This window comes from Pinus tabuliformis, chromosome 6, assembly GCF_031772625.1.
Source record: "Pinus tabuliformis cultivar Carrire ecotype Pingquan chromosome 6, CPIR1, whole genome shotgun sequence".
Lineage (NCBI taxonomy): Eukaryota > Viridiplantae > Streptophyta > Pinopsida > Pinales > Pinaceae > Pinus > Pinus tabuliformis.
In genome coordinates this window covers 938,394,515-938,466,603 of record NC_142292.1, presented here as the reverse complement: position 1 = coordinate 938,466,603, position 72,089 = coordinate 938,394,515, and the positions used below count along the sequence as shown (strand labels likewise).

The following is a 72,089-nucleotide window of genomic DNA, read 5'->3' as shown; positions in this document are numbered from 1 at the left end:
TATAGATCAAACATTATCATAATGTACAATAAGATCGGAACCATAATGATAGTCGTTTATTAATGAGTAATCAACAGAGAAAAGTACAACCAAGGTTCTGACGTTGAATCCCTCCTCTGGCTGAGTGAACAGCTACATATGTCTTGCAATAAGCCTTTCTCTCTCTTTAATTATGAATGCACAGCTCAGACTTCTGACAGTATAATCTCCCTATGCTCCAAAACTCTTACTATCACTCAAAAACTAGCACTATCACTAGCTTGTCAAATGCATGAGGATAGGCTTTTATAGATGGAGTGATCCAGGTGGATGTTGGTGGCCACCCACCTATCCCATTTGGACCCCCACAAATGTCTCTTTCAGTTTTTCAGTTTCCTTAATTATAGCACAGTTTACTATTTTTAGCAGTTTTTCGGGTCCTAAACTTCCGGAGCCGTTTTGAGGCCCTAAACGACGTTTTTTGGGAAATCCACCGGCAGCGGTTTTTTTGATAAAAATCGTCTTTTCCATCGTAGTCCTCGGAGAGATCTTTCCAACGGGCTATCATGCGCGTCAAACGGAGATAATACGACCAATTCGCGACCCCGGGAAGTTGGCTGTCCAACTCACCCCAAAACGGGGCCCACAATTTGGCGTTTCATCTTCTAGGGTTAGGTTTTGGAATGTGAAGGGTTTTCCATTGTTTCTCAATAATAAATAGGCCTTCGAGCCTCATTGTAAACACAGTTCGAAACAGTTCAGAGGCATGTAGCCGACACATCTCTTCTCATAGATAAGCTACCATCACCCTAGCTGGGTTATTTCTATTTGTAAGCATATTTCAGTATTCTCCATTAATGAAATGAAGTATTATTTCCGCGGCATCTCTGTATTTATGGTTATCTCTGTAATCTATTGCGTTCCTGCTTAAATCCGGATCATGGAGGAGGGGAAGAAGATACAATGAATCAAGACACTCATTATGGATTGGTATTATCCCCAAAAAGCCATTGTGGATAGATGTAAGGGATAGATGATGAATCTCGACGTCCAAGAGATTAGCATTATCCTCAAAAACTTCATGATTTGAAGGGAAAAAACATCCGGGCGCGCGTTTGTTAAAAATATTTTCCAAACTCGGTTGGCGCGGGTGTAACTCTAAGACAGAGCGCCAACTGGCGCGCCCTCTTTTGAGGATTTCCCTCATTGGCGCGGGTAGTACATTGTGGACCCGCGCTAATGGAAAAAGGGCACTTTTCAGGGATATTTTGCAGGAGATGTCTTCAAGGCACATGAAGTCCATACTTAGGGGAACATAATGCAAGTGTTTTTAAGTTATGTCACTGCTCACAGGTCCTGGAATGAGTCCTCCAAAGTGCGGGAAAAGGGTAACAGGGATGGTGACCAACGGTGACAAATTACTGTGTAACACTCTCCATAATTATGAGCTCTCATTGAAATTTCAACGTGAGACTTAACCATATATACATTCGATGTAGCTTCCCCGTTCTAGTTACCCCCTACGAGGGTTCTAGCACTAGCACTTGCGCCAGCAAATAGTTGTTTCCCTTGGGAAAAGGGTTTGTAAGCACAGCCTGGGAACTAGAAGAACCTTGTTGAGCATCCTGAATCTTGGGGCAAAGATGGGTAAGGTGATCCCCACTACATAACTTACATGGGAACTTAACCTTCTTCTTAGATTCCTTTTTTCCCTCACCAGTGTCATCATTGGGTTTATTGGCATTTCCCTTCCCTCCCTTATCTTTTTTCTTTCCACGTCCCTTCTTCTTCCCATTGGATTGTTGATTTCCTTTGGGATTTGAGGATTGGACAGTGTTAACTGCTAAAGGTTGAGAAGGAGCAAACGTAGACAATGTAGTTTGTGTTGCAGAAGCATATTGTAGAGACAATTATTGTAATTGATTCAGCAAACTAGTTGCATTACTATCAATCGACCCTATAACACTGTCGGCATGGGGACCCACTTTCAGTTTAGCGAGGTTGATTTTTGACCTAGGAGCATTAGGAAAAATCTTATAAAGAACCCCCGACTAGGAGTAAATGAGCTCTAATTGTTGGGCTCTGAAGATAGCATGTTCTTCAGTGAACACCCCAAAAAGTGACACATCCTTAGAAATCTCTGGTTGTAATGATTTCAAAAACCATTCTAGAAGGAATTCATCAGGGATATAGGCCTTGATCATTCTCTTCCTTCTGCACCACTCTTGGATGTGGTCAGAAATATGTGTAGCCTTATCCTGCTCAAAATTGGCCAGAAGCTCAGTTCTGGTGTCGTAATGGACAAGCAACTGAAAATGGTTTAGAAACATTGTGGCTAAATCACCAAACGTAGAAAACATACCCCCCTTTAACTCGATATACCATTTAGCTGCATTCCCAGTTAAAGTGTGTTGGAATAATCTCAACCTGATTGAATCATCAATCAGGGAGTTAGAGGAGCACCATAGATGGAAAGTGGTTATATGGTTAGTCGGATCCTCACCAAAATTCCCTTCAAATTTAGGAATATCAGACAGAAGTTTGGTAGGGACCAGAGGCCATGCCGTGTTATAACAGATCTAACCATTTGTTAGTTTCAAATTATCTAGCAAATTGAGGGTTGTCGGGAATGGTAAGCGCAGAGGAACAGGAGAATTCCAAGTGGAATTTCCAACATTCGAAAAAGAGTACCCTGGATTTGGAGTGGCACCAAGTTTCCATGAATTACTCGTAGAAATACCTAAACTATAAGGAAAACCTTGTAGTCCAGGGGTATACGAAGGGTATCCACCCCCTACTATAGGGTTACTTGCCATAGGAAGACTTCCTCCTAGCAAAACATTATATGAAGGGGAAAGCCCCTGATAAGGATTCCATGCACTAGCTAAAGGAGGAAAGACTTGAGAAGTACCAACAGTAGGGAAGGGCATACTCCCCTATTGAACAAATAAATGGGAAAAATTCCCTGCCCCAAAACCACTCATAGAAGGATTTACCAAGCCCTGGTTCCCTTGAAAAGGATTAATGTTTTGAGCATGACCAGGGAAAGGCATTGATCCTAAGTTCAATGATGGATTGGAAGGAGGAACATGTCCACTTCCAAATTGAAAAGGCACTAAACCAATAGCCATTGAAGTCATAGATGTAGAAGCAGCAAAGGGTAAAGTAGAAGATACAAAGGGAATCCCGAAAGGATAATCTCTCGTGGAAAGAGCTGAAGGTTGGGTTCCCCCACTCAGAATCAGGATGGAGGTAGAGCCAACAACTACCGTACTAGGTTCAATAGTAGATATAGGAATAGATCCTCCTCCTACAATTGAGGAAGGAGTATGTACACCATTAGTATCGGCAGAGAAACTAAGATTGGCCATTGAGAAGAAAGGAGGGTGAATAGGGCTAATGGCCTATGATTTGGAGTACCTGCGTATGAAACAATGTAAGGTAGATGAGAAGGAAGAGGCTCTGTAGGAGTCAATAGAGGCTCTGAAATGTCTTCTATTTCTACTTTGTCTCGACTGGAAGAGTACTCTAGCAAGCACCGAAGCATTACCGTATGGATTATGGACTAGACTAGGTTCACCCTATGAAATGAGAGCCCTTGGAGAAGGATCTGTCTCTGTTGCATTCGCTAACATTGGTTTAAAATCACCAATAGAATTACTCCTATGCCTTTTAGGTGAAGGCTCAGCACTCGCAGGTGAAAGCCCACGAAGCTTTCTAAACCGATGAACTGATCGATCAGTCACGTTTATATATTATAATAATTTAAATACTCAAAACACCTATGGCAAGCTAGGAGCATAGAGAACTCACTAAAATGATCCTAAAGATACAACCAAGCAAACAACTTTCAGGTATTTCCGCTCCGGGTGATTAAGACTAGACACCAAAATACAAGTGAAGATAAGGATCTCCCGAAGGTAGTTTGGGATGATGAGGGCCCAAGCCTACCAACGAAGATATCAAAAGTAGTTACGCTAACCTCCATACAATAGCCTTTGTCGGTGCAAGCACCCAAGCTTCGCAAGGGCACCCTCCAGAAGTACTATGAAAGTGATGCGACAATTGCCTCAGGTACCATGGTCGTCCCCCCCCCCCCCCCCAGTCACTTGTGTGATCCCTAGGAAAGGCAACTAAGGTCGCCAGTTCATAATCAGAAGTTGGGCAGAACAATGGTCAGTGCGTGATCCAACAAGTATGAGAGGGGTGTCTCTCTTTACTTATCTTCACAGGTCCTCGTGCTTAACTCATGTGTTAGAAGAGCTTTCCCGTACAGCTTAACAAGGCTATATTTCCACTCTTTAGTAAACTTCTATACTTTCATTTCAATTTGCCTTGGAGAGTTTACTCTCCACACACCTATTCCAAGGCCCTAATGTTCTAGACTACATGATGTTTCTATGAAAAAAATAAAAATCTAGTTCAATTTAATTAAGCGTTTATTTTAAGTGGTCGTTATTTAGGACAAAAGGTAGCTGAAGTGCAACTGATGATGTTATGACGCAAAAGAAATCAATAGAAAATCTAGGCTACATGCAAATGTAACACTTATTTTTCTTCAATGAAAGTTATTTCTACATGGGTTCTATGAGAAAACTAAGAAATCAGAACTCTTTTTCTTTTCATCTTAGGCACTCACGCATTCAACACCTAATGAAAAACTAAATGATGTCTATAATGCAATTTACCCTAATGCACAATAAATGTAAATGCAATATTCAAGTCAATCTCACAAACAAGCAAAGGTGAATTCAAAAGAAAAAGCCATTAATCAAGCAACAAGAAGCAAATCCTAAGAAAGAAACACTTCTAATGCAAAAATATTTTTAGCCCTAAAGAAAGAATTCACACCTTTGTAAAATATTTGAAAGTCAAAAAATCAAAGAAAAGAAACTCAAAACAAATGTTTTTCTTTTCTTCAAAGGATTTGAAGTCTACAAGTTTCAGAAAGCGAGAAAAAGTATCAGAAAGACCAACAACAAGAAAGAGACTCAAACCTCACTAGCCATTAGTAATCCCAAAAATTAAAAGACTAATGTGAATAAGAAACAAAAATAACTCAAGTGATTTGATCAGGAAGATACAGGAAATTTTGGAAATGAGAAAGATTTCAGAGAACTGAAATCTCTCGTTTACCCAAGAATTGCAAACATTTTTCTCAAACAACTAATGAAAAGCAAAAACAAACCAACTTCAAGAATGTAAAAGAAGCAATCAAGAAAACTAGGTTATAAGCAATTTGCAAGAGCAACCAATTATCCTAATAGCACAGAACAGTCAGACACTTCCCAAAGAAAGTCTGAAACCCAATTTTAATTATAAAAAGCTTCAAAAATCACAAACCCTAGGTTGACATAAGCTTTTCACCAAAGAGATGGAAATAATTGACAATAGTTGCTAAAAATATGATTTCAAGCCTCATTCAAACAAGAAAGACACAAACAAACATGGCCAAACCTCTAGAAAGAGAGAAATTAAAAAATTCATTTTTTTCAATATTTATGCGACTGTTTTTGTTGAAATTGAATTTTTATAGATTGAAGAAATTGAATAGTTTATGTACGCAATTGTTTTTTAAGAAATTAGCATATATGTGGGTTTATTCAGAATAAAACGTGTATGGACGCTTCTGTATATAGCAAAAATAACGTATAAATGGAAAACTAGGGAAAAAATAAAATACAGTTTTGATCCAAGAGATCAGGCTAATTGACCAGATTACCTAGGAGTCAAGAAGGCTAAAAACAACTAGAAATAGTGAACCAAAAACCCAAATCAAAGAATTACAACCCTTCTAGGAAATACTTGATGGTATTCCCCAGTGGAGTTGCCAATTCTGTTGGCAGGAAAAGTTCCCTAAGGTAAGGGTTGACAACCTCAACAGAGCAGAACAAGAAAATCAACAAGAATCAGTCAAACAAACATGCCAAGCATGTGAATTATTAAATCTAGACTTGGAAACTTACCTGAAATTCCTACTGTTTTGGGAAGTTTTAGTGTCTACGGATAAACGCTTAAACCCCTAGACTAGTAGCTAAGTCTCGAACAATAGTGCAAAGTATTCTCTACTTTTTCTATGACCAATAGATTAAATAAGAGGTAAAGAAGCCTACCTGAAGCTTTCTCTTACTCCTTATCCCCCTTGACTAATTATGTCACTCCTTTCCGTACTTAATCCGCTTGAAGAGTACCTGCACACAGTGAGAAGACAAAAACCGATCAAAGCATATGATAATGATCTATTGATTAAACATAGCATGGAATCAAGTACATAGTACACATATGAAAGCATCAATGAATAACACAAGCATATATAAAAAGCTTTGAACACTTTATTAGTAAAAGGAAGAGTTACAACCCAATTTGCTTGATTCAACATCACTCCTCCAATTCAATCCCATCCTCTCCTCATAACAAGCAAGACATTTTGACATCATTATAATACTTGAAATCAACTCAAATCTCATACTAACAGCATCTCCCTATAATTCAATGATTTCCAGCCCCTGATCACTTAGATGAGCGGTCTTTTTATAGGTGAATGAAGGAAGTTATGCCATAAATGGTGATAATGAATGCCCTCCCAAACTTAGGATTTAGTTCCATGGAAGAAGGGATAAAGGGATTGATGTTCCTTAATTCCCTACCTCATCTAAATTCGAGCTCAAAGGAGTAGATAAACTTGGGAAACTTCTAGATGCATCCAATGGATAAGAATATTACCAAACCCCAATGCAATTTCACTCAAATTCACCCAGCGCGGGCCAAAGAGGGCTCAAGTGCACTGCATAGCACCCTAGCAGTGTGCTGGACTGCACTGCAGTGCACCCTAATGAAGGCCTGCCTGCACTGATCTTCTTAGAGGTAGTTTTTGGATGATTTCAGTCATGGAACTTCTTGGGAAGCTAGGCATTCTGATGGTTGACTTCTTTAGGGCATGTAACAACTGAATTAGGGTTTGATGGGCCCTAATAGTACTGATCTGTAAGTTGGGTTTGATGTGCCCAAATGGATCTGTAACATTTTCCCCCTAAAGCATGAAGTCATAAATATGTATGTTGAGTGAAATGCTTTATCATGTGGAGAGGAGGTTTCGAAGCGGAAGGTGACCTGCATCAATTACAATACATATATCATGATAATTTGATTTTTTCTCATGAACTTGCTGAGGGAAGGCATACCCATGCTCAGCTTATAAACTTTCATTACATGTACAAATATAGTCATCTACAAATATAGACCCGTGAATGGATGACCATGAATGTAAGGCCATTGTACATTTGATTTAGTACCCCTGAAAATATCGCAACCTGGATGGATGAAACTAAATCTGGGGTCTTCAATCTCGTTCAATCTTTCACTCAAGTACAAGTCTAACCATGTGAATAGATGATCTGAAGTCGAACATGGAAAGACATCGTCTGATTACCAGCCAATAATGTAAGCCGTTAATAGACACGAGAGGAATCACTGATAATAATAATGACCCTCAAGGTACTACAGTACATTTCGCATGGTGTGAATAAATTATTTGATGTCGAACACCATATAAAGTCTCTCGGTCGAAGGCCAGTGATGTCAACCTATCGTCGGAAGCAAGAAACCTAGCATTGATGTATCGAAGCCTCAAGGTACTGAAGGGGTGTTTCTAAGTCAACTTCTTGGATAATGTGTTGATGTCGACAAGAAGTGACTCGTCACAGGAGGGCCTTGATGTATCCCACATCAATGACACGAAACAAGGTAAATTATTTTGGAGATGAAAAATCGACTGACGACAGAAAGTTTAGGAATAGCGGTCATGAAAATGAAGGTTTATCTTGTAGTGTCGAATCTTCTTCCAATTCCTCCTCTATAGAAGTTAAACCCGGTGGAAGAACTTCAGCGTTAGGTCCGTAAAAGATTCCTGGTGTTGATGAAGTTGAAGTTTCAATAGCTACTGATGTATGAGGGGTAATCAGTTGATTGTCTTCCGGTAAAGTAACAACTTATGAATGTTCGAATTCGAAGTCCAGATGTTTGGGTAAATGAACAACAGTTTCAGAAAGAGGTTCCTGAACAAATCCAGGTTCAAATGTAACTTCTGTTTGAACTGGGATAGATTCTGGATTCACTTTTGGTTGAACTTATTCAAGTTCAGAAGTACTTTCTTGTTGAGCAATATCAAGTTGAGGATCAACTTGTTGTTGAAGAACTTCGGTTACTATTTCACTAGGATCAGTGCTAATGTCCTTAGGTAATTGTGAAACTTATTCTTCAGGAATGTGTCAGGCCAGGTAGTAACTCTCCAATAGGCAGTAAAACTGATTCGATTGATTTCATTAGGTATGCTATTGTTATATACAAAAGGGTGTGACTGCTCAGTTCATCTCCTGATGACTGTTCACATTCCTAATTTAACTATTTACATAAATTCACCCAATCGTGAGGATTAGGTGTCAACATTCCCCCCCTTAATCTGAAGGGATGTTGGTGAGTCCAAGCATCATTCTGAATCTTTCAAGTTTTTCTCTTCCAAGCGCTTTGGTGAAGATGTCTGCAATTTGCTCATTTGTGGAACAATGACGGAGATGGATTGTTTTGGCCTCAACATGATGTCGGATCAGATGATATTTAGTATTGATGTGCTTTGTTCAATCATGGAACTTTGGGTTCTTGGCCAACTTTATTGTAGATGTGTTGTCAATCATAAGTGGAGTTGATTGTACTTGTTTTACCTGCAAATCTTCAAGAATTTTCCTTAGCCACACAATTTCTTTTGTTGCTTCAGCTGCTGCCACGTATTCTGCTTCTGTTGTGGAATCTACTGGAACTGATTGTTTGCGTGATCTCCAGGAGACAGCTCCTGATCGAAGACTCATAACATATCCTGAAGTAGATACCCCAGTTTCTTTGTCTCCATCGAAGTCTAAATCAGAGTATCCGATCAAACTGAAGTCATCCACCTGTGTGTACTTGATTCCAAAGCCTTGAGATCCCTTCAAGTACTTTAGAACTCTTTTTGTAGCAAACCAATGTCCTTAACAAGGTTTTTGCATAAACCTGGAGAGGATTCCAACGGCAAATGAAATGTCTGGTCTGGTAGTAGTAAGGTAGTTGAGACTTCCTATAAGCTGTCTATACTTTGTTGCATCCTCAAATTCCTTTCCTTCAATAGATGTGAGCTTTAAGTTTTGTTCCATTGGAGTAGTAAGAGGATTGCACTCTATCATGCCAAATATGTTTAACAAATCTCCAATGTATTTCTTTTGAGAAAGAAATATGGACTTTAGATGTTGGGTTACTTCAATGCCAAGATAGTAATGAACATAGCCCAAACCAGTCATTTCAAAACTTTTCCCTAATTCCTTCTTTATGGATGCAATGTAGCTTTCATTATTCCCTGTCATTAAAAGATCATCTACATATACCACAAGATATACAACTGTTTTGCCAACTTTCTTGACAAATAAAGTTGCATCATCAAGATCAAAATGATTGAAGTTGAGTTTCAGAAGATGCTCAGTTAGTTTTTCATACCAGGCTCATGGTGCTTATTTGAGGCCATACAAGGACTTCACAAGTTTGCATACTTTATGTTCATGTCCTTTCACAGCAAATCCTTCAAGCTGGGACATAAAAACATTCTCTTTTAGATCTCCATTCAAGAAGGCAGTTTTTACATCCATTTGATAGACTTTCCAATTGTTCTAGGCTGCTAGTGCAAAGAGTGTCCGAATGGTGGCCCATTTCGCTGTGGGGGCAAAAGTCTCCTCATAATCGACCCCTTATTTCTGTGCAAAACCTTTTGCCACAAGCCTAGCTTTGTGCTTGTCAAGTGAGCCATCAGCTTTGTACTTGTTCTTGTAGACCCACTTGCAACCAATTCGTTTGGTTCCAAATGGAGGATCAACCAGCTTCCAAGTGTCGTTCTTTATGAGGGCATCATACTCCTTTTGCATCGCTTCTTTCCATTCATCATGAGAAGCAGCTTATTTAAAGGAAGTTGGTTCAAAATCTGTAGACAAGTTCAATTCACAATCATAAGAAACATCCATATCAACAGGTGAATTAGAGTCATCTACATCACCTCCATTTTGTCGGTTTGAATTTCTAGTTCCTGTTTTTCCAATTTCATCAGGATGAACACTTTCAAGTGTCTTCATCAACCACTTTGGGGGACCTTTCTAAGATGGTCCAGGTTTCTCTGTTGATTGAGTTGGGACTGAATCAAGATTGAGTCTCCCAATTCTATCAATTACATCACTTAAAGTATCATCCGTTGTTGGAGTTTCATTCGGGGTAGAGTGTTCTTCAGAAGAAGATTCCACATGTTGATCTAGAATAGGAATCCCCCCTTCAAGATGTGGAATCTGATTATCAAATTCTTGAAATGATTTTGTTTTTGCGAATCTATCCAAGCGATCAAGTTGTCACTCAACAACATTGTCAGATTTGGATGATTCAAGAAAAATTACATCTCTAGATACAACAAACTTTTTATTTACTTCATCATAGAGGTGGTGTGCTTTAGAGGTGTTTGAATACCCCAGGAAGATACACTTACAACTTCTAGCACCAAGTTTGTTTCTATGTACCTTTGGTATCAAAGCATAACAGGTGGAACCAAAGACCCTGAGACGTTTTACCGAAGGAACATGTCCATACCACATTTCATAAGGAGTCTTGTTTCTTATAGCATTAGATGGACATCTATTCTTTATATATGCAGCACATAGAACAGCATCAGCCCAAAACATTATCTTTACATTTTTGAAGAAAAGCATGGATCGTACCATATTCAAGATTGTTCTATTCATTCTTTCAGCTACACCATTCTGTTGGGGATTATAAGGCACAGTTGTTTGATGTTTGATCCCATGTTGGCGAAGATAGTTTTCAAATTCATTTGATGTATATTCTTTTCCATTATCAGTGCGAATAGACCCAATATGAGATTGTGCATCATTTTCAATCCATTTATGAAAATTCTTGAATGTTTGGAAAGCATCAGATTTGTTCTTCAATAAATAAACCCAACACATTCTGGTGTAGTCATCAACAAATGTCATGATATATTTATTTCCATTTGCAGAAGGAATAGGCATTGGACCACATAAATCTGAATGAATAAGTTCATGCTTCCTATGTGCTCTTGAATGTGAATCATGAAAATACTGTTTGCTATGCTTTCCTAGAATGCAAGTATCACATTGCTTAAGTTTTCTAGGAATTGTAGGCAAACCAGCAACACCATTTTTCTTCAATAAGCGGAGACTGTCATAGTTTAAATGTCCAAATCTAGCATGCCATAATAAACTTGATGGAAGTGTACCGACTTCATGATGAGAAATATATGAGAAATGTTGTGCATGAGCAGAGGTTCCTTGCAGTTTGAGAAGCCTTTCTTCTTCTATTCCCCTCATGACAAGTGATGGTCAGATGTTTTTCTTACCTCAAGCTTGCCATCAAACATATGAATGGAGTGACCTTGCTGGCGGATGTGGACCAAGGACAACAAGTTTCTCTTGAGCTGTGGGAGATATAGAACATGATCCAGAAGAAATTCTGGAAGACCAGGCAGTTTAAGCCTGATTGTGCCAAGCCCTGATGGCTTGATTTTTTACTGATCTGCAAAGTATACTGCTCCATCAACATTGTCAGTGAAATCTTCAAAAAAATCTTTTCTATGAGTCATGTGACAGGTTGCTCCTGAATCAAGCAACCAATCATTTTTCCAGGAAGCAAGTGAAGCATTAAACAAATCTTCATTTACTCCAATGTTACATTGTGCCTCAACATAGTGAGCGGATTCAGGTGCTTTACCTTTGTCTGTATCATCAGTTTTACCTGTCTGCTGGTTTCTTTTCTGCTCAATTTTGTCCCATGGTAGCTTGCATGTAGAGGCATCATGTGATCCATTTCTTTTGCAGCGAATACAGTGTAAATCTGCCTTTTCTCCTTGAGAATGTCTGCCCCCCCTGCCTCTGAAATATCTTCCTCTTCTCTTCGTCCACCTCTTCCTCTTGTAGAATCTTGAGCAGGATGCTTTTCTTTATGAGCAAGGCACACAGTCTCTTCAGAAGAATCAGGGGTTGTCTTCTTTCCAAAAGCTTTCTCTCTTTCAGCAAACTTTTTCACAAGAGAGTCAAAGGTTATATCTTTGAGATTTCCATTTGCTTGCAAAGACTCAAGATAATTGGAGTAAGTAGGATAAAGTTCCTTGAGAAAAGCAATAAGAGGGATATCCAGCTCAACCTTAGTGGATTTGATATCATGCATTATAGACTTTACTTCAGACGCAAGAGCAAGAGGATCATTATTTTGCAGTTCAAGAGTGAAGAGTTTAATCATGAGTTGAACAACTTCAAGTGCAGAATGTGAGTCATAGAGTTCTTTCAGCTTTTGTAAGGCTTCAAAGGCAGTTGAATATGACGAAATATGGTGACTCACCTCTTCATTTACAAATGTTGCGATTAATGCATAAGCTTTGCTGTTCTTGTTTTCCCAAATGATGAGCTCTTTGTCTGAGGTAGGTTGTAATGGGTCATTGTATCCTTCTCTGACACACACTCCTTTCCACAACTCATTGAAGATGAGGGTGTGTTTTATCATCCGGGACCATTCAGGATAGTTCTCCTTGCCAGTGAGAACTATTCCTACCATGGAGATGATTGAATGCATTCTGTAAAAAAAAACTTTTGCTGATAGAAAAGAATACTTCTGCCAATGTACTCAAAAAAGCATTCTCAAAAGATTTCAAATCCACAATGTGACCCATATAAATCCATCATTGTATAAATTCACCTCACATAAACCTCATATAAGTTTTATATAAGTCCATCATATAACTCTCATAAAACTTCACCTTATAAATCTTATATAAATCTCATAAAACTTCACCTATAAATACCATGGTCATGCGCATTCTTTGAACTGTAATTTACAGCGGTCAACTTTGGCAAAGCATCAAACATATGAATGGCACCAGCAATCAAATCGGATCCAACTGTAGGGACAGAAGCACAGAATCTCGGTTGCAAATGGAATTCGAACTATTCAAAGCTGCATTCGAACTTATTTGAAATGTTGCATAGCAAATGGAATTCGTTACCATACACATTGTTCATAAAATACCATGAACACATGAAACAGCAGCATTCGAACTTATTTGAAACATCCGCATTCGAACTTATTTGAAATGGCATCATTCAAAACGTATTTGAAATAAACAGCAGCATTCGTTGGATCGTATACCATTCAGGCAGTATTGAAAACAGTCATAACCAGCGTTTGAAAACTTATGGGATCTCCGCTATGGCACCATGAATCTCGGTGGAACCTCCAAGGCAGTATTGCGTGGTTTGGAGAGGCGGTATCCGCAGAACAGGAAGCTCTGATTCCAATCCAGAAATTCAAGCCGCCAGCAGTGCCGCCCTCGGTGGTAAGGCCTACTCCATGGACGCCGGCCTCCAGGTACACGGGAAATGTGCAGTTCAACACTGGTCCAACGTATTTGTTTGAAATGGCATTCAAAACGTTCATAACCAGCGTTTCAAAATTTTCATAACCAGCGTATGTCAATTCAACAGCGTAACGCCACAACACGCCATCAACACGATTTCCATTTCAATCCAGCGTAGTTAAACACATCATCATAGAGGACAGAGGATAGAGGCGTTGAGGACAGCGCTCACTTCAGAAACGCATACCAATTCACTGAAAAAGAATGCAGAGGACAGAGGCGTCAGAACAGTGCTCAGGTCAGAACGACAGAGAACAACACTCAGTGGACAGTGCTCAGACCAGCGTACAGCCCACAGTAGCAAAAATGAAGGGAGTTACAACTTATTTTGAGAACTTGGCTCTGATACCATGTCAGGCCAAGCAGTAACTCTCCAATAGGCAGTAAAACTGATTCGATTGATTTCATTAGGTATGCTATTGTTATATACAAAAGGGTGTGACTGCTCAGTTCATCTCCTGATGACTATTCACATTCCTAATTTAACTATTTACATAAATTCACCCAATCGTGAGGATTAGGTGTCAACAGAATGGATGTACCAAAAATAGTTGGAGTAACTGGAGTCTCTGTACTTACCGAAATAGATGATTCAAGTAACTCAGATGAAGAACTAGGAGTTCTTGATGTACTAGACTCAGTTAAGCGAGACCGCTTTGCCCAAATTGGTGTCGCTTTGGGAGGCAAAGGCGGTTTTCTCACAGTTCTCCATGAAAGACAGGGTATCAGTTGATGTTCCTCCATGATTTCTAATTAATTTTATTATCAAAAAAGAAATAAACAAAAATGGGTACACTAGGCAAATGGTTTACCAAGCAACTGTGAACTGCAGAATACCTCTTGGCGAACCAAGAAGTACGGGCAGGCAATCTCCTCGAATGTTGTGTTTGGTGTATCACAGTTTACAAGGCGGCCAACTCGGTTACTTAAGGATGGATAACAACCTAGAGTTGTCTTCCCATATATACTCGAATGTATGTGGAGGCCCAATCCGTATAAGCATTGTCTAATGCAAAACCGCACAGTGAGAGCATTCCCATATACTTTACATATTGTAACACCGCCCTATATACTCGAAAGTATGTGGACAAGCTACGATATACTCACGTACGTGGAATGAGGTATCACACTCGGGATGTATTATAGACAAGTTAGCGACAGCTGCTTTATTTTACGATGCCGGAACACGTCTCTAGCCTAGAACCACTAAATGTTCTCGTTAATGACAATGCTCCATTAGGTAAATTGATGTTTATTTTAAGTTGATCTTGCTTAGGAATTTTCCTTTCAAGTTCACCACATGATGTATTCTGAAATTCCTAGGAATGCAACTATCATGATAAGAATTATTTCCATTCAATTTAACGATGAAAATCCTAGCTACTTAGAGATAGAGAAATGAGATTTCTTTTTATCAAAGAGCAAACAGCACAATCTAAATGAAAATTCCCTACACTATTCCTATCAGCACACACAAACTTTTTAATGCAACATGCATGTATTTCTTTTCAATTTCCCTTAATGTGAATGAACAAAAAGGAAAACTAATGCACAATCAATCAATAAACTCTTTTCATAAAAATGACGATTTTGCAACAATTTCTTTTCAAGGAAAGGAAGACTTTACGACACTTTCGTTTTCAAAGAAATGAGGAATTATGACACTTTCAACGAAAATACTAATCATATGCATACATCAATCAATCAATCTTTCATGAATGAGGATTTTATGACAATTCAACTTCCGAAGGAAAAGACGATTTTACGACACTTTCTTTCGCTAAAGATCAATCGACCAAAAAACTAACTTTTGACTATAGATTGAAAATGACAAAGTAAATACATAAGAAACATTTATCAATCCTAGTCTAAGTAGGACCAGGTAAGGAGATGAAAAACTACTTTCAGAGACAAGACATCATTGACATTCAGCAAATCATTAAAAGAGGAGAAAATTGACTCAAAACTTTAGCTCCTAGATGGGAAACTAACCCTCAAGGGATCAGCGCAGGCAGCAGTGAGAGACAATGCACTTTAGCACACTGGCTTTATGCGGGAAGTGCATTGTAGCACACTGTGTCCTTCATCGAGCTGCGCTGGTGAAAATAAGCCATTTTGAAGGCAATTGTGACACAGTTTTGACTCAATTTTCAATGAAAGAAGACTGAAATTCAATCAACGACCACAAGTACAGTATGTAGAAATTCCTTAAGAGGGTGATAAGCTACTAAGATGGATGATCGCTCCCCAGTGGAGTTGCCAATTTGTTTTGGGAAGTTTTAGTGTCTACGGATAAACACTTGATACCCTAGACTAGTAGCTAAGTCTAGAACAACAGTGCAAAGCATTCTCTACTTTTTCTATGACCAATAGATTAAATAAGAGGTAAAGAAGCCTACCTGAAGCTTTCGGTTACTCCTTATCTCCCTTGACTAATTATGTCGCTCCTTTCCGTACTTAATCCGCTTGAAGAGTACCTGCACACAAATAGAAGACAAAAACCGATCAAAGCATATGATAATGATCTATTGATTAAACATAGCATGGAATCAAGTACATAATACACATATGAAAGCATCAATCAATAACACAAGCATATGGAAAAAGCTTTGAACACTTTATTAGTAAAAGGAAGAGTTACAACCCAATTTGATTGATTCAGCATCACTCCTCCAGTTCAATCCCATCCTCTCCTCATAACAATCAAGACATTTTGACATCATTACAATATTTGAAATCAACTCAAGTCTCATACTAACAGCATCTCCCTATAATTCAATGATTTCTAGCCCCTGATCACTTAGATGAGTGGTCTTTTTATAGGTGAATGAAGGAAGTTATGCCACAAATGGTGGTAATGAATGCCCTCCCAAACTTAGGATTTAGTTCCATGGAGGAAGGGATAAAGGGATTGATGTTCCTTAATTCCCTACCTCATCCAAATTCGAGCTCAAAGGAGTAGATAAACTTGGGAAACTTCTAGATGCATCCAATGGATGAGAATATTCCCAAACCCCAATGCAATTTCGCTCAAATTCGCCCAGCACAGGACAAAGAGGGATCAAGTGCATTGCATAGCACCCTAGTAGTGTACTGGACTGCACTGCAGCGCACCCTAATGAAGGCCTATCTGCGCTGATCTTCTTAGAGGCAGTTTTTGGATGATTTCAGTCATGGAACTTCTTGAGAAGCTAGGCATTCTGATGGTTGACTTCTTTAGGGCATGTAACAACTGAATTAGGGTTTGATGGGCCCTAATAATACTGATCTGTAAGCTGGGGTTGATGTTCTCAAATGGATCTGTAACACCTACGTTTAATGATGTTCTCGTAGGGTCCAAACCCTCTACTTCGTCCAGAATCGAGCAACCCTGCAAATCAATTTAGAGAAGTATATAATTCAATGTGCATACATAAAATATATGTTAGATCATCATATATAAACATGGAAATTGCTATTCATGAGATAATATCATATCAGGAACAAGACATGAGATTCTTTATTGACCCAAATCATAACAGAATGGAGTTTTGGCACAATTTGTTGGAACACAATCTTGTCTCAAGCACCACCATTATTGGGGGTGACTTAAATTTTTCTTTGGGAATGGAGGAATCCTGGGGACATCATTCACAGATCGACCCTATATCGGACCAGATGAGCACTCTATTGGATACCTTCAAACTTGTAGACGTTCCTATGAACAAGAAATTGCCCACATGGCATAACAGGAGGACGGGTGAAGCTGCCCTGGGTCGGAGATTGGATCGTTTCTTGATTCATGAAGATCTCCTCCGTACCCTACCCTTATACAGACAATGGGTTGGTACTGGAGGATCTTCTGATCACCTCCCCATATATCTACAAATCTCTGGTCCCTCTAAAAAGCCTCGTGCCCCCTTCAAATTCTTTACTGGATACCTAAAAGACCCAGATTTCATCAATCTGGTAACTGAGTTCTGGAGAGCACAGCCCCCTCTCAGGGAGCAGAGAATGGCAGCTGATTTCTATGTTCGACTTAAAAATCTCAGGACTATGACAGAGGAATGGTCAAGGCGAAAGAAGTTGAGAGATGAATAGAATCTAAAGGACATTGAATTACAGATAGCCCAGCTCACGGATGAACAGGGGCTTGGATTCTTAACGGATGACACTAAACTCCATCTGATTAATCTGGAAAACCAAAAGTCAAAGATTCTACTTGAAAAGGAAGAACAGTGGAGGTTGAAAAGTAGGGCTATTTGGCTGCAAGCAGGAGATAGAAATACTAAGTTTTTCCACAATTTTGCCAATGGTAGAAAGGCCACCAACACTATTTGGCAGCTGCCCTGTGAGCTAGATGGATGGGCCTCTACTCACCCTCAATTAGCCAGGTTGGGGAATACCCATTTCAAAAGTAAATTTACTGTGCCGGCAACCATCACTCTCCTGGACATCATTAACCTGGTAGGCCATTTCCCTAGGTTTGTGGATCCGGATGATGTGGAGGATATGATACAACCTGTCACCATGGAGGAACTGGAAGGAACACTTAAATGGTTCAAGAAGGACAAGAGTCCTGGCCCGGATGGCTGGCCGGTTAAGTTCTACTTGGCTTTTCTGGAGCTGCTGGGATAGGACCTGCTGGCAGTCATTGAAGAAAGTAGAATCACTGGACACATCCACCGGCCCATCAACTTCACCTATTTGGCTTTGATCCCTAAGACTGATTCACCAGCCTCTTTTAATGATTTCCACCCCATATACCTTTGAAACTGTAAAATCATTTCTGAAATCATAGCCAACCGCATCAAACCCATTTTATCTAACCACATATCTCAGGAGCAATTTGCTTTCCTCCACCATAGACATATTCAGGATGCTATTGGCTCAGCCCAAGAAGCCCTTCCCTCCATTAGGCACAAAAATCTCAAGGGACTCACTCTCAAAATAGATCTGTCAAAGGCTTTCGACAAAGTGAATTGGCTATACATCAAGATGATTATCACTCACTTGGGGTTTCCCCCAGCTCTCATCAACTGGATCATGTGGTGCATCTCCACTGTTTCGTTTTCCATTCTCATCAATGGATCTACAACTCCATCCTTTAACATAGATAGAGGGATAAGGCAAGGATGCCCTTTATCACCACTACTATTCTTATTAGTTATGGAAGGATTGAGCAGGCTAATTGATTCAGAAAAAAGAAGAGGGGGCCTCAGAGGGCTAAAAATTATGGACCATTTCTATCTGACACATCTACTATTTGTAGATGACATATTGATTTTTTTGAATGGTAGTGTCCTAGACACCACATCAATGAATGAGATTATAAATCTCTTCTGTAGAGCAACGGGAATGGAAATTAATAGAGATAAATCCATCATCTCCCTAACTGAATGTACACAATAGGAATCACAGCTAGCCATACAAACATTTCCATTTCAAGCTACATAATTGATGGAGGGGCTCAAATATTTGGGTTTCAGGCTAAAACCAGATGGATACAAAATTGCTAATTGGACCTGGCTCATCACAAAAGTGGATAAGAGAATAAACTGCTAGTGTCACAGGTTCCTCTCTAGGGCTGGTAGACTAATTCTTATCAAATCAGTCCTCGAAGCCACCCCGGTTTACTGGATGTCACTGGCCTGGATTCCAAGAGGGATCCTTCACAGAATTCAACAAATCTGTTGCAAATTTCTCTGGAATGGAAGAAAGGAGGGCAAACCTTTTGTTTGGGTTAAACGGATCAAAATTGCTACTCCAAAGAAGTGGGGAGGTTGGGGACTTAAACTACTTCCTGCCTTTGCTCAAGCCTTGGCCACAAAACAGATTTGGTTACTACTAAAGCAAAAAAGTCTTTGGGCTGAGGTTATCCTACACAAATATATCTGGCCGTCTACTATTATAGACTGGATCAGAAGTCCAACATGGAATAGAAAAGGCATTTCAGTGATTTGGAGGGCCATACTCAATTCACTTCCCATTATCAAGGATGGACTACTATGGAAAATTGGAAATGGAGCCTCAGTCTGCATTGGAATTGATCCATGGTCTGGCAATGGAAATTCCCATCAGCTACTAATTGGGCTGATAAATCACTTAAACAGCAGGGGCATTAAGTTTATTGGGCAGATTGGTGATCAGCAGAACACAACTTTTCATACACAAGCTTGGCTGACTGAGCAGAACTGGAACATACCAAATGAATGGAGCAGAACATGGCAAACCTATATCTAGGCACTCACAGAATCGCATGTTAGATTAAAGAATGAAGAGGATTAACTTATTTGGGCACACTCAAAATCTAGACAATACTCATCTAAACAGGGCTATGATACCATCATTGCAGATAAAAAACCAAAGGTCTTAAGACGCTGGTGGGTTTATTTATGGAAATTAAAAGCTCCACTGTGAACCAAACTGTTGATGTGGAACATTTTAGAAAATAACATCCCCACTGGATCCTATCTAAAAAAGAGGGCTTTTTTGGGTCCTACACGGTGTGTCCTATGCCTCCAAGAAGAAGAATCGACCCAGCACCTCTTTCTCACATGTCCGACCACCAAGAACATTTGGACTCAAGTCCTACAAACTCTAAATATGAATATGAATTGGCAGGGTGCAGATATTATAACAGCTTGGGACATCTGGTGGGGTACTACTACTGTGGAAAAAACAAGAAACCTTCCCCTTCTAGTCTCATGGTACATATGGCTCAAGCGAAACATCAAAATATTTGAAGACAAGCCGGTAAACTGGAACCTACTCCCTCTACAAATCTGCGCTGCTTTTGAAGAACTTCCAAATGATGAATGCCAAAAGAGACCTAGGATCATTCGACAGGAACAGATAAACACAACAATACCTTGGGCCTATTTTGATGGTGCTGCCCAACAGCATGGCTGTGGGGGAGGCATATGTTTCTACCTATCTGAATCACACTATTTCCAGATTTGTATGGGACTGGGACCGGGCACAAATAATCATGCTGAACTGATATCTTTACGCCACCTGTTATACTTTGCCATTCTGAAACAATGCTGAAACATACAAATTTTTGGGGACTCAAAGATTGTGACTGATTGGTTTAACAACACAGTTGTTTGTTCTACTTACTCTTTGAGAACTATAATGGAAGAAATTGTTTTTTTCAAAACATTCTTTGATCAGATTTTTGTTTCTCACATCTACAGGGAAAGAAATGAAACTGCTAACAGACTATCGAAAGAAGCAACGCATCGCCCTCTAGGAGAGTGGATGATTGCCGAACATACACCTGCCGGAATCTATCACTATTTTCACAGGCCATACATAGATGGGGGACTACAGAGGGGCAACAGCCCTTAATTTTATCAGCATCTTGATTTTGAACTTTATTGTAATTTTGATACTGTTTATATTTAGTATATATGAGTAAATGATTGTAAATATGGACAGCATTACACACCGTGTGGGTGAATTTTTGAACTTTTTATTGTGGTCTTGAACCAGCACAGTATACCCATTGGGTTTCATTGTAAATATTAGTTATTGACAGTGGATAGACAACCATGTTTACAGCATATGCCTTCGGGCATCTACAACATGTAATTTCTCCAATGAAATTATGAATTTTATTTACGGGAAAAAAAGAGATTCTTTATTGATAATCAGTAATAAGTATAGGAAAGGTACAACCTGATCCAAGCCAGACCACCCATGAAGCCTTCCTCCAGATCCGTCTAACCCGAGCCACGAAGAAAACCTCTCTAATAAATGCAAGGAGATGTTATAAAGATGATAAACATCTCCGCAAAGGAAACAAGGGTTTTCATAGACACTGGGACTGCAAGAGGCACGGGAAAATCAGACTTGATCTGGGAGAAAAATGGGTATAATGTTGATAGTCCTTCTCTTATGTGTTTTAGGCCTACCCAAAGTGTGTATATATACCACCTGAAATTAGTTAATTTCGTTGTGCTACGGGCTCATGTAGGTGGGCTCTCAATAAAACCCACGAACCTCGCCCGAAAAATAGCATAATATTTTATTTTTTCATATTTAAAAAGGTAACACGGGTATGCAGTTATAGAACCTATGTATGTATGCGCTTTTGAATTAACAGAGTCGCGTATGGAATTTGAAATATTTTTTTTTAATAGAGGATCAAGTTTGCGTGGGAAAAATTTGCCCAAGGCCATACAAGAGCATCAAGTCTATAGGAGTGCTAAATGATGCTATAACAGAGACCACCCCTCTTAGCTTTACCTAGGAGAGAGTTTTAACAGAGAGAGTTGGTAATAGGTGATAGCCCCATCTCTTAGATTTGCCACCAAGCCACACCTTATGGGGTTAAGGACTTTTCCTACACTAACCTAGGTGTGTGTGCTAGGCAGCATCAACAAGGCTAAGAAACACTAGGACTCCATAACCCAGAGAAGGTTTCAGGAAAATCCACCTAGAGATGCCTTAATTAAGTTAATTAATCAATAATTAAATTTTTATTAACTCTAACTTAGGGAAAATGATTAATTAACAGTGATTAATTGAGGAAGGTGAGATTTCTCTAGAAACTCACACAAATTGACTAAGAAATCGTCCCAGCCATTGATTAAGTTTGAATCTCGACCATTGGAGTCCCACAGTGAGATTCGACGAGTAGATGGAGGAGCACAGTTGGAGAGTGAGTTTCCTTGGGAAGTTCGATTCTCCAGATAGCGGCATCTTGCCAGAAGAGTTTGAACCAGAGAGGCGACGCAAAGACAGAGGGGCAGAGACAGTGAGTCCAAAGGAAAAAAAAATCCAGGAGGTTGCGCAGAGACTCAAGTGGTCAATTCAATTTGGCTAAAGGGGAAAACATTTTCAGTTCCAGAGGTCGGGAAGATTTTCCAGAGCGCCGGAGAAGCATTTTCCGAGTTAGCAGCAGGAATGACGGCTAGATTGGGAGTTGTTTCAAGCAGTGAGTGTGGTATGCAACTCTAGGTTGACGCAGAGCTTGCACAAACCACTTGGATAGCTAGCTTTTCAGAGGTCAAATAGTGCTAGGATTGCTCGGAGTGAGGGAAAAATCCCTCAGAAAATTTTTGCCAGTGTTTCTCTTGGATAGATTCACTAGTTTGGTAATATTTCTTGTACTTGAATTTTCTCATTGCTGCTTAATAATAAAAACCCTCAGCTGCACTAGTTTTTCCATATTGGATTTTTCCCTGGACTTTTGTCCAAAAACAAAGGTGTTATATTTTTGTGTGTATGCCAGTATTTTCTTAGTTTCCAATTTATCTTCCGTAGTATTTATTTTGGTGAAAATTGCAGTTGTGAAATATTCATTGTTTATCGTAGCAAATAAACTGCTAATTAATTTACAGTTAAAAGAATAATTTCTAATTGTTGCAATGGTTGAAATTTTCACATATCACACTAGTGACCATATCAACTATCATGAACTTTTTTTTTTTGGCAAGGAAGGGTTCGTGAGAGTAAAACTCTATCAACAGAATCTCAGCCGTGTGAAGAGTCTAGGTGTCTGATGACAAGCATATTGACCTAAATGGAAAAAATGTTTTTGGGTGCTTAGATTGTAATTAACTAGTTATATGTTTTTGACAACAGGTATCAGATACCAGAGGATTGGCCATATCAAAGAGCTAGATGTTTATTCAAAGAACCAGTTATCACCCCCTCAGAAAATCAACCAGACTTCAATTGGAGTGTTCCGGATGAAGAGGTTCTATTTAAAAGTTTGATGTGACAATGATATGCGTACTAAAATTTTAGTGACTATTTTTAATGATAAATTTTGATATTCCAGGGATTGAAAAGATTTCTTGTAGATGAAAATGGGTTCAATCATGAGCGAATAACAAAGGTAAAACTCATACCATTCATTAGAAGAACTGAGTTTTGCTTTTCTCTTTTGGAAGAGATGATGGACTACAACTTTAAATCAATGGCTTTTTACTCAGGCAATAGAGAAAATCAAAGCTGCTAAGAACAAGTCATCTTTAGGACGGTATGCCTTTTTCTACAATATTTTGTTGAGGTTTGGGGCTTTGGGGCTCGGTGTTCTAGTTTTGATTACTAATTGAGATTTTATGCACAGCTTGGAATCATTTTTCAAGCCTGCTGTAAAGACATCAGTGCCAGAAAAACGGAAGGTATCTTGCTTGCACTGTGAACATGGTTATAATATTTTCCAGTTAGAAAAGATCTACTTATAATTAGTGGTTGGTACACTGGATTTTGATGGAATGAATTCTTTTTCTTTTTCAAAATCATCTTTTTAGAATCATTTAAATTCTCAACTCTATCTTACAACTGATGTTATTTCGGGAACCACCTAAAGCTAAGACAGGTAAAGAAGTGGCAAGCAAGAAAGGAAAGACAGGAAAAAAGTATATAGGCATTTAATAGGACGTTGAGATACCACATGGCTTTTGAGGAAGCAGTATGGTGAGTACATTTCTTGTTTCTTGTTTCTTCCTACATATTTGACTGCTTCTTTGTGTTTTGATGGAACCTGCAAATTATATAGTTCAATATTATTTATGAATGGGATATCGATTGTGGTGGTTTCAGTTCTAGGAAATGCCCACATTTTCTCTAGGCTATAGTAAAAGTGAATGAGTTCTGCAAGGCTATTGAATTTTGCCTCTGACGATGTTTTAGGCTATTTTTTCCTTCATGGTATTGATTGACCCTCTTGTTAAAGCATTGTAGCTGAGCTTCTAGCTTTGTTTTTCTCACTTCATTGGTAGTCAGAATTTGTGAAGGTCATTTCTTCTAACATGATCTTCCGACTGTATCAGGCAAGCTGTGTACCCTTTGCGATTCTCCAATTTTGTTTCACTCCAGAAGGTCGCTTTTAATTACATTTAAGAAGACCGGGACTGTACATAATTATGGTTTGGTCCATCATGTCATTCATAATGTATTGGTATGTTTAGGAGATTGTGGGGGTGTGCAAAACTAGAGTGTATCTTGTGAGACTTGTCCTGAAAAGAGCTTACAGTCCACCTAAAAGCAAAACAACTAATGTATATCCATGCTGATCTGAATGCAATGCCGCTATATTTATAGTCTGAATGAAGGCTGTTTGACCCACAAGTTTGTTTTGTGGTGAGTACTCATTTACCATAATAATATCTAAGGTCATCTCGCTTCAGCTTAATAACCTAGAGATGATGCATGCGTATATGTGGATATGAGCTGATGCAAAAATACTGGCAATGTTATATGAGACTGTAAGCAACTATATATGCTTCCATGGCATAATGAAGCTAAGATTGTGCATGTGACAATATTTTCTACTTGTATCTTTGTTAGCAGTTACAAATAAAGTTAGTTTTTCAGTCTAGTAGCATGGTTCAATACATTTGTCACTTAGCTAGTTTAAATGTATTATTTTCGATATTATTGCTACTGCCAAATATTTTCCTGCAGTACTTTCAATATATCAGCGAATCCATATGAAACCTATGATATACAAACTTTAAAACGTTCCTGGTAGGAATTTAGCCCTCATTTGCCACTTGGACTACCTTAATGATAACAAAACTATTAGTACTCATGTACTTTCAATTGCATAATGTGTTGAGACAATGTTCTAAATCTCTTTCTTTTTTCCTAATAGGTGACCAAAGATGGTAGGTATCAAGACCTGCAGAAATAAAATCACTGCTGTTTCTGTCATGCAAAATTTGAACAGAAAAATATAAGCATAATGGCTTTAAGAAGGTTTCATCGGAAAATCAAGTTGTGGAAGGTTGGTTGTGTTTTGGAAATATTGTGAACCAAGATTTCGATTGATTCGCTGTTTATTGCATCTAATGTTAACAAGTTGCTCCCAATGTTAGGGTTGCTTAGCCCAACTATTTTGGGGAGGGAAGTATCACTGCACAAGGTACATTTATTAAATGGCAGGAATTGGTCTTTCATACAGAAGCACATATTTTTGACCTGAACATAAGCCTACTCAGAATGCTATATGTATATTTGATATTAACGTGTATTGGTTGTGTTTGTATTGAGTAGTCTCAACTTGAAGAACACCCAATATGAAGAGAGAAACCCCCCTTGGGAATTCTGTTACAGTGCTGATCGCTGTATGAATAGCCTGCAACTTCAGCACAACACCTAGCGCAACGACTATCATAGGACCCTACTCTCTATGACCGTTTCTTGGAGCCCAAGCACTCCTTGGTTGAATGCCAAGCAGTATGGTTCTGCTTCTAGTAATTCTCCCTTGTTTGGGTTTCCCATAATCTTTACATATGGTCAAATTAAGTAATGGAACATGTGGAATTTTGCCTATTTTGGTCACAAGTGTAAAAAGAAAACCATTGAAGAACACGGCCTTTACGAGCCATGGGTGTTCTGACAAGGATGGCCTGTTATTATGGATCATATTTCATATAATATTTGTCAAATTTGTAGTGTAAGAGTTCTCTCTCAAATTTTACTGACCAGTTCTCAACCTAATAAATTAGCCAATCAAATAGAGCCTTCATTTAAAAGCATTGTGCAAACATAGAATCATAAAACAAATTCTCAAGAGACTAAACACCGTTAAACGCTTTTCGCCTTATTATGACTAAACACGATTTCCTTACAGATTAGGATATTCTGTTAAAGATGCAACCTAAAACAAATTTGATTGCAGATTTCTGAGTTGAATTTTGACTGGTTTGATCAGTGTTGATAACAACTGTTTGAGCAGATTCGTCTGGTGATTTGATTTGTAATCTTTGCACAGATTTTTAGAGGAATTTCTGATTTGTAAATCTTGCTGGAAAGACGATTTCTTTTCAAAAAAGAGTTGATGGATTTTTTTTTCTAAAATTGGGTTTCCCTGGATAAAAACTATTATGTTATTGTGCATAGTTGTTTTTCTATACAACTCTCTTTCTCCCAAGATCTCATAGTATAAAAAGGAAAAATCAAAGGAGAAAAAAAAAAGTCAAATGAGCTTTCCAAGAGCCTTCTTTGATGGGGCAGTACAAAACGGTATATGTTCCTGTGGGGTCTATATAGTGATGGAAGAAGATCAGCAGTTTGCCATCTACTGGAATGGAGAAAAGGAACAAACAACAAAGCCGAAGCAATAGCTCTATCAGGGCTTCTTCACTTCAGCGTTTTTCTAAATATCTTGTCCATGCAGATCTGTGGTGACTCCAAAATCATAATAGATCATGTCACAACCAAGAGTTCTATAAAAAATCAACATCTTCACTTCAGCGTTTTTCTAAATATCTTGTCCATGCAGATCTGTGGTGACTCCAAAATCATAATAGATCATGTCACAACCAAGAGTTCTATAAAAAATCAACATCTTGCAGGATGGATGAACAGAATTGACACTTTCTGGAGGGGAAGGAAGGATTATACTATACATCATGTTGACAGATCTCAAAATACTCAAGCAGATGTTTTGTCGAAGAAAGGGCTCCTAACTCAAATGGGCAAATGGAAAATGGACATAAAGATGGAAGCCTAAATGTATCAGATTCAGGGTTTTTCTCTTCTTGGCACATAAATTTATTTGTTCATATATCAATTTCCCAGGTATGTTCCTTGCAACTGTTTTTGCTCATAGTGCATACTTTCTCCCAGCTGGAAGATGATGCTCCCAAAATGGGGTCTTTTCTTATCTAGGCAATCTATCTGGTATGGTTTGTTTACCTCATGTATACCGTACATACATATCTTTTCTTCTTTTGTCAGCTTTTGTCATATAGGCTTTCAGATACAAATGCTTGGCACTGTTTTTCTACAGATTGCATAGTCAAGGAATATCTCTCATTTCAGTCTATAAAGATGTATTGAGAATTATCTGATTTTAATACAATGAAGCTTTTTTCATATTAAAAAAATAATAATAATTGTTTTTCTATGATCTTTATTGTTTCTGCTGCATTTACAGTTGATATTTTGTGTAATTCAATATCAGTAATATGAAAACACACACTGCTGAAAAATCATTAAAAAATAATTATCATATCAGAAAATTATATTCCACTATGTGTAAAATTTCGATTAAAATATTTTACTTAAAATGCAACCTAGAACAAGTTTTCTTAGACTCAAAGCCGTTTAAATATCCAAGCTAAAAACTCTATATGTAAATTTTGTTTCCATTATATGTTGTGTAGTGCCTATTTAGCGTGAATTTCGATTAAGTTATTGTAGATGCAACCTAAAACAAGTTTTCTTGGGCCCAAAGCCGTTTAAATATCCCAGCAAAAAACTCTATATGGAAATTTTGTTTCCATTATATGTTGTGTAGTGCCTATTTAGTATGGTTGTTTCCCTGGGATCGTTGGTAATTAATAATGTATGTATACTTCATTGAAGAATGTGTAACCCAACATATAATGGAAACAAAATTTATATACATAGCTTTTAGTTTGTGTATTTAAACATGGCAGCCAATCTTCTTTTAATCACGTGTTATTGTAAAAATTAAACATTTCATCTTGTTCATCTTATTGAAATTGTAACGGACTTTCTTTTCACTTTAGAGTATAGTAGGGAGATGTGTTGAAATTGTAATGTTGGGTGGAGATTAGCCCAATTAGTCAAAATTCAACAATCAATGCTAGCTAATGATTTGTGGTCAAACTCACACGTGTGGATTGTAGTCAACCCTTTGGTCAAAGTCTTGCCTTCAAACCGTGGTAAAACTTGGTCAAATTGTGCAATCAAAACTTAGTCAAATATCTTGTTGTCAATGCTAGTCAAATTTGCAATCAAACATCACATGGCCTCCAAGAGATAGAAATGATGAAGAAGAAAAGAAGATGAACAAATTTCTTCTTAATTGAATTTCTCATAGAAAAGATTGAATTACATTGCTATGTTGATGATTTTTCTTTTCACTTGCTTGTCTATTAATATAGAGCTCTAATGTTGAATAGAGACTCATAAAGAGAAAACTCTTCACCTACGAAGCCTACATTACAATTCAACATTAGACTAGAATTGTTGATTCCACTAATGGATGAAAAACCCCATTAAATTAACAAATCAAACATGCTTTATAAAAAATAGATCACTCCATCTTAAAGTAAGCATTGTGAGCATTGTGGGCCAATCTCCCGTAGCCAAATCAGCATGGCCTCATGGGAGAAAGGTTATCTCTATGCCACTCATCCCTAGCAAAATCGGCATGGCCCGATGGATGAATGTATCATTCCACCACAAGCAAATCAACATGACCCCATGGGAGTGTTTGCCCAACGCTGGAAAAACATCAACACCCTCTCAACAAGGGAGATATTTTGCATCACGCCAAGCTTATGTGTGAAGTATACAAACTTACCCTTAGACAGAGGCATTGTGAGAATGTTTGCATTTTGCTCATCTGTGGATATATACTAGAGCTTTATTGCTCCCTTCTACACCATGCCTCGGATGAAGTGATATTTGATCACAATGTTCTTCGACTTGTCATGAAATACTGGATTCTTCGATAGCTTGACATAGCTTTGATTATCACAATGTATCAAGGTTGTATCTAGCCCCTAATCAAATAGTCTTGCAAGTAGCTTCTCAAGCCATGCTGCTTCTTGACTTGCGACACTGGCTGCGATATACTCTGCTTTTGTTGCACTGAGTGTGACAAAAGTTTGTTTCCTACTAAACAAGCATATCATAGCTTATCCTAAGCTAAAGTAAAAAAGAGACGAGATAAAATCAATCATCTTTGAAAAAAGTTGAAGGAGCCTATTTGATTTGGTCAAAATGTCTAGCTCTTACTTCAAGGATAATGAGAAGTTTGGCAACTCTTCTAACTTCATTGCTTGGAAGATCAAGTTGGAAGTTATATTAGATGACAATGATGTTTCAAAATATGTGCAAGGGAAGGTTCCTGAGCCTCTGGTGAATGCTCCTGCTGGTACAAATCCAGGTACCAAAAAGGTGACCTCAACGCTAAGAAAATTCTCATTGATGGTTTGCAGGATCATTTACTTGCTTGTGTTGGTAATTTGAAGATTTCTAAAGACAACAATTTGAATCATATCCTATCCTTGAAAAATAAGCTTAAGGAATTGAAAATGAATAAGGAAGAGTTTGTGCAATCTTATATCATGAGGGTATCTCAACTAAGGGATCAACTACAAACTGCTGGTGAGACTATATCTAATAGAGAGTTGGTGATGATCACTCTTCAAGGTCTTCCTCCTATTTGGGAAACCTTCATTACTACTATGAGCAACAACAATAGACTCTCGACATTTGATGACCTTGTTCGACAATGCACTCGAGAAAACCAAGATGATTGTCGGGGGAAGGATTCAAAAGCATGAAGAAGAAGAGCCTTCTACATTTGTTACTCAAGATAAGAGGAATAAAGGTAAAGGGAGACCATTCAATTCAAGAAAGTTCGAAGGGATGATAGAAGGATAAGAGATACTCTAAATGACTATGAAGAAGGCCATCATCCTCAAAAGTGAACAAGAAATTCCAGGTATGAAAACAATGCAGTTTCTAGTCAATCTGAATATATTCTTATTTTTTCTCTTTCTAGTTCCTCTCCTTTGGATTTGTATGATAGTTGGTTAGTAGGTAGTGGGGCTTCTAAACATTTCTCTCGGTACAAGGAAGTCTTCTCTAACATGGTTGAGAGGGAGATAAGTTTGACAATCATTCTTGGAGATAACTCTATTCATCTTGTGAAGGGTTTTGGTTATGTCAAATTTGATTTGAACTTTAGTGAGTCCATTCTTCTTCATGATGTAATGTACGTTATGGGTTTAAATAAGAACTTGGTATCTATTTATGCTTTGGGATACAAGGGCATGAGAGTAGCTTTTTTAAAGGGAAAAGTCCTTACTTAGCCCAAGGAATCCAGTATGAGGGATGCATTCACCTTGGTATCTAGAGTTCAAGGACTCTATAGATTCAATGAAAGACCTCTTCTAGAAATGGTCCATGATATTAATCATCAAAGTGAGCTATGGCACTGAAGGTTAGCACATCTACATTATGAAGCCCTACCGAAATTGAAGTTATTCTTTAGGATGCTTGATGTTCAAGCCAATCATGATGGAGTTTGTCTGGGATGTGTCTGTGGTAAGAAGAAAAGGGGACCATTCCCCTCTAGTAGGAACAAGGCTGAAAATATTATTCAACTTATTCATTTTGACCTATGCATACCCATGCCTATGCACTCTATTGATGGACATCTCTATTACATAATCTTCATTGATGATTTCTCTAGGAAAACATGGATATACTACTTAAAGCACAAGGACGAGGATTTTGATATGTTCAAAGACTTCCAATCAGATAATGGTGGAGAGTTCATTGAATTTTGCAAGCAGGCTAGAATCAAGAAGGAAACTAGAGTACCTTACAACCCTGAGCAAAATGGAGTGGCCAAAAGAAAGAACATGTCCATCAAAGAAGTTGCCTGAGCTCTATTGCATGATCAAAAGTTGTCGAAATTCCTCTAGGGAGAAGCTACAAATACATTGATATATGTTCAAAACAAGGTTCCTCATCAAGCATTGGAAAACAAGACTCCCAAAGAAGTATTCACAGGTGTGAAGCCCGAAATTGAACATCTCAGTATATTTGGTTGCCCCGTATACTTTCATGTTCCGAAGGACAAGAGGAACAAGTTGGAAACCACTAGAAATAAAGGTATGTTTGTTGGTTATTGTGAAAATTCTAATGCATTTATAATTGTAACCAACGCCCCTTACATAAAACCATAGATAAGGGATGGTCATTATGCGAACCCAATCTTCAAAGTACCATTATGAAAATGGGGTATAAAAGAATTCTTTTTTTTCAAACTTCTCTACACTGATAAAAACCATCACCATTGTGTTTGTCTCGTCAAGAAAAATCCGATGACATAAAATTTTGCTTCAATCCGACCTTCAAATTGAGGAGTATGGCTTTTCAAAGATAAACCCCACTTCATTAGAGAAATTTTGAGGTCAAAAATGGGCCTCAAAACAAAAATGTACAACAAAAATCAACTTTATAAAAACCAATAGGATTCAATATGATGATGTCAACCATGGGAGATGATTCACCATTTTTGGAGTAAAAAGGTAAAAAGATAAAAAATAAATTAAAAAAACTATTTTTTCAACTCATAATTTCAACTTGTCTCTCAACAATTTTACTCAAATTTTGAGTGGGAGAACTCATTGGATGCAAAATTTAATTTTGCATCTAATGAGTACTCATGTTGCATACTTTTGATGGACCTTACTACACGAAAAATGTGAAATACATGAAAAAACGTGATTGCAATCACATTTTTTCATGTATTTCACATTTTTCGTGTAGTAGGGTCCATCAAAAGTATGCAACATGGGTAATCATTGGATGAAAAAATAAATTATGCATCCAACGAGTTCTCCTGCTCAAAATTTGAGTAAAATCGTAGGGAGATAAGTTGAAAAAGTAGTTTTTATTTTTTCCCTCAAAAATTAGGTGAGGTAACCTAATATTATTTTACTATTTTATAATATTCCTTAGGATGTCCATTTTAGACCTCAAAATTTATCTAATGCACCCTACCACATCATCCATCTGCCATGTGGCATTCCGCCATTGGCCCGTGTGGTAATCGAGCATATAAGACAGTCAGCGTCAACCTTCTCTACAAAGCGCGATTTCACTTTTGTCTATGCCCGACCCACGACTCCCGACCTAGTTGAGGTCAGCCCACAACTCTATTTGGACACCACTGACGTCGCACTCCACTACCCATCATCCTTTGTGTTGATCTGGTGGTCCACAGTCATACCTGCTCCTGATCCATTGATTGCACCGAGGTAAACCACTCAATGGTTAAATCTAGCGAGGGGTTGCGCAATTTGGTATCGAATGACCCACATCAATCCATCCCATCCAACGGTTCACGATCACAGAGGTAGAGTGTCGCAACCATGTGATTAGTGGGCCTTATCTTTGCCCACCCTACTTTTCATTGCTCCACGAGGGGCGTACCTCATCATCCTGTGCCAATTCACCCCAACGCCCTATCTTAGCGACTTTGTCTGTCGTTTCTTTTAATTAATTCGAGTGGGTCCCACCAAATGGAATCATCCTGACACCCTTATCCTAGCACTCTCCTTTGTTATTCGTCGTGGCTCCTCCACTGGGTATGCGTGGATAGCAGGGTCACTCCTTGACCAATGTTAGAGCAGTCGGGCTAACATGTCTACCCACGAGATCATACCTATGTCACCCCACCCATCTCCTCTCCACATTTCCTTAGCCACTCCCCTTGTACCTTTGGGTGGGGACCATTGTGCTCATTTCGATGGGCTAACCTATCACGTGGGACCACCTTTCCACTAGTCAGAGATCTACCATTGCAGGCCTTGCCAACGTAGCTTGTCTTATGTCACCCTGCGCCAACTTTCTCGGTGCATTATCCTAGCCACTCCTCCAACCCGCTTTTCTTATACCTCTAGGGTGGGACTTCCGGGGTAACATCAAGTGATGTCATCCTGCACTTTTGTTCTCGGCGCTTCCACTCAAGCGCATTGTCCATTTGCCTTTAACCTCTAGGACCTTTACACTCGACCTATGTGTATGGTGGCATCGCTCTGCCCATCTCCATTGATCGCCATGCTGATACACTTCCACCATGGCTCATGCGCATGTCATCCCGCTCCTTTTCTCATATGCACATTTGAATGGCATGGGTTTTGGTCTTTGTGCTAGCTTATAAAGTGGGCATCCTATCGACCCATGTCATAACTTTTGAGATGGCATGTCAGCCAGCACATCCCAGTTGATGTCATCCTGGTCTATACCTTTAGTGACGCATTCAAGCTTCCAGGATTTACCTCCAAGCCACGTCATCTTACATTTTCCCAGTAGTGTTGAGGGAAATCAAGTGCGCTAATACCAAGCGTCCATGGCTAGGTTTTGGGCATGGTGAAGGATAAGGTTTGCAGGTTTGTGTTACAACTTTGAGGCTTTTCCCTCTTTTGCTACATCAAAGATTTCATTCGAACTCTTCCATGGCCTAACCAAGGGAACCTTGCCAAGCCTTTGCAATGCGCCCGATTTGGATTTCAATGGCCATCATGAGAGCTTGCTCCAACTCTTTTTTGATCACTTCTCACTTTTCATTTCCACCATGAATCTACTACAAAGGTTTAGTAAACATCAAGATCAATGCCAGTGTTCAATATTGGCAGTGGTGGCTTGCTAAAGCACCCTACTGTGCCATCCCTCCTGATCTTGTGTGAGACCCACTCCAACAAGTTTTTTGCCTTAAAATAATCCTATTCATGAGTAGAGAGTTCCAGGCATGTCCACTCTAGTGGGTCTCTAGCTTCTTTTTGTTAGGGGTTCATAGTGAACTCCTGAAGGGCCTCCACCTCTCCTACCACATGCCAAGGGCTCCATGCCCCAAGACAAGCCTGCAAACAGCACCATGGTGCTATGTAAGCTCTTCTAGGGCTTAACCAGCAATGCTAGGAATCTCATCGAAGACCTCCATCTACTGAAAATGCAAAGATGGATAAACCTTCATGTAAGGATTTTGAGCTATCCTTACACTTAAAATGGGAAACAGTTCTTTCAACATTTGTACAATGCCACTTGAGTGGATTCACAGGCTTGTAACTGAGTGAATATATATATACACACACACAAACTCTGCTAAGCAGACAGTCTTATGTAATCACTTCATATTAATAGACGGGATATTTATGTCCAGTATATCCAGGTTTTAATCCAGATCCTTATGGGTCCTTCCACTGCCTATAGTATTTCATATTGTCTTTATGTTATTTACATATATGATGTTAACAACATAAAAAAGCATTTCATATAGAACATAATTCCAATTTAGGGATATAGCATAATCCTTGTCATCTTGTAGATCATTACACATTTTGCTGCATATTATATGTTATAAACAACACCAACAAGAATTTCACACAACACTTTATTCCAATCCAGAATCACACATGGGAGACAACATTTATCTATGAGAAATATGAGCTCTTCATGCACACAATAGAGTTTCAATGTTAGGTTAGATCCAAGGCATAAACCAATTCATTCAAGTTGTTAAAGGATGATCAACATATATGTATTATCTGCAAGGAGACTTTGGTTGAGCATCACAAACAAATTAAACTCACAATTCATAACCTCATCGCTTGATTCCAATAACTCTTCAATAATACCAAGCAACATGTCAGCTAGCCTACATAAGCAATGAAACTCAACCCAAAATTCAAACAAGAATAGCACCAGCTCACATCAGAAATGTAAACACTCATCAATGGTCATTAAGAGAATGAAAAGTTCATATTCACTCACACATACATGGATCATTACCATCCATTCAACAGATAAACACAAGTAAACCAAATTTTTCATGCAAGCAATAACACACCATTCCTTTACACTGCAACATTATATATACAAATGAGTATGTTCTAGGAAACTTATCTTTGATTACAATGAATATGGGCAACTGAGTGTGGGACTTCAAATCTCCACCCAACCATAGACAAGTTGTAGCTAGACTACTTGCAATTATCACCCCGAGCCATATTACAAGGGTCTGAGATGGTCTTGCGCAAGGGAAAAAAACACTAATCTACAAGCTGAAACAGGGACTCCAAAGGTTCTTCTTCCCCCACCCATCATCTACTCAACAGTTCACGAATGCACTAGAAGTTCTAGAGGCCAACTGCCTCCACCCTCCAGCTATCAAATAATAGCCAAACTATGCACAAGGAGAACTAGAGACTTGTTGTTGTGTGTATCAACATTTATGTTGTCTCTCTCTTTTCTTTTCTATTTGTCAGTCTATTGTCTGCAAATTCAAGCTTCTCTTCTCAATACACAATCATATTCAACTCTGCTCTGTATAATTCGAACTCTCCTCCTTTTTCTCTATGGTTGCCTCGTCTTGAAGGCGAGCCTCTCCTCCCCTCAAAACGCAAGTCTCCCTTCCCCTTCTTCTCTTCTCATTATGCAAATTTAAAAATGAAACTCTTTTCTTTCCTTGTTATTCCCTTTACTAACTGACCTCCCCTCTCCTGAAAACATTTGGGCCTACTGAGGTCGACTCCTCCTAGGATATGACCCAACCTTTCCTCTCTTGTTCTTTTCCTGCTACATAGTTCCCAATTTTTTTTCCCTTTGTTATCTGTGCAGTTTCCAAGCCAGCATGGGCTTTTGTCCCTAGTTTTGTAGTTCATAAATTCCCAACAACAACCCCCTTCAAAACAACATTCCAATGCATTTAAATATCAGTAACCAACCTTCAATGGTTATCCATTCTATCCAACTTCCTTCCTTCAACAAGTAAGATGAATTTCCTAGCAATTTGACCTCCCTAAACCTCTTGGAATTTGTGTCACTTACTCAACCCATTTAATTTTTAAAATTGAATTACTTGATGAGATTACATGGCTGGCTCAAGCCATTCATGGGTAGGGATATTACAGACCCCTCCCCGTTAGGAACACCATCCTCAATGTTCTCTGTCCATATACATAGAGAAAACATGCTAATTAAGAAAGCAATAACATATTTACCTTGGAGCTTTATATTCACAGCTCTTTACAATATTTACATTTATTTACATATCGCACTTTCACAGTTTCCTACCCAACAACTAAACAATTATAAATGAAGAGATTTAATTAGAACGGCCACTTTATGTGGCTCTTTTGCAATTTTTGGTGCTTTTGTTGCACACTCTGATATCTTTTAGCTACAATTGTTTATCTTGTGGCCATGTCCATCCACCCAACTGGGTGACTTCATACTTCCTTGCAACATGGCATAAAATCTCTCATGAGATTCATCGTAATGAAATTAGAATGTTTTAGCTTATACCTCTTTTCTTATCCATTAGTCTATCAAGAGAGTCCAGAGGTGTCCCACTTCCACCCTTTTCCAAAATAAGAGAATCCATAGACCATACCGTCTCCACCCTCAAATGATCAACAATGGAATCCAAAGGTTATACCTCCACCCTCAAGGGAATCCAGAGACCATACCTTCTCTGCCCTCAAGGGAATCCATGGACCATATCGTCTCCACCCTCAAAATGAGCAACAAGGGAATCCAGAGGTTGATACCTCCACCCTCAACGGAATCCAGGGACCATACCATCTCCACCCTCAAAATGAGAAACAAGGGAATCCATACCTCCACCCTCAATGGAATCCAAGTACCATACTGTCTCCACCCTCAAAATGAACAACAAGGGAATCCATAGGTTAATACCTCCACACCCAAGGGAATCTAGAGACCATACCTTCTCCACCCTCAAGGGAATCCAGAGACCATATCGTATTCACACTCAAATGAGAAACAAGGGAATTCATAGTTTGATACCTTCACCGTCAAGGGAATCTAGATACATATGTCTCCACCCTCAATCAACAACCTAGAGACTTATGTCTTCGCCCTCAATCAAGAACAAGGGAATCCAGAGGTTAATACCTCCACCCTCAAGGAAATCCAGAGACTTATGTATCCACCCTCAAATCAACAACAAGGAAATTCAAAGACTTATGCATCCACCCTCAATTAGCAACAAGGGTATCCAAAGGTTAATACCTCCACCCTCAAGGGAATCCAGAGACTTATGTCTCCACCCTCAATTAGTAGCAAGGGAATCGAAAGTTTAGTACCTCCACCCTCAAGGGAATCCAGAGATTGATGTCTCCACCCTCAATCAGCAACAAGGGAATCGAGATACTTAGATCTCCACCCTCAATCAGCGACAAGGGAATCCATAGTTTAATACCTCCACCCTCAAGGGAATCCAGATTCTTATGTATCCACCCTCAAATAAACAACAAGGGAATCCATAGACTTATGTCTCCACCCTCAATCAAAAACAAGGGAATCTAGAGGTTAAAACCTCCACCCTCAAGGGAATCCAGACAATCCCATACCTACTTGTTCCATACACTTTACACAACACAAGTACATACACATGACACAACACAAATACATACACGTGACACAACATAATAGATACACATGTACAATATGACATGTACACATGTACAACACAACACACATAGTACAATATGTCATGTACACGACACATTAAAAAATCAAAAACCACCTTGTCTCCATCCACAAGCGCTAGGAAACACTGCCTTTAGTGTCTTTCGTTGTTTGCCACAAATCATATTGCTTTCATTTTGTTGTTATATCTTTCAGCTTTCCTTGTTCATAATATAAACATGGCATAATTCACGAGTTCATATTCAAATGCTATTAAAGTTATAGATTGATCAGGGCTACCCTACCCACTGAATTCCCTCATAAAACTAGGAATTTGTTATTATCATTCACATTTTCATCAAGAAAGTAAAAACAGCCACTCTTCCACAAGAATGACCCCTGAAAACCTTGTCATAAAAGAACATTTTTATGCCTAAATACATATATTCATCATCATGGACATGTATACCCCATATAATTACATGTGTTTATAAGTCAAAATTAAGAGAATTTTCCTATGTTCGTGCAAAGGTATGCATAGCATGGTGAACCACATTTCCCATCTTGGCTAAGACCTAAGATGCTCATTACCTCCTGCCCATTGTTGTGTCCCGAAGTAACTTTCCAACATGTTTCAATATTTGCCTTTTCTAGCCCATTTGCCCAACTTGAAGTTCCTTGTTGCCTGGAACTCACTTAGTTAATCATGAAACATGTCCATTACATGCGGCCCTCTTCATCTCTCTTTCACCAAGGTTTCATGGCCTCCTTGCCACCTTCGATATATTTGACTCAAGGTACTAAGCCCCCAAGTATGTAAATCAAAGGCCTGCATAACAATAATAGACAATACAAGGAGAAAAATAAGAGGTGACATCGCAAAAGAGAGCAAAATCCATGATCATAGTCATAGAGGAAACCACAGACAAAACGACGTAATCATGTACAAATCTAAAATTAAAATGATAAATTCAAACCACCACTTATAGGCATAAGCACAAAACAATCAAAAGTTAAATTTTATCCCCTTGAGTCTAGCATTCATGGCACTTCTAGTTGTCATGCAATGCACATAAGTATGCATGTGCATAAGAATTTTTCATGCACCAAAAATTAGTTCAAGACTTCTTCACAAGACTGACCACAACCTTGAAGTCTCACATTCCCCAAAATTTCATAGGGGATCTTTTCAACACACACACACACACATATATGAGTTAAGGAGTTTGAGGGAGTGCCCTCTCCCCCTTCTTGGTGTCCTGCATCATTGCTTCATGTTCTTGTATCCCATAGGGGCTATTGTCTTTCTTCTTCTTCATGCAAGGATGGTCCTTTCTTAGATGCTCTTCTCCACAACACCCCTCTTATCCCTTTCAACCTCATGAGGCCTCTTCTTGCTATTACCATACTTTCTTTTGTAGGATTCAGCTTGATATTTTATCTTTCACAACCGCTTCTACAACTATTATTCCACTCAGTCAATTCCTATTGTTTCTTGGTGAGTTTTTAGAGTTCCTCCCTACAAATTTTTAGCTCACCTTCTAGGTCCTTGAGCTTGACCTCCAATTTCCTGAAGGTTCTCTTCTTTTAGAGGGATATCCCTCTTTCTCATTTTCGATGGACTTGGCCCATACCCTGTTGCACCATGCCATGATACATGTCTCTTCTCGCTTCCACTGAGTCTTTTTATGTGTTTCAACATACACTCAGTTGTTAGTGCATTAATAAATATAAGCACTTATACCAATTTCCTTGTCTTTCTTTTTTGTGTTAAGCACGATGCCCTACAACTGCACACATCTCACTTTTTGTATTACTTACATGTCTCAAACCCCGGGTCATAAACACCTTAGCATAATTCTTCTAAAGCTATAATTTCTACATGCACATGCCAACTCATTCATACCAAGCATTCAAAATATTCTAGTTTCCTTATCAACCTTGGTTATAATTGGAAACTAGATGCCATGCCAAATCAACATTATTCATTTCATTCAATTTTTGTACCAAGACCCAAAACAACAATTTAAAATATAGGATTTACACCAAGGCTAGTAATCAAGGAATATTCAGTCTTTAAGGAAACTAATTAAAAACCATTCATCACATCAGCATCATATCATGCACCATCATGTCTCACAGAAATTTAACTCAACTTTAACTATTATCAACCTCATCCTTTAAACAAGCAAAGCATTAACCACGAAGAACAAGTGCTTATAAGGAAAAACATAGCAATCAAGACATGGAAAACAACCCTCCTTATGTCAGCCAATAATCACATGCATTAAAAGGAATTAGTCACAATAATGTTTCAAACATCCATGTAGTTAATATGCAATTTGAAATAACACCATGAGCAAGATAATTTACTAAAGATCATTATGTACGGGAATTCTGCTATTACTCACCCATGATAGAGCCCATCCAGTCCAAGTGTTGAACCTAAATGCTCTTATACCACCTATAAAAAATGCCCCTTACTAAAACTATAGATAATGGGTGGTCACTATGCAAACCCAATCTTCAGAGTACTGTTATGAAAATGGGGTATAAAATTTTTGACTTTTTTCAAATTTCTCTAAACTCAGAATAACCATCAACATTGTGTTCGTCTTGTCGACATGAATACGGTGATATAAAATTTTGCCTTAATTTGACCTTTGGATTAAGGGCTATGGCCTTTTAAAGATAGGCCCCACTTCACCCTGTCACATCATCCATCTACCATGTGATAGTCCGTTATTGACCTGTGTGGCAGTCGGGCATATATGCTAGTCAAGGTCAACCTTCTCCACAAGTGATTTAACTTTTTTCCGAATTTGACCCCAACTCTCGACCTAGTAAGGTTCGGTCCACAACTCTGTGTGGCCACTACTAACATCGCACTCCATTATCCATCATTCTTCGTGTTGATCGAGCGGTCCACGACCATACCTGCTCCTGAACCACTGATTGTGCCAAGGTAAACCACTTGATGATTAAATATGGAGAAGGGTGGCACAATTTGGTTCCAACGCTAGGTTATGGTCCCCATATCTTACGACCCACATCAATCATTCCCATCCAATAGTTCACGATCACTGCACCACCCTCCCCCTCCCCTACTAATGTCACAGAGGTAGGGTGTCGCAACCATGTGACTGGTGGGCCTTACCTCTTCCCACCCCACTTTTGATTGGTCCACCTCTTCCCACACCACTTTTGATCAATCCACGAGGGATGATGCTTCATTGTCCTGTGCCAACTCACCCTAGCGCCCTATTCGGACGACTTCGTCTACCACTTCTTTTAATTAATATTGAGTGGATCCCACTAGATGACATCATTTTGATGCCCTTATCCCAACACTCTCCTTTGTTATTTGCTAAGGCTCCTCCATCGGGGTTTCATGGATCACAAGGCTTCTCCTTAACCAATGTTGGAGCTATCGGACTGACATGCCTTCCCATGAGATCTTATTTACGTCACCCCACCCATATCCTCCTATCACTTTCCTCAGTCGCTCCCCTTGCACCTCCAGGTGGGGACCATCGGGTTCATCACAGTGAGATGACCTTCAGGTGGGACCACCTTTCCACTAGTCAGCAGTCTACCAGTGTGGGCCCTGCCAACGCAACTTGTCTTGCGTCACCCCGCACTTGCATTCCCAACACTTCCGCTCAAGTGCCTTGTCCATTTTCCTTTAACCTCCAGGACCTTTACACCAGGCCTACATGTATGGTGGGGTCGCTCTGCCCATCTCCATTGGTATCCATGTTGATACACTACCACCATGGCACGTGCCCCATGTCATCCCACTCCTTTTCTCATATGCACATTCGAATGGTCCGGGATTTGGTCTCTAGACTAACTTATTATGTGGGCCTCCTATCGGCCAATTTTATAATTGTTGGGCTAGCGTGTCTGCCAACACATCTCATCTGATGTCATCTTAGCCGATTCCTTTGGTGACACATTCAACGTTCTGGGATTTACCTTCAGGCCATGTCATCTTACCTTCACCCAATAGCGTTGAGAGAAATCAGACGTGCTGATGCCAGGCATCCACGACTAGGTTTTGGTCATGATGAAGGATAAGGTTCATCGGTTTGCATTATAAATTTAAGGCTTTTCCCTCTTGTGTCGCATCAAACCTTGCACTCAAACTCTGCCATGGCCTGAGCAGGGGAACCTTTCCAAGCCTTATACAATGCACCCGATTTTGATTTCAATGGCCATCATGAGCTTGCTCCAACTCTTTGTTGATCACTTCTAATAGTCATTTCGACCATGACTCTACCACATAGGTTCTGTAGATATCAAGATCAACACCAGTATTTGGTGCTAGCAATGGTGACTTGCTAAAGCACCCTATGGTGGCACCCCTTCTAAGCTTGGGCAAGACTCACTCAAACAAGTTTCTAGCCATCAAATAATCCTTGTTTGTGGGAAGGAAATTCCAGGCATGTCTACACTGGTAGGTCTTTAGCTTCTCTTTGTTAGGGGTTCGTAGTGAACTCCTAAAGTGCCTCCATTGTTCCTACCACACGCTAAGGGCTCCATGCCCCGAGGAAATCTTTCAAATAGCTCCATGGAACTATTCAGGGGATTCCAAGGCCTAACCAGTGACACTAGGAAGCTTGTCGAAGACCTCCAGCTATTGAAAATGCAAGGATGGATAATCCTTCATGCAAGGACTTTGGGCTGTCCTTACACTTAAAGGGGAAACTATTCTTTCATCATTTGTACAATGCCACCTTAATAGATTCACAGGCTTGTAACTTAGTGAATACACACACACACGCACACACACACAGACCTTGCTAAGCGTATAGTATCTTATGTAATCACTTCATATTAATAGAAAAGATATTTATGTCAAATGTTTCCATATTTTAATCTAGATCCATATGGATCCCTCCATTGCTTGTATTATTTCATAATATATTTGTGTTATTTACATAAATGTTGTTAACAACAGAGTTAAGCATTTCATACAAAACATAATTCCAGTTCAGGGATATTGCATGATCTTGGTCATCATGTAGATCATTACACATTTTGTTGCACATTATATGTTATGAACAACACTAGCAAACATTTCACACAACACTTCTTTCCAATCCAGAAGCACACATGGAAGACAATGTTATCATGATAAAATCATACACTCATATGTATGCACCAGAAAACACTTAGAGTCAGTGATCATCAAACACATAGGTTACATTTTCAGCTGAAAGCATCATGAATACCAAAAATCAAAAGTTTTCCTAAGGTTCAATTAAAAAATTGACTCGCGTGGGTGTACCTTTGCTGGAAATTAACGACCGCGCGGCTTCTTTTTTTTTATAGTCGCTCGGATCGCAAAAATCCCAATCATCACCTTGGGCCACGAACTTGCTTAAGAAACACTCCAACACTTGACATAATGGGATGACCAGTTGAGCCTTAAGACCCTAGAAGCCTTAAAGGCAAGAAGATGGTAGCTCTCATCTCATTTATGAAGCAAACAACCACATTGATGAGCCAAAGGACAGAAGGAGTGTCCAAAAATTCTATAAATACAAGTTCATGGAGAGCCAAAAAGAAGAAGAAGTAGTTCATTTTTATGATGCCAAAATTGCTTCCAAACAATCTAGCATACCATTGTGAGGAGAATTTTGCCATTGTAGAGATTTTTCTATGCTTCTTTGAAAAAGAAAGAGTTTGAAAAAGAGATTGAGGAAAGGAAATCCTTGTTGAAAGATTTTGAGCACCATTGCTCAAACAACTATCTTCAAGTGTCTTTAATACTTCTATTATAACTCTTCCATGACTAGCAACCAATAAAGAGAATAATTTTCCTATACCTTTGTTGATTTGTTTTGCTTCATAGGCTTATTTGTGTGTTATTTAGTGTAGTTTTAATTTAGTTGTGTTCATGCATTGTTTCCATTACTTTCAATGTTTTTTTGGTTTTTTTTTTAAATACTAACATCATCCAATTGTTTGAATGTTCCTTGTAGGTAACAACCAACTGCAAGGAAAGTTTTTTTGGGACCCATATTCAACAAACGCACCAATACAAAATGGTGATTCCACTTGTTTGTTTTCTTTGATCTAATTGGTTAAGTTTGCAGGACCTTTCTCTCTGCATTTTTACTTCATTTTTCTTCTGTAATTTTTTGGGAATTTTTTAGGTCCCCTAGGACATGTTCTCATCTAGAGAATAACCTCCAATTAAATTTTTGAGTCGGTCACGTGGATTTTACCACAGACAAATGTGTGAGTTGCACGTTTGTGCGCACATAACCCGCGCAATACATATGAAGCTCAAAAATTCATTGTAATTTCCCTTTGTTGAGTGTTTTGGAAACCTTTAGTGAACTACCGCCACTACTACAAATTTTTACAGTTTAGATAGGTTGTTTAATTTATTTACTGACCACTATTGGTAGGGCAATTGTTTTTTTTTTTTTACTTTGAAAATTTGCAACCATAGCTTAATTAGGAGGAAAGTAAGTGTCCTTAAATCCACAACTCACATCACATATCTTAACTAGGAGAAAAGTAAGTGTCCTTAAATCCACATATCATTTTTACTAACCAAATCTTTTACTTCATTTAAAAGTATTATCGAGACCAGGACTGGATGTTAGTAAATAAAAGGAGTATCCCCTACTTACCTTTCGTCCTTGTGACGATCATGTGGTTGCATCTGAAATATTTCTCAAAGCACTTGATTTCCATCTCCCTATATGCTCACATAGTGTAATTAGGAAGGAAGTAAGTGGCCCATCATCCACACATTATTTATTTTATTGCAAAGAACAAGCATAACATAGTCTAATTAGGGGAGTTTGTAAAAGATCACCACATATCCACATCACTACACTTTGTATGCTCACTATTTCACTTGCACACACTTTGTACTACACACAGTCAGCTATTGTAAATTTTGTACAAATGGTGTCCACTTTCTGTATCTTTTGTGCTTAGTTTATTCTAGCTTACATTTTCACACCATAAATGAATTAAGACTCTTTAAAAGTAATCCTAACTTGAACACATTAAATTCCCTATATGGGCCACAAAAGAATTTATAGTTCACGTTAGGACCATTCGGGGTAGACATCCCATAAGCCTCCATGGTCATGTACATATTGGAAACATATAAGTTGTCTTATAGGGTGCTTAAAATCCTTCATCAACCCACTAAAAAAAACTCAGGCATTCCAGAAACCTAATTCAAAGGGGGTTAGGCTTAGGTCTCAGTATGTGCACTCTATGAGGCTACCTGATTTGTCTAGGGCTCCACATTTTTGACTGACTGCCAAGAAGTTCAAGACTCGATTGTCCCCGTGGAATGAAGGTAACCTTAGTGGCAAAAATTTTAGGACATCTTTCACTATAGGTTGAGGTGTGGGAAGAATTAAGACCTCTCGATACCTTGGTTGATTCTTGGCTATTGGAAGTGTTAGAAATACTTTCAGGATGTGGCCCTTTTACCCTTCCATAAGAATCCTCACAAGGACCAGTTACTTTTTGAGTGGAAAGGACACATAGGTCTTTTAGGATTTTTATCATATGCAAACAAACAAACAAAAATTTCTTGTTTGATTGATCACATAGCATAAAGTTAAAGACAAAATTAACCTTTTATTTTCGCTTTGTTTCATTTATGTGATTCATTTTTCTTGATAAAATTTCCCTTCACCACATAAGTAACACACACTCATAAGGGCACCATAGGGGAACCAAGGGTTACTTGTCGCTCTCGTCGCATAATAAACCTCGCCCCTTTACCGGGAGGTGTGTCAAGTCTCTTGCCATCTCGACATAGAAGACACCATTCAGCCATTGTGGTTGGTTCATATTTCATTGGAGAAACCTTGATTGGGACCCCTCCCCCTCAAGATATGTTGGGCTCTAGATATGTTATCGTATTGGCTATCCAAACCTTTCATTTACAAGCCATATTCATACCTTTATAACATATTCTGTAACTATTATATTACCAATTTTCACTAAATGCATTCATTTTACCTTGTGGTTAATTATTAATGATTTCTTGTATTTTTAATGATTAAATGAGTTTTTAACATGGTTTTCCAATGATGGTTTACTAATATGTTTATGTTCCCAAACAACAAGTTCTAGTATTGGAATTTGACAATTCGATACTTATATAAGTTTCGATACTACATAAAGGTTCACACGTTGGCACTTCTCGAGATGACATGGGTTGCAACTACATGTTTATGGATAGATTTATGTTCATGCCTAGCTCACATGTGAAGCTCAAGACATTATTCAAACATAAATTCCACCTATAGAATTTGGTACTTAATTCAGTACCAATTTGGCATTTTCCAAAAATTCAGTACTTGATTTTGCACCTGCGCATCAACATCTATGACCAATTATTTCTAGATTTCCAATTACATCCAAACTTTGAGGAAATTCAAACTAATGCCAAGTGGCATCATTTACGTATCCAACAATAATTTAATACATTCCAAAATCATAACAATACCATTTTTAAATATTATTTGTTATCTCAATTATAGTACGAGAGTTAGAGTTTTATGGAAGTTGATATGATCCTTTGGACAATCATTTCCTCTCCATTGTAATATAAAGAATAGATCGAATTCCTCTCGGTTGGTGCCTGATAAGGGCTAGGGTTTCGAAATCGCTACAGAACCTACTAGCGTGACGGCGCCTGACTATCCTCCACGGACCCGTCACAATAGCTCCTCGTTGCCTTTCACTCTTGGCGCCCATGATTATTGTTGGATCCTATTTACCTCCCGTCATCTATTACACTTTTCTCCCGTGATACTGCCTGCTCCAGTTTCCCCTCCACGGGCGGTTCAGTAACAGTGACAGTGGTTTGTAGCTCCCGATGGCATCTGGCACATCATTTTCAGACAGTTAGGTATGGAGCTCGATCAGGTTGACTACTCTAAAGACCCTTTCGCCGATGTTTCCATATGGACATCTCCCCCCCCCCAATCTCGAATGGGCTGTTCCCCCATAGCAGTGACCTTGTTGAGCTCCAAACTTACATCTTTCCTATACACCTTTCTAGAATTTTTCCATTTACCTGGACCTCCTAAGCTATCAACATCATTGCATATTGATTTTAAAAGAGCACATAAAGTGGTTTTCTAACTATGTCTTGTGTATGTTGTTTGAATTAGATTTTTTCTCATAAGCTGCGAAATCTTGTCACTTTCCGCAACCAGTTCAACTTTCCGCAGCCTTTTTGTTAAAGTCTATATTGCAGGTGTATTCAGGCAAATCGAGCCACATGGGCAAGTTGGAAATGATGTGGACATGGACCGAGTCCTATTGGCTCAGTCGAATTCATCAGAGGAGGCCATAGTCAACGGTGGTCAAGCGGTGGTCAACAGAAGAGTCCCACGATGACAGAACTCTGTTTTTCACCACATGAAAACTTGCGTGGCCGTTCCTAGATCTCAGGGGACATATCAACACCTATGGACTGCTCCATAAGGCGAATCCAACAGCCACCCTCAATAGATTTAATCACCACGGCAGCCATGATGCTAGATCCCTAGACGTCGTTGTTCATCTTTCCTTTGTCAGTGCAGTTCTTAGGAAATCAGTTATGTAAACGTTTGCTATAAATAATGTGTTTCCATACGCATAGTAGTTAGTCTTGGTAATGTAATTTTGCTGTTAAGAAAGCCACTGTGCCGTGACATTATTTCTTTGTTATGACTGTGTTTTGAATATATGAGAAAACATTGTTTATAAGCACAATTCGTGGTTGATAGTTGTTGCCCGAGGTTGTGCAGAGGGCCCCTGTACACACCGAGGCTTTGTTTCATATTGTTGTACATTTTCACGTTGTGTTTCTTTACGTTCATTATGCCATAATTATTCACTTGTATATATTGCATTTCTTATGGTATTAACGTTTTATTTCTATCCATAATTTTTCATGCTTTATACTGCTGTTAATTGATCAGTGTCTTTGTTCCAGATTACAGTAGGCAGCCTGGGCATTTGCACATAGTTTTACAATGACTAATGGCATGGAATCAATCTTGTCTTTCTGTTGATTTATTTTTCTTAGTTTTTAATTCCAGCACTGTTTTGTTTATTTCAGTTTTGTTCATTGGCTTTATTAGTTAAATTAGATATTGAATTGCTCGTGTCATTATCAGTTACCTCCGAAAGCCATAGCGAGACTAATAGTGAGGGATTGAAGTATGAGTGTGTAATTTGATATTAGTTTATTTTTCTACAAAGTTAGTTATTGAATTGCTCATGTCATTATCAGTTACCTCAGAAAGCCATAGCGAGACTAATGGTGAGGGATTGAAGTATGAGTGTGTAGTTTGATATTAGTTTATTTTTCTGCAAGTTAGATATTAAATTGCTCATGTCATTATCAGTTACCTCCGAAAGCCATAGCGAGACTAATGGTGAGGGATTGAAGTATGAGTGTGTAATTTGATATTAGTTTATTTTTCTGCAAATTAGATATCAGATTGCTCAAGTTGTTTATGATTACCTCCAAAAGCCATAGCGAGACTAATGGTGAGGGGTCAGAATATGAGTTGATGTAATTTGATTTTAGCCTTACTTTGCTTGCAATTTTTGGATTTCTTTTAGTACAGTTTCTTTTGTATTTAGACAGCAGCGAGGATAATGATTTCATGATCAATTGTTCACTGTTTGTTTAATTAGAATAGTGGCACATTTTCATTCTCTTTTAGGAATTAATTTCATCATTGCATGTTTTAAAACCTTTTTGAAAAGTTTGAAGTTTTGGAAATCATTTTAAAGGACATCATTGCCTTGAACATTTATATCCATACTTGTCTTTTAGAATTTCCATCTCACATTAGGAAATCAACAGAGATAAACCCAAAACAAAATAAAAATCAAAAACGACAAAAAGTAAGAAATAGGTTATCTTGCACATATAGTGTGCCGCACTTCAACAGTTTATGACTCCCGGATTAACAATTAATATAGCAATTTAGGACACTCTAAATTGACCAAACATTTTGGCACCATTGCCAGGGAAGTGTAACTAGGTAGCCAATTTCTTAAAAAAAAAAAAAAATTCAAGGAAGGTAAAAACTGATAACTTCTCAAAGTATGCTCTCCTCTTGCACATAGTGTGATCTGGAGGATCAGAAAGAGAATTATTAGGCCAACTTGAAGATAAAAAATAAAAAATGACATGCATAGAGCAAGAGATTCTATGGGAAGGTTTATAGCTAGGGCCAAGAGTTCGATTTTTACAACTCCATCTACTTCAAGACATAGACAAGATACACTTCCATCATCTCCAACTCACACTCCTAGCCTTAGGATTCCTGGAATTCAAGGGGCAGCAGCTAAATTAGGAGACTCTCCCACACTATCCACCAAATCTGACTTAGGAAAAGAACCTTTCTTCACTTTTACAGGGGAACATATTGTAATCAAAGAAGTAGAATCACTTGAAGAAGAAGAGGGAGAAATTCCTCCTCGTTCGCCATTAATAGAAGAACTGGAGGACTCTGAAATCTCTGAGGAAACTATCATGACAGAGGAAGTAGTAAACGGATTAGGAGGTGGAGGTATAGGTAGAGGTAGAGGAGGAGGAAACAATGGAGGAGGTAGAGGTAACAATGGGGGAAATAGGGATGGAGATAACTCGTTTGGATTTCCTATAGTTGATGAGGAATCTCGTACAACAATGAAAAACATCTCACCATCTGTCCTCCCAAACTTTTATGGGTTGCGAAGTGAGGATCCTGAAACATTTCTATTTGAGTTTGAAGTCGTGTGCCGAACTTATGACTATATGGAAGACTCTCAAAAACTCAAATTGTTTCCTTCAACATTGAAGGGAGCTGCTTTGAAATGGTTCATGGGATTAGTCACTCAATCTATTAGGACTTGGAATGATATGAAACAAACAATTTTGGATAGATACCTAGACTATTGCATGCCCACCAACCATAAGGATGAGGTATTCAAAATGGTGCAAAAAGAAGATGAAAACTTGGAGGATTTACTTGAAAGATTTCAATACAACCTGAAAAGAGAAAAAATGAGTAACTTAGATGAGGAGACCTTGAAGGCCCTTCTATTAAAATCCATTAGAGATGAATGGATAGATATTTTAAACATGATTGGAAAGGGAGATATTTTTCAACTTCCACTTCATGACATAGCAAAACTATGTGTCCATCTCTCAAGGGGAAAATCTAAAACTGGAAAAGGGCCTAGAGATCCTTCTCTCATTAGAGCAAACAAATCTGTAACTGGATCAGTAAGTAGGGCAGAGATTGGCAATATGCTTGATGAGTTTAAAACTAATATTTTAGGGAGCCTTAGTGAGCAACTAGACACCCTTAAAATACAAAACAAGTAGAAAGCAGAAGCTAAAGCTTTGGCCATCTTTTGTCCAAAATGTAGGAAGAAACATGCTCTAAGGGAATGCCCCTTGGATGAAAAAGTTGTAGAAACATGTATGATTTGCTTAGAAAGCCATGATACCAAGGATTGTCCTTCAATTCCTACGCTCAAAGTTGTCTTTCAAGAAGATCCAAATTCAATAGTCTCTCTACTTTGTTTCAAGGAGACCTTGGCAGGGGAAACAAAATCAAGGGTTTAACAACCCTATGAACTTTCAACCCCCACCAAATTGGAATCCTTGGCAACAACCTTGGTCCCAACCTCAAAATCCATATCAATCATGGGTACAAGGTATGCAAAATCCTTATGGGAGATTTGCTCAATTTTATCAATATCCTCCATCTTTTCAAAATCAACAAGCTCCACAACTTCCAAATCAAAACCCACAACTTTCATTGTCATTTCCATAACCACAACAATCTTCTCAACAAAACCCAAATTCTCAACTCTTGCTTCCATTCCAACAAAAGACAAATCAACTACCATCCCAGCCATTGCCAAATCCCAATAATAAAAATCCTCAGAATGCTTACATGGTAGAAGGACAACAATTTCCTACCTATATGATTGTTCCTCTCAATGATGTACAACTCAGATCTGGTAGAGTCTTAGAAAAACCTTCTATAGATGCTCAAAAACAAAGTATTTCTGAGGAAGATTCTCTTAAAGCCAACAAAGGTTCTGAAGCATCTCTTCAAAACCCAAACACTCAAAAAGAAAAATAAAAAGAGTCAACCCCCACAACTCCTATAGTTGAGCAACTTGCATCTTCATCCACACCTCCTTTCCCTGAAAGATTACAAATTGACAAAGGGGTGGAAAAACAAATCTTGTTGCCTGACTACGATTTCCTAGATGAATTAAAGAATGTCTGTATCAAGATTCCCTTGCTACAAGCCATTAGAGAGATTCCTATTCTATCAAAAACAATAAAGGAGTTGAGTCTCAAAAGACCAGGAAGGAAACCAAGAGATACAAGAAGAATCCACCTGGTAGGAAAAATTGCAGATATCATGATGGGAAAAATTACCATGCAGAAGTATGTAGATCCCGGTAGTCCAATTGTCAAGACACATATAAATGGGGTAGAAATTCCAAATACTTTGATTGACTTAGGGGCTGCTATTAACATTATGAGTAGACAGACTATGGAACAGCTAAAACTTCCTAATCTTATTTTTACACCTACTTTACTGCAACTTGCAGATCGATCAATTATCAAACGAGATGGTGTATTAGAAGATATTTCAGTCTCCTTAGATTCTTGGGAATATCCAGTAGATTTCATGATTTTGACTCCCAAGAGTAATTTAGGAGGGCACCCACTCATTTTAGGAAGACCTTGGCTAGCCACAACTGATGCTTTCATTAGTTGTATATCTGGAGATATGTACATTTTTTATGGTAGTTCGACAAATAAATTCAATTTGTATCCTCCAGCAAAAGAAATTACAGAAGTAGGAGATAATGAATGGGTCGATGATGAGGACACTATACAACTTGTCTTTACCATTTCTAAAATCAGTGAAGATAGTCAAATTCTGAACACATTAGAAAATTTTGAAACATCTTCAGAATATGACCACACACAATTTCAAATAGATTCTGACATTGAGTATCTATCATCTAGACAAATGTCTCTTTACTCTATGGAAAAGTTCGGTAGTTCCGCCATTGAGATTTTTCCAGGTAAAACATTGAATATCAACAAAAACTTGGAAAAGCCATAACAGGGAGAGCTAACCAAAATCTTGCAAAAACATTCTACTGCATTTGCATGGGAGTATACTGATATGAAAGGTATTGACCCTAAGACTTACATTCATCACATCTACATCGAGGAAAACAAGACTAATCAGACAACCTCAGAGAAGGATGAATCCAAACCTTAGGGAGATAGTGAAAGAAGAGCTCCAAAAACTACTCAATATAAACTTCATTTATCCAATTTCAGATAGCCGATGGGTTTCTCCTTTGGTTATAGTACCTAAAAAGAATGGTAAATGGAGGGTATGCATTGATTATAGGGAACTGAATAAAACAACTTTGAAGTATCACTTTCCTTTGCCCTTTATTGATCAAGTATTAGATACCTTAGCAAGCAAAAAGTACTTTTCATTCTTGGATGGTTTTAGTGGCTATAATCAAATTCAGGTAGCACCTGAAGATCAAGATAAGACCACATTTACCTGTCCATGGGGAACTTTTGCTTATCGAGTACTTCCTTTTGGATTATGTAATGCACCTGCAACATTCCAAAGAGCAGTACTAGGAATCTTTTCTGATCTAATCCATGATTGTGTAGAGGTTTATATGGATGATTTTACAGTTTATGGTAATTCATTTGAAGAGGCATTAGAGAATTTGGAAAAAGTCCTTATAAGATGTAAAGAAACAAACCTTTCATTGAGTCATGAAAAATGCTTTATGATGTTTACTGAAGGTATTGTTTTGGGACATCACATTTCAGGGGATGGGATTAAAGTTGATAGATCAAAAGTTGAAGTCATTTCCAAGTTGCCTATTCCATATTGTCAAAAAGATGTTAGAAGTTTTCTGGGATTTACCAGGTACTATAGAAGATTTATAGAGAACTTCACTAAAATAGCATCTCCACTCTTCAAGTTGCTCACAAAAGACTGTGAATTCAAATGGGATCCTGATTGTCAATCAGCATTTGAAACTTTGAAAACAAGAATATCTAAAGCACCCATCTTGAGAGGGCCAAATTGGAAACTTCCTTTCCATATTTCTACAGATGCTTTAGATACAGCTCTAGGAGTTGTGTTGGGACAAAAAGATCTAGTTCCTTATGCCATTTACTATACCAGTAAAAATTTGACTGCCACTGAGTTGCACTATATTGTAACTGAAAAAGAGTTCTTAGTTGTTGTTCATGCAATCAATAAGTTTAGACATTATATAACAGGCTATGAAACTTTTATCCATACTGATCATTCTGCGATTAGATATCTAATGAACAAACCTGTTACTAATGGCAGAGTTACAAGATGGCTCTTACTTTTACAAGAATTCAATATTATTGTGTTGGATAGACCAGGGAAACAAAATACAGTAGTTGATTTCTTGTCTAGGATCCAGAATACTAAAGAAGATTCTCCTGTAGAGGACAAGTTTCTTGATGAATATTTATTTGCAGTAACTACTAAGACCCCTTGGTATGCAGATATTGCTAACTATTTGGTTACAGGGAAACTACCTCCACATCTATTTCCTAGTGAAAGAAGAAAGATTATTCAAGAGAGTTCAAAATATTCATGGATTTCTAACGAATTGTTTAAAACAGGGCCAGATCTTGTAATTAGAAGATGTGTTAGGGAAGATGAAATGCCTGGTATCCTCAAGGCATGTCATGACGAACCATGCGGCAGACACTTTGCTGACAAAAGGACAGCCTATAAAATCCTTTCTTTAGGATATCATTGGCCTTCCCTCTTCAAAGATGCAAAAGAATATGTCAAAAGGTGTGACAGCTGCCAAAGAGTAGGGAAACCGACCCTTTCAAATGAAATTCCATTGCAACCGCAGGTACTCATCGAACCCTTTGAAAAATAGGCTTTAGATTTCATTGGACCTATTAATCCACCATCTAAACAAAAGAAGTATATATTGGTATGTATTGATTATGTCACTAAATGGGTAGAAGCCAAAGCATTACTTTCTACTACTGAAAATTTAGTTGTTAATTTTCTTTATGAGGATATTTTTACTCGCTTTGGTGTTCCAAGAGAAATTGTGACAGATCAAGGAAGCCAATTCACATCTAACCTGGTGGAGAAGCTGATGGAAGAATACAAAATCAAGCACAGAAAATCTACTCCTTACCATCCGCAAGCAAATGGCCAAGTGGAGTCTACAAACAAAGTTATTGAAGGCATCATCACCAAAACTGTTCATCTACATAGAAGAGATTGGGCAGAAAGGCTTCTTGAAGCCTTATGGGCCTACAGAACTACATGAAGGAATACAACAGGACATTCTCCCTATGAACTTGTTTATGGGAAAGAAGTCCTGCTCCCCATTGAGTTTCAAGTCAAAACTTTCAAGATGGCAGTTCAGTTGGGGATGGATCTATCAGAAGCCCAAAAGCATAGAATGGAGCAGCTGAATGAGCTAGATGAGATCAGACAAGAAGCAATCCTAAGAACTGATCTAGTTCAGTATCAAAGAGCTAAGTGGCATGACAAATATATCAAAGAGAAAAAGTTTCAAGAGGGATATTGGGCATTGCTATTTGATTCCAAGTTTAAAGACTTCAAAGGTAAATTCCAGACTCATTGGCTTGGGCCATATGAGATTGACAAAGTCTTTAGCAATGGAGCGATAAGAATCAAAACCATTAATGAATTTCAAACTCCTCTTATTGTGAATGACCACAGATTAAAGATCTACCATAAGCCACTCTCAAAAGAGGAATTTGTCAAAATGTTTCAAGATAGTTCTGCAATAAGGCTGGTGAAGAAGGATCCTTCTTCTCCACCAGCCGAGCTTTTGTTCCTTTGCTGTTAAAATAAAAAATAAAATAAAAAATTGTATAAGCCTGAAAACCAATCACTGATTGGCAGTCTTATACAGAAAATATAGATCAAAAATCAAGAACACCTGACACCCTATATTTTCCAAAAAAAAAAATCTCTTTCTTTCCCATTTTCATTCCACTTCACCTCAGTTTCATTTCACTCCATTTCATTTTCATTCCACTCCACTTCATCTCATTCCACTCTATTTCATCCATTTCATTTTATTTCACCAATAAAAGTTTCTTTCATGACCATTTTCACTCAATCAGTTATCATCTCTCCATCTCCATTCAGTCAAGTGGTTACTGTGTCAGTTTCCGCAGCTGAAACCAGTTTCCGCAGCCACCACTCTTTTTTTCAAATTGACAGTCAAGATGTTAGTTCAATAATCATGAAAGCAAATGCAGGTATGACCGACGACATATTATGAAGACATGTAGCACCTAAAGGCATCAATAAGGAGCAGTTGATCAAGGGTTAATGGACAACAAATGGCAAAAAATTCCAAGGTATGAGTAAAAATTTCTTTCAAATAGCAATCAAAACACATTTTTGCATAGTTATTAAACCATGAGCTCCACTATATGCAATGATTGTCGTGATAGCCTCCATAACCATTCCACGACATTCCTCCACGAACCATGCATTTATTTTCCAAACACCTTATGATTAGCCTTCGGATTTAATTTGTGTTGGTTGTATGTTAACACTCCACCTGTAATCATGTGGACGTAGTCAATTTGACTACGGCTCTTCTCAGTCGCACAAAATTGGCAGCCGTTTCATAAACATGTTCGCATCTACTCCGCAGCCACTCAATTTAAAATTTCGTCGGATGCACTGTACTCTCCCTATTGTTCTATTAACATCACGGCTACATTTCCACATTGCTCACATAAGCCTTCACCCCATTTCACCAATTCACTTCCACTGCCTATCGTCTGTTTTCTGTTCACAGTCACTGGTTTTCTCCATAAACTCCAACTCTATTTACTCCTATAAACCAGCCGTCTCACTTCCGCTAAACCCTCCTCACGCAGACAAATTTTAAGAACGGAAGGAGGAATGGGTCTGTTGTTGAGGGTAGAACCGGAAGGGCCTAAGTTTTTGAAAGGATACCCGCAAGTGAAAGATTTACTGAAGAAGGCAAGATGGCTACGTTTCATTCAAAAATTTAAGGGCCACAATAAGGAGATTACAAAGGCTTTTGCGAGGTCTTTTAACAGCCAGGAGGTGCAAATTGGGGACCTCAAGTTTACAGTCACCGAGGCATCCATAGCAGCTGCTACAGAACTTCCCCAGGAAGGTGAACGCTGGTTCAAGAACAAGAGCTTTGACGAGCAAGCTTGGAGAGTCATACTACGCAACCCAGGTATGGACGTAACTATATTCAAATGAGGAATTCATGTCCATGCTTTAAAAGAGGAGTGGGCCAGCTTATTGTTAATTATTCAAAAGTTCATTACTTGTGAAGGCCATTTTGGGGCAATGTATATGTATCATACCCGGTTATTGATGAACTTTTTAGAAAACCAAACCCTCAATCTGCCCTACTTTTTATTGCTGAGCCTGAAAAAGATGTGTATAACAGTCCAAAAGAATATAGAAGACATAGAGCCCCATTTGTATCATCATGGGCTTGTGAAAATTCTAATTGAAGACCAATTGAAGAAAAATAGGGACACCTGGGAACGGCTTTTGGTGAGAAACTACTTTCAAGAGCCACCCGAGGTACCTGAGAGCAGTAAAGCAAGAAGGAGTAGGAGGAAGGAGACAAGTGCAAGAATTCAAGACCCTCCTATTAGCAAAACCAAAGAAGTTGATCAAGAAGAGAGGCTCAAAAGAACCAAGGATAGAAACCAAAGAAAATCAAAAGGGAAACGAAACATAGAAGCAGTGTATCAAACTTCAGAGCCTTCTCAAAAACAAGACCGCCAAACACTGTCCGAAAGATTAGTTTATCTTCGAGAACAAGCGGCTGCAGCCAAGAAGAAACAAAAGGAAAAACAGAGTAAGGAGGAAGATACTAGTCCACAGCATGTAAGAAGAAGCTCTAGGCTTAAAGGGAAATTAAAGACAGTAAAACCAAAGGGCCCCACTTTATTGATTTGGGGGAGGAAACCCCAGAAAAGCCTCCAGCAACCTCTCCTGACCGTAGCCCACACCATACTTCCATTTCACAGCCAGATGTTGACATGCGTCCTTCTCGGCCAGAGTTTGAAATCAGTCCTTCTCAACAGAATTTTGGGGTCAGCCCAAGGAAGGTTACACCCGAAGTAGACCCAAATAAGCAGGAGATGTATGATTATATAGAATCCTTAGAGAAGACAGCTGCAGGTCCAAGCACGTCATCCACTCAGCCTCACACAGCACAAGAAGCTCTAGTCCAATCGTTGAAACAAGAAGTCTTTGAATTGGAGGTTTTAAATAGACATATTAAAAATGAAAATGAAGCATTAAAGGAGAAAAGCAGATTGGACAAGATCATTCATGACAACACTATGTTACATCTGGGATTGTGGCAGAAAAAGAATAGGAAATTGAAGAAGAAATGCAAGAGGTTGAATATAGCACTTGTCAACCTCAAATTTAGATGCTTGATGAGGAAGCCCAGGATGGTAGTAGTACCAAGGAAAAGGAGAAGAAGGCTGGATGTACTGGCAGAAGCTTCAGAGCACATGGACTAAAGGGAGGATGATCAAAATTTTGGTTGCATGGGGACATGCAACACCTTCATAGTGGGGGTATGTTGAGCCCCAAACTTACATCTTTCCTATACACCTTTCTAGACTTTTTCCATTTACCTGGACCTCCTAAGCTGTCAACATCATTGCATATTGAGTTTAAAAGAGCACATAAAGTGGTTTTCTAACTATGTCTTGTGTCTGTTGTTTGAATTAGATTTTTGCTCATAAGCTGCGGAATCTTGTCACTTTCCGCAGCCAGTTCAAATTTCCGCAGCCTTTTTGTTAAATTCTATATTGCAGGTGTCTTCAGGAAAATCGAGCCACATGGGCAAGTTGGAAATGATGTGGATATGGACCGAGTCCTATTGGCTCAGTCGAATTCATCAGAGGAGGCCATAGTCAACGGTGGTCAAGCGGTGGTCAACAGAAGAGTCCCACGGTGACAGAACTCCGTTTTTCACCACGTGAAGACTTGTGTGGCCGTTCCTAGATCTCTGGGGACATATCAACACCTGTGGATTGCTCCATAAGGTGAATCCAACAGCCACACTCAACAGATTTAATCACCACGGCAGCCATGATGCTAGATCCCTAGATGTTGTTGTTCACGTGTCCTCTGTCAGTGCAGTTCTTAGGAAATCAGTTATGTAAACGTTTGCTATAAATAATGTGTTTCCATACGCATAGTAGTTAGTCTTGGTAATGTAATTTTGTTGTTAAGAAAGCCACTGTGCCGTGACATTATTTCTTTGCTATGACTGCGTTTTGAATATATGAGAAGACTCTGTTTATAAGCACAATTCATGGTTGATAGCTGTTGCCCGAGGTTGTGCAGAGGGCCCCTGTACACACCGAGGTTTTTTTTCATACTGCTATACATTTTCACACTGTGTTTCTTTACGTTCATTATGCCATAATTATTCACTTGTATATATTGCATTTCTTATGGTATTAACGTTTTATTTCTGTCCATAATTTTTCATGCTTTATACTGCTGTTAACTGATCAGTGTCTTTGTTCCAGATTACAGTAGGCAGCCCGGGCATTTGCACATAGTTTTACAATGACTAATGGCATGGAATCAATCTTGTCTTTCTGCTGATTTATTTTTCTTAGTTCTTAATTCCAGCACTGTTTTGTTTATTCCAATTCCGCTCATTGGCTTTATTAGTTAGATTAGATATTGAATTGCTCATGTCATTATCAGTTACCTCCGAAAGCCATAGAGAAACTAATGGTGAGGGATTGAAGTATGAGTGTGTAATTTGATATTAGTTTATTTTTCTACAAAGTTAGTTATTGAATTGCTCATGTCATTATCAGTTACCTCCGAAAGCCATAGCGAGACTAATGGTGAGGGATTGAGGTATGAGTGTGTAGTTTGATATTAGTTTATTTTTCTGCAAGTTAGATATTAAATTGCTCATGTCATTATCAGTTACCTCCGAAAGCCATAGTGAGACTAATGGTGAGGGATTGAAGTATGAGTGTGTAATTTGATATTAGTTTATTTTTCTGCAAATTAGATATCAGATTGCTCAAGTTGTTTATGATTACCTCCAAAAGCCATAGCGAGACTAATGGTGAGGGGTCAGAATATGAGTTGATGTAATTTGATTTTAGCCTTACTTTGCTTGCAATTTTTGGATTTCTTTTAGTACAGTTTCTTTTGTATTTAGACAGCAGCAAGGATAATGGTTTCATGATCAATAGTTTATTGTTTGTTTAATTAGAATAGTGGCACATTTTCATTCTCTTTTAGGAATTAATTTCATCATTGCATGTTTTAAAACCTTTTTGAAAAGTTTGAAGTTTTGGAAATCATTTTAAAGGACATCATTGCCTTGAACATTTATATCCATACTTGTCTTTTAGAATTTCCATCTCACATTAGGAAATCAACAGAGATAAACCCAAAAACAAAATCAAAATCAAAAACGACAAAAAGTAAGAAATAGGTTATCTTGCACATATAGTGCGCTGCACTTCAACAGTTTACGACTCCCGGATTGACAATTAATATAGCAATTTAGGACACTCTAAATTGACCAAACAGACCTGTCGGATGTCCTTGATCCTTTGCCATCAATTTCGGGTCCCTCCTGCCTAGTCGTTACCCTACCTGAAGACCCCCTCACATGTTCGACTTCAGCTACTCCTCCTCCATCGCTGGCAACCCTACAGTTTCTGACTAGGTGCATAGGACCTGACCACACCATAGACTCCTTGGGTTATCCACCACACCCTCCACCCACCACTTCACTATACCCTTCATCTGCCCCTTCCAGAGGACCCTCGGTACTTCCACAAGAAACCCCTCTTGCACCGTTTTTGACGACTCCCACCTCTGGTTGCTTTGCAGGCATCCCTCCGGTTTCGGAAGTGAACCCTTACAGGCTGGGATCAGATACACAGAACCCACATCAGAGCACCTCTCAGGTAGACAATAACGACAAGGGCCACAGGCCGGGGAAGAAGTCGAAGTGTGTAAAGTCCAAGACCCAGGATATTGCACTACGCTTGGGGGAGGATATCCAGTGGGGCAAAACCATGGACACTGCTGATAGAGTCTTGGTGGGTAGGGTTCGAGGGAGGAACTACACCGCGGCCAGGCTCAGACAATGGACTGCAGAAATTTGGGGGCAACACATGGCTGAATTGCCTTTCGTTCAAACTTTCGTGTGGGGATGGTTTGCGCTACATTTTTCCAGAGCTGAACACACCAATTGGGTTTTATCTAGTTTCTGGCACATTGAACAAGCCCCCATGCTCCTCAAAAGATGGAACCCTCTGTTTGACCCTGAGAGAGAGCAGTTGGGCGCTAGATCACTATGGGTTATATTATCAGGCCTGCCTCTACACTTTTGTTTGGAGGACATTTTCAGGCACATTGGGAATGCCCTGGGCAACTACTTGGAGCATGATAAATCATACCTGACCACAAGCATCATGGCGTATGCAAGGATTCTAGTCCATCTTGACACTAGGGAGGGATTGCAAGAGAAAATTACTCTGCTCTAGAGACATTTCTCATGAGTACAGATCCTAGATTATGAGGGAGTCCCCTTTAGGTGCAGGAGGTGCCACAAGGTGGGACACTTATTTAGGGATTTCCCTCTGAATGGAAAAGCAAAGGCAACGGACAAGGGGAAGACGATCCCACCCAAAGCTACCAAGGATCCTGAGCACCGCACCAGTACTGAAGCAGCAGCGACAACAATAGTCAAGGAGAATCTGAAGAAGTGCGGCAATGCACCCTATCGACCTCCCTCTCCTCCTCTGACCAGGGCTAGGGCAGTTGCGGTGGCTGCACTATCTTCGGGTATGCCTTTATCTAATCCTTGCTCTTTGAATTTCTCTTCTTCGTCATGTTTTCTAGTATTATCCTTTGTTTATCATCATGGTATTGCATCATTCTCCCCAACTCCTTGATCCTTGGCCTGCTCCCTACAGCCTCCCCCCCTACTTTCTCTTGCATCCACACATCCTTCCCGGAGATGAATTCCCCTACCCTATCCTCTGACTCTGAGAAGGGGTCTCTTTCACACTCCTACCCGCTCCGATTACTAACCCGAACTCAGCCTCATGATTCTATCAGAATTGGCATAATATCCCCTTCCATCCCTCTGAAACCTCCTCAGGGCAGACCCTCCTCCCTCTCCAAAGCCAAGCAACAGGCAGGCGCAGAGGTTGTCTTAGGTTGACAGCTTGCTATAGACCAGGTTATTAGAGCATAGAACACCCTGGAATCATCTCCCTCATGAAGCTTCTCTCTTACAACTATTTGGCGGTTAGATAGCATTTCAGAGGCTTCTAAGTACTGAGTTGGTAGATGTCATATTCCTTCAGGAAACCTTGGGTTTAGTAGTGGTCATCACACACCTCCTAGAATCCATGCTACCCGGATGGTCGTTTCATGCCCTTGATGTAAACGGGCGCTCAAGTGGAATTGCGATGGGGTACAACTCTAGGACCATCAAGCTATGTAACATTTGGGGAGGTATTGGTCATATTGGGGTGGACATCTTCTCATTTGAACTTGGCATTGACATCAGACTCATCAACGTTTATGGCCCATGCCAAAATCGAGAAGATTTCTAGGAGCATCTATTGAGCTCCAATCTATTGCAAGTGGATAACCTTATCCTTGGAGGAGATCTTAATTTCTCCATTGGATACTCAGAATCATGGGGTCATCATGCTCAGATAGACCCACTATCTACATTTTTTGAAATAATCCTGGAGGACCACAGTTTAATCGATATCCCATCTGCTAAATTACAACCCACATGGAGAAACAGAAGAACAGGGGAGGATAGGCTGGCTAGAAGACTAGACCGCTTCCTAATTAAAGAGCGATTGCTAAGTATGGGGTATAACTATAGGTAGTGGGTTTGGATCAGGGGGATTATTAGACCACTCACCGATATACCTTGAAGTCAGAGGTGGCTTGAACAAACCCAAAGCCCCATTCAAGTTCAACTCAACATGGCTAAAAGATGCAGACTACATTAAAGTGGTAACTGATTATTGGAAGTCCCACCCTCCTGCAGTGGGTGGGAATATAGCATAAGGTTTTGCCCACAATTTAAGCGAGCTGAAGAGATTATCAAAACGTTGGGCACACAACAAGAGACTAATGGATGAACAAACCCTAAGAGGCACTGAAGCTGAGATTGTTGATATGGAGGATGAGCAAGGCCGGGGATACACAACACCTGAACAAAAGGAGAGGCTCACATCCTTAATAGCACAGAGAAGTAAAATCCTAAAGGATAGGGAAGAATCATGGAGGTTGAGAAGCAGAGCCATTTGGCTTCTTGAGGGTGATGATAACACAAAATTCTACCACAAGTTTGCTAATGGACGAAAAGCAATTAACACCATTTGGCACTTGAAAAATGAGCAGGGCATCAGAGTGAATACTTTTCAGCAATTAGCCTCCCTTGGCACATCTCACTACAAGCAGCTCTACAAAGCTCCCCCTAATGCAACACTGGCTGAAATCATCAGAGTGGCTCAATTGTTTCCCCGATTCGTGGATCAGGAGGATGCATTGGACCTCAACAAGGCGGTCACTATGGGGGAACTCGAAGCCACATTGAAATGGTTCAAGCGAGACAAGAGTCCAAGACCAGATGGTTGGCCAATCGAGTTCTACATTTCTTTTTTCGAACTCCTTGGAGACGACCTTCTCAAGGTCATTGAAGACTTCTGAATCTCTGGGAGGATGTATGAGGCCTTTAACACCACTTTCATTGCACTCATCCCTAAATCTGATAATCTTGACTCTTTTGATGACTTCCGCCCCATCTCCCTCTGTAATTGTATCTATAAATCATTGCCAAGATCATTGCCAATCGCCTCTATCCCATTTTATCCTCACATATCTCCTCAGAACAATTCGCCTTCCTCCAGGATCGACAAATCCATGAAGTTGTAGGAACTGCACAAGAGGTACTGCATTTTATACAGACGAAGAAACTGAAAGGTATGATCCTCAAGGTAGACCTCTCAAAAGCTTTCGATCGTGCTAGTTGGTTATATATCAGAATGCTCTTAACTCATCTTGGTTTTCCCATAGAGTTTATACAGTGGATCATGTGTTTCATAACAAACATAACTTTCAGTGTCCTTATCAATGGATCGGCATCACCTTTCTTTCACTCAGAAAGAGGACTCAGGCAGGGATGTCCTCTATCCCCTCTATTATTTTTGCTCATTATGGAGGGCCTCAGCAGACTCATATTGGAAGAACATAGGATGGGAAGACTACAGGGCATCAGGATTACAGACAGATGCATACTGACCCATCTTCTCTTTGTAGATGATGTGTTGATCTTCCTTAACGGAGGCATTGGGGATCTGACTGACTTACAGAATATCATGGAAATATTTCAAACTGCCACCCGTATGGAGATCAACAGTCTAAAATCAACTATAATAGTTTTAGGATACACGCCTCATGAAATACACTTCGTGATCCAGGTGGCTCCAGACATAGGTAGAAGTCCAAGAGGACTCAAAAAGGGTCAAAATTCAAAGTGATCAGATTGTTCCCAAAGCAGCACCATATCAAAGCACCCTGATTCCAACGGTGTGAACGACACTCAAATCCGAGCTCATAGGAGGGAGAAAAATCCAGTCAAAGTTGGGTTGTGGGCTAGGTTTAAGTATCCTACAATTTGACCGACCCCGGGTCATGAAACCTAGCTCCCGAAAATGGATGAAATTGTGCGTCTTTAAATTGCCCAATATCCCTTATTTTTGAAATATTTGAAAATGACTATTGGTTTTATAAAAATCAAAAAAAAAAAAATTATGGGGTGGCGAGCCACCAACCCCGCCACCCCCCAATGGCCAACATATATTTAAAAAAAAAAAAAAAAAAAAAAAAACAAAATTTTAATGGGGCCAACAGGGCGTGACCCCCGCTGGCCCCCAACCATATTATAACGATAATGTTGTATTAACTTGGGGTGGACGGGCCACCTCCAGTGGACCCGGCCCACACCCCAACCACCCAACCTCTATTAAATGCAACAACCATATGGAGGTCGGCGGGTATCGAGCCCACGCCAGTCACATGGGCCAGCCCGCCACCATGCGGCGGCCCCATCTAACACCCAAACTTAAACAACAGTTATCACATCAAACCTTCACCCATTCAAATGGTTGCAAAGAACGCACCAAGTATGCAACGGTTACCACATGCCTAACCGCATACTAAGAAAACTTAACGGTTATTCAAACGGTTCTGTATCAAACCAACAACGTGTCAAATAATACGGTGTATTTTTGGAGAGGTCGGGATTTGATCCTCCGACCTCCCTGCCTCAAACTATCCACCTTAACCAACTGGCCCAACGGCCTTTTCATTGATATTTCCGCCCGGGAACATTATATAAACCCTCATTTGCTCAGTGCGCGGAGGCCAAGGTGGAGCACGGAAATCAAGATGCATTTTTTTAATTGATTTGCGGGTGGAACCATGAGCAAGGAAAAGAGGCAGGTGGAACCATGAGTAGGGAAAAGAGGCAGGCGGAACCATGATTGAGCCAAATTTCTAGGAGGGTGAAATTTTCCCAGTGTTCAAATTGGACAAATTTTATGTCGATATTACACCTCTCAGCGACACGAACCTGATGGCACAGAACGAATTTTGATCTGAATAGAAGATCTTCAGATGACCCAGAGGAGGGAATCTTTGAGGAATCTAGGGGGAATCCAAAAGATTCCTGTAGCCCCAGATTTCCACTTTCTCAGAATTCAGAAATTTGACAATCGATTTTACCCTATTCGATGCCACAAATTTGATGGTGCAATCAGATTTTCCTTTTGATCATTTCATTTTTCAACCACTTCTCAAAGTGGAGTGCGAGTGTCAGCATTCATGTGTGAACAGCGATTTCCATGAGATTCGACGCCGCGAGATTGATGGTACAGCCAGCTTCAGCAGTTTGACACCCTTTTCTTCAAATGGCCCCAGGGTGTGAGGTATATGCAATGTGTTCATGTACTTATTTTTACTATGAGATGCATGCTGCATAGATCCATGTTTGATGTTTGATGTGGGATCTTGTTTTCTTACTTGTTTCATGATTCCTGCTTGATGTGACGCGGAATCATCTATGAGATGTACTTCTTGTCATGTTGTTATTGAGATCCCTTTGTCGTCATGTTGACGAGATACTCATGTTGTAGTCATGTATGTCTGAATTGAGATCCCTTTGATGCCATGATTGGCAGGATGCTCATTATTGTCATATTTGAAATTATGTCATATTGATAGGAGTCCTTTTTTGAATGAGAGTTCCTGTAGCGGAACATCTCTTGGAGGCACTCCTGCGTGAGGGAATATTCCTTGTATGATAGAGAAAACACATGCATGTACATCCTCACTCTTTCCAGCGCTTAATGCAGCGGCCTACACCATCTTGACACCGAGGTCCAGAGACGTAGTCCCTCCTGGACGAACTCCGTTATCAACGTCTTGTGTTTTATGTTGTTGATTCTTGTCATGTTCCTTCTTCTTTACAGCATGAATTTATGTTCCTTTATGCTATTTTAAATGCAATTATAATCACATCACGAAAGCAAAAGATATTGGTTAAATCTCGGAGTTGAGTCAACTCGGATCAAGTTTGGTATCAGAGTGGTCTTTGCATGGATGTGAATAGCAAGCTTGAACAATGGAATGTGCAGTGATAGAGGATGAAAAAGAGATGCATGAGACCATGCTCAAAATTTCCCAAAGGGTGGAAATAATATATGAAGCTCTACAAAAAGATACAGAGGAAAAGGAGTGATTGCAGCTTCAGTTGCAAGCCACGGAAGAGGCCCTGGAATGACTAAAGAACAACAACTAGAATCTTCAAACAGAGAATGTTGAATTGAAGATGTTTCTACATGAAGAGAAAGAGGAAAAACAGAGTTTGCTACAACATCTGTAAGCTAAAGACGAGGCCTTGGAAAAGCTGCATCATAACCCATGTGAGGTAAAAAGTAATTCTTTGAATTCATGTATGTTTCCTGATGATGATTTCACTATTTTTGAAAATCATACCATGGGAATTGGCTCCAAACTGTTGAAGAAAATGGGTTATGAAGGAAAAGGCTTGGGCATTAATGGCCAAGGCATTGTCAACCCCATCAAAGTAGAAGAATTACCCCCATCAGGCAGGACTTGGGTATGTCAAGAAAGAAGTTGGGAAATCCACCAAGATAGACAGCGAACCATCAACAACAGATGATGAGCAGCCATCATCAATTCTTTCCAACTCGACAGTGGAGGTAAAATATGTTGATTTCCTTTCAGTTTCGTCTTCACATAGTATGATTTATGTTGGATATATGGAGATCCCAATTACAGGGACAAACATGAGGCTCCTTATCAGGACGAGGCATGAGGAGGAAGAAGAATTTGGTTTTAATAACCAAGGCATAACTCAACCATTGGAAGTTGTGCAGAGACATCAATTTGCAGGCTTGGGATACACCGAAGGAGAATGCTCGAAGGTGTCAGATTCTTCCGAGATATCGTCAAAATCATCGGGGAAAGAGAATGATGGGAACACATCCCCATCATCCCATGGTAGTGCCCATTTCAGGGAAAGAGCTGAGGCAAGCTCTCATCATCAAACTTACACCAGAGACAGCAAGGAGAGGTATAACTAGTCTCGATATTTGAATGTTCATTTCGATTATAATCATGTTGTTAAAGATGGACGTAAACCATGGAATCGAAAAACATGTACCTTTTTTGGATTACATAACCATACATTTTCTAAGTGTTGGAAAAGAATAGCAGCACACAAAAGGAGGAGGCATGAAAGACCCTCTCAACAGCAGGTAAAGAAACATGTTAAGCAGATCTGGAGGAAGAAGACCTATTGCAGTCATTGCGACAGAGGTGGCCATCAAAGAGCCACATGTTGGAGGCTCCATCTAGAGCAGCACCTTAAAGACAAAGCGTCGGTGCATGAACCAGATGAAACGATTGTTCGACCAGTGAAAGTGCCACAAGGAGGCGACCCATTCACCTTGATAAGTGAAAAATGGTTTCGAAAAATGTTAGCTTGTCATGGTCGTGATTTTGCAAATCATTTGTTGCATTTTAAGATGTAAAAGTGATGATGTGTTTTCCATCACCTGCTAAGAAACAATGATGTCTGGTCGTATTTTGTGTTGCATGTTAAACTGTGAAAGTGATGATATGTTGGTCTTTTTTTCATAGCTAGGATATTGTTTCCATTTTGATGTAAACTTGACCACCGAGTATATGTTATGAACTCGTGGCAAGTATGGGATGCTTGGGTCATTAGTTTGTCATGTAAGTGCATGTAATTTGCATAATTGTACTACAGGTTTGCAAAGGTTGCAGATGTCGGCTCATCACTTATGACTTCAAAGGACAAAGGTGAAGGAGAAGGAATGGCGACATATCAGACATTTGTAACTGCAAACAAGGTACGGAGAAGTTGCAGATTATTTTTCATGCTTTTGGAGGACCAAAAGCTCCTCAGTGGGGAGGATTGATCCAGGTGGCTCCAAACACATGCAGAAGTCCAAGAGGACTCAGAAAGGGTCAAAATTCAAAGTGGTCAGATTGTTCCCAAACCAGCACCATATCGAAGTGCTCGTCGCCCTGATTCCAACGGTGAGAACGACACTCAAATCTGAGCTCGTATAAGGGAGAAAAATCCAGTCAAATTTTTAGTCAAAGTTGGGTTGTGGGCCATGTTTAAGTATCCTACAATTTGACCAACCCCGGGGCATGAAACCTAGCGCCCGAAAATGGGCAAAATTGTGGCCTCTTTAAATTGCCCAATATCCCTTATTTTCGAAATATTTGAAAATGACTATTGGTTTTATAAAAATAAAAAAATAAAAATATTTTATGGGGTGGCAAACCACCAACCCCGCCACCCCCCAACGACCAACATATATTTGTTAAAAAAATCCAAAATTTTAAATAGGCCGACAGGTCGTGACCCCCACCGGCCCCCAACCATATTATAACGATAATGTTGTATTAACTTGGGGTGGGCAGGCCACCTCCAGTGGACCCGGCCCACAGCCCATCCACCCAGCCTCTATTAAATGCAACAACCATACGAAGGCCAACGGGTATCGAGCCCGCGCCAGCCACGTGGGCCAGCCCGCCACCATGTAGCGGCCCCATCTAACACCCAAACTTAAACAATGGTTATCACATCAAACCTCCGCCCATTCAAACGATTGCAAAGAACACACCAAGTATGCAACGGTTACCACATGCCTAACTGCATACCAAAAAAACTTAACGGTTATTCAAATGGTTTCGTATCAAACCAACAGAATGCCAAATAATATGGTGTATTTTGGGAGAGGTTGGGATTTGATCCCCCGACGTCCCTGCCTCAAACTATCTGCCTTAACCAATTGGCCCAATGGCCTTTTCATTGATATTTCCGCCCGAGAACATTATATAAACCCTCATTTGCTCAGTGCGCGAAGGCCAAGGTGGAGCACGAAAATCAAGACACATTTTTTTTAATTGATTTGTAGGTGGAACCATGAGTAGGGAAAAGAGGTAGGGGGAACCATGATTGAGCCAAATTTCCAGGAGGGTGAAATTTTCCCAGTGTCCAAATTGGACAAATTTTATGTCGATCTTACACCTCTCAGCGACACAAACTTAATGGCACAGAAAAAATTTTGATCTGAGTATCAGATCTTCATATGACCCGGAGGATGGAATCTTTGAGAAATATAAGGGGAATATAAAAGATTCATGTAGCCCCAGATTTCCACTTTCTCAAAATTCAGAAATTTGACAGTCGATTTTACCCTATTCGACTCCACAAATCTGATGGTGCAATCATATTTTCCATTTGATCGTTTCATTTTTCATCCACTTTTCAAAGTGGAGTGCAGGTGTCAGCATTCATATGTGAACAGCCATTTCCATAAGATTCGACGCCACGAGATTGATGGTACAGCCAGCTTTAGCAGTTTGACACCCTTTTCTTTAGATGGCCCCAGGGTGTGAGGTATATGCAGTGTGTTCATGTACTTCTTTTTTCTATAGATTCATTCTGCTGAATAGATCCATGTTTGATGTTTGATGCGGGATCTTGTTTTCTTACTTGTTTTATGATTCCTGCTTGATGTGACGCAGAATCATCTGCGAGATGTAATTCTTGTCATGTTTTTATTGAGATCCCTTTGTCATCGTGTTGATGGGATACTCATGTTGTAGCCATGTATGTCTGAATTGAGATCCCTTTGATTCCATGGTTGGCGGGATGCTCATTATTGTCATATGTGAATTATGTCATACTAATAGGAGTCCTTTTTTGAATGAGAGTTCCTGCAGTGGAACATCTCTTAGATCCACTCCTGCATGAGGGCATATTCCTTTTATGATAGAGAAAACACATGCATGTACATCATCACTCTTTCCAACGCTTAATGTAGTAGCCTACACTATCTTGACATTGAGGCCCAGAGACGTAGTCCCTCCTAGATGAACTCTGTTATCAAAGTCTTTTGTTTTATGTTGTTGATTCTTGTCATGTTCCTTCTTCTTTATAGCATGAATTTATGTTCCTTTATGCTATTTTAAATGCAATTATAATCACAGCACGAAAGCAAAAGATCTTGGTTAAATCCTGGATTTGAGTCAACTCGGATCACTTCGCCCTCCATAGATTCCCATTAACTCTTCAGTAGCTGGATGATGGTCTTAAGTACCTAGGGTACCGGTTGAAACCCCTTAGATTCAAGATTGCAAACTGGAAATGGTTAATCTCTAAGCTGGAGAGAATACTTAATATATGGCACCACAAGTACCTCTCTAGAGCAAGCCAGCTAGTTCTTATTAAAGTTGTACTCGAAGCTACCCCTGTATATTGGATGTCTCTAGCCTAGATCCCAAGGGGAATACTCTCTAGAATACAAAATCTCTGTTGCAGATTCCTTTGGAAGGGAAAATAGTCTGGGAGAATCTTTGCCTGGGCTAGATGGGAGTTGCTAGCACTTCCAAAGAAATGGGGAGGATGGGGAATTAAAAGATTGGACGATTTCTCTACTGCACTGGCTGCTAAGCTAGGATGGCAACTGGTTACCACCAGCAGCTTATGGACAAGGGTGGCATATTCGAAATATATATCTCCCCTAAACTTGATGGATTGGATCTGTCAACCCAACTGGAACAAGACTGGGATATCTATCATATGGAAAGCAGTGATAAACTCCTTGCCTCTTATCTGAGATGGGATCACATGGAAAATACAATCTGGCTCATCGATCCGCATTGGATTAGATCCCTGGATCGGTAGTGGCAACACACACAGGCTCCCACAGGATCTAATGCTCCATCTCAACAATTCAGGCATCATCCATATCAATCACATTGCAGACCCTAAGCACACCACCATTTTTCAACAGGCATGGAAGACTGCACGGAGACTACACCTCCCTCAGATTTGGCATCATCAATGGGGGGAATACATTGTTGCACTGACAGAATCGCACATCAGGATTATTGAGGGGGAAGATGAGATCATATGGGCCCATGCAAAAAATGGTAGATACTCTCCAAAGGAAGGATACCTTTGTATCTCTGTTGTCCATCGACCACCGATTGTTGAACATTGGTGGAAACACCTGTGGAAACTGAAGGCGCCTCCCAGAACGAGATTGTTTATGTGGACAGTACTTAAGAACAAGGCCCCCATGGGGGACAACCTGAACAAGAGAGCCCATCATGGACCATCCTGGTGTTGCATCTGCAAGAACAGCTCAGAAACTATCGATCACCTCTTCCTTACTTGCCCGGTCACTGTGGACCTTTGGAACACCATCCTTAGGGCCATCAATCCCCACTGTCAATGGCAGGGCACATCTGTTTTAGATGCATGGATATCATGGTGGTCATCTGCGGCTCCGAACAAGGCTAGGAACCTACCCCTTCTCACTTGTTGGGCGATCTGGATCGCACGAAACCATTACATTTTCCAAAATACCATCCCATATTGGCCCTCGATTATTGCACGTATTCTGGCCGACTATAACTCCATCCCTGATGACAATGTTGCTCCATCCACTAGGACCATTGTCCCCGAGGTCATTAACCGAGAATACCCCTGGGCATATTTCGATGGCTTTGCACAAGATGCAGGTTGTGGGGGGGTGATTTACTATACCTCTCTGACTCTCACTACTATAAAATACAAATGGGTCTAGGAAGGGGTACCAATAATTATGCAGAGCTGATCACTCTAAAACATCTCCTACACTTTGCCATGGAGAAACAATGTAGGAATATTCAAATCTTTGGGGACTCCAAAATAGTTTGTAACTGGATAAACAATACATCAAATTGTTATGCATATTCACTGAGACCTATTTTGGAAGAGGCACACAGACTCATTGCACATTTTGATCACTTTGTTTGTCGCCATATCTACAGAGAACACAACTAGACTTCCAATCAGCTTTCCAAGGAAGCTGTGATCCGGCCTCGTGGTACATGGATGATCCAGGAGCAGAGGGATGGTGCACACTATCAGTACTACCACCGTCCATACATGGATTACATAGCATAACTGGCTCAGGAGGAGCCTGATTCTCATGTTTATAGTTTTTGCTTAAATTATCAGCATATTTGTATATTTCGATTTTACTAGCTGTATATATATGACAAACAACTGTACTCCCTGCGAGGAGTTTTTTAATCTCTTTTGAACAACACAGAAGACATATTCTCCCTGCGTGGAGAATCATTGAACTTTTTTGATACCTACTTTTTTGATAGGAAACAGCATCACATATAGCATATGTGATCTACATCTACAATATGTAATTTTCTTATCAATGAAAATTATGATTTTTCCGGGGGGGAATATAAAGAATAGATCTACATAGCGAGAAAGAGAGGACGCATAGAGGTTATCATTATTCTAAGTTGATCTTTTGTAATAAATTTGAACTTATGTTTGCAAGTTAAAGTTGAGACTATTGTAACGAACATTTAATTGTTGAGGCTTTGCACATTATTGTGATCTAAATATCTAGGCACATTTCTAGGTCGGGAAGGGCCCCTCAACTTAGGTAATGTCCTGAATTTTATTTGTAGAGTAGAGTAATATTCAAAAAATATTTAGTTTTCTTAATTGCAGATTTTGTTTAATGTTTTATTCCAATTTTTAGTTTTGCTAAATTCACTTTCTCTGTTTTCAGATTTGTTAATAGAACATGTTACAATTAAATTCAAATTGATTTTTCTCAGGCTTAAGAGTCAAACAAATTTAAAACTGGTTTCTTAACACGTTTTGATATTCATAATTTAAATTTATAGAATTTCCGTAGTTAATTCGGTACTTATTCAGAATTTCAATTTACATAATTTCCGTAATTAATTTGATACTTATTCAAAATTTAAAATTCCAACCTTTCTATACTAAATTTGGTACTAGGTTTTGTACTATAACGAGGTATTAAAAAATATGTAATTTGCAGTTTAGGATTCTTTAATTGATT

At 39.3% G+C, this 72,089-nt stretch overlaps 1 protein-coding gene across 1 annotated transcript; it reads left to right on the top strand.

The window, feature by feature from the left end:
- Nucleotides 1-22,109: 22,109 nt before the first annotated feature.
- LOC149262001 (flap endonuclease 1-A-like) lies at nt 22,110-24,680 on the top strand. Its single transcript, XM_089373458.1, has 8 exons — nt 22,110-22,226; nt 22,538-22,566; nt 23,057-23,171; nt 23,256-23,312; nt 23,410-23,456; nt 23,547-23,601; nt 23,790-23,896; nt 24,253-24,680. The coding sequence occupies exons 1-7, from the start codon at nt 22,110-22,112 to the stop codon at nt 23,844-23,846; spliced, it is 477 nt and encodes a 158-aa protein (XP_089229584.1). The 3' UTR covers nt 23,847-23,896; nt 24,253-24,680.
- The last annotated feature ends 47,409 nt before the right edge of the window (nt 24,681-72,089 follow it).

Excerpts from the sequence above, each read along its gene's own strand:
- LOC149262001 (XM_089373458.1), top strand. The coding sequence starts at position 22,110 with ATGGAGGAGCACAGTTGGAGAGTGAGTTTCCTTGGGAAGTTCGATTCT. Across the intron at positions 23,172-23,255 it reads GGAGTGTTCCGGATGAAGAG|GGATTGAAAAGATTTCTTGT; the intron begins GTTCTATTTAAA and ends TTGATATTCCAG. Across the intron at positions 23,602-23,789 it reads CAGTGCCAGAAAAACGGAAG|CTAAGACAGGTAAAGAAGTG; the intron begins GTATCTTGCTTG and ends AACCACCTAAAG.